The sequence below is a fragment of the Marmota monax genome, unplaced genomic scaffold (genome assembly GCF_021218885.2).
Source record: "Marmota monax isolate L192 unplaced genomic scaffold, Marmota_monax_Labrador192_F-V1.1 WCK01_AAM20220418_F8-fsc00120, whole genome shotgun sequence".
Classification (NCBI taxonomy): Eukaryota; Metazoa; Chordata; class Mammalia; order Rodentia; family Sciuridae; genus Marmota; species Marmota monax.
In genome coordinates, this window is record NW_026694424.1 from 798,941 (window position 1) to 871,029 (window position 72,089).

The following is a 72,089-nucleotide window of genomic DNA, read 5'->3' on the forward strand; positions in this document are numbered from 1 at the left end:
GCCCACTGCCATGTCATGAAGCATCCTTATGGAAAGGTCCATGTTAGTGAGTTTGAAGCAGATCCTTCCTTCAATCTAACTTTAAGATGACTGCAAGCTTGACTAACCACTTGCCTTCAACCTCATTAGGACTTTGGAGGAACCAGCTAAGCCAGGTTTATTCCCTGCCCTGTATAAATTATGAGATAATAAATATTTGCTCTTTCAAGATGCTATATTGTGGGATAATTTTTACATAGTAATTGATAATATATCTTACTAATTATAATATATGTAACAGATATATAACTTAGATCTCAATTCAGTCCTCAAAATCAACCGTTTATGGACTATTCCCAACAGTCTTTGTAATAAAAGAACTCTGGCTATAAAAGACTGAGTAAAAGAAAAAAATAAATGATTATATTTTATTGGTATAAAAAGATAAGACACACATGTGGAATGTGGTAATCTCCATAGTAGAGCAGTATTTGCTTGACCTACTCCTACTTGACATCATTGTTTTTTATTATAAACTCCAGGATCTGTGAGAAGTTTCTTAAAATCTGTCATAAACAAAGATTATTTAGGAAACTTCATATTAGCCTTAACTCTTATCTAAATTAGCTGTGTATCTTTGCCTACATTGTTTAATGCTTCCGCAATCATTAAGTCCAGTTAGTATTAGGCACTGGAAACTGCTGATTTCTTTTGTATGAGGGTGTATCAAAAGATCAGAGACATTAAAAGAGCTAAATATCAAATATTACTCATAGTAATGAGGAATTAAAAAAACAAAGCTATAATGAGAAATCATGATAATGTTTTTACTGCAGTTTCCTTAGAGTTGGAATGGAGCCTAAAAGTAAGTACTTCGAGTCCCATAGAAAAATGGGCTGAAATAATAAACAATTACAGAAATAGAAATTAAATAACATAAGAAATATGAAAATTATACACACTTCATTAATCATTAAAGAATGCAGACTAACCAACAAGATACATTTAAGATATCAATTTGGTAATGATAAAGAATAAAACTAAATACGGATGAACAAGTAATGACATGAGTAGTAGGTTTCTGGTATCGAGGAATTTCTGTAGAGCTGCTTGGTTGTATGTTTAGTTTAAAATTTTGATTCCTAAAGTTCACTTCTAGAAATATTTCCTAATGAAATACTCTGAGATGTGGTCAAATGTTTATGTAAATATATATTATAACAGTAAAATTAATAAAATTATAATTAAAAAAGAAAACATGGATGGTAAAAAGGGAGAAAAAAGCAACCTTAATATTCATCCATGGAATGATTTGATAAATGCATACTATGAAGTATTATTGTTAGGGTTTGGATACAGAATGTCCCCCAAAGGCTCATGTGTCAATGTTCTGAGGTAGGGTTCTTTGGAAATAATAGGATCATGAGAGCTCTTATCTGTATATTAATCCATTGATGGATTCATAATTTGAAAGGGCCATTGAGAAGAGGAGGAAACCACGTGGTAGGACCTCGTTGAAGAGAGTGAGTCCTTGTGGTATGCCATTGGTGACTATATCTTGTCCCTGGATCCATGAGATGAGCAGGTTTCTTCCACCAAACATTCTCCTCCATTATGTTCTGCCTCACTATAGGCCCATAGTAATGGAACCAGTTGATTGTGGATTGAAATTTCTAAAACCATGGATCCAAATAAATCTTTCCTTCTTTTTTTTAATTTTTTTATTGTTGGTTGTTCAAAACATTACATAGTTCTTGATATATCATATTTCACACTTTGATTCAAGTGGGTTATGTATGAACTCCCATTTTTACCCCGTATACAAATTGCAGAATCACATCAGTTACACATCCATTGATTTACATATTGCCATACTAGTGTCTGTTGTATTCTGCTGCCTTTCCTATCCTCTACTATCCCCCCTCCCCTCCCCTCCCCTCCCCTCTTCTCTCTCTACCCCCTCTACTGTCATTCATTTTTCCCCCTTGTATTATTTTCCCCTTTCCCCTCACTTCCTCTTGTATGAAATTTTGTATAACTCTGAGGGTCTCCTTCCATTTCCTTGCAATTTCCCTTCTCTCTCCCTTTCCCTCCCACCTCTCATCCCAGTTTAATGTTAATCTTCTCATGCTCTTCGTCTCTACTCTGTTCTTAGTTACTCTCCTTATATCAAAGAAGACATTTGGCATTTGTTTTTTAGGGCTTGGGTATTACTCTGCATTAAAAAATGACAAAATCATAGAATTTGCAGGGAAATGGATGGCATTAGAGCAGATTATGCTAAGTGAAAATCTTTCCTTCTTTAAATTGTTTCTCTCATGTGCTTCGTTTGAGTGATAAAAAGCTAACTAAAGAAACCTACATTGAGATTTCATCTCACTCCATTCAGAATGGCAATTATCAAGAATACAAATGATAATAAATGTTGGGGAAAAGGTACACTCATACATTGCTGGTGGAACAGCAAATTAGTGCAACCACTCTGGAAATCAATATGGAGATTGTTCTCCATGCTAGGAATGGACCCACCATATCAAAAACTAAGAATGGAACTACCATATCACCCAGCAATCCCGCTTCTTGCTATCTACCAAAACATCTAAAATCAGCGTACTATTGGGATGCAGCCACATTAAAGTTTTTAGTAGCACAATTCACAATAGCCAAAATGGAACCAGCTTAAATGATCATCAACAGACAAATGACCAAAGAAATGTGTTATACATATACAATGGAGTTTGGCTCATCCATAAAGAAGAATGAAATCATGGCATTTACTGGTAAATTGATGGAACTGGAGAACATCATGCTAAGTGAAATAAGACAGACCCAGAAAGTCAAAGGTCTAATGTTTTTTCTGTTATGCAGAAACTAGACCAAAATAAGAAAAAAAAAAGATGAGAAAATGGGTTTAATGAAAATAGACGAGAGATTAGTGGAATAGAGAAGGGAATTGACAGGGAAAGAGGAGGGATGGGAAAAGAGAAGAATGGTGAATGAATCTGACCAAACTTTCCTATGTACCTATATGAATATACCACAGTAAATTTCATCTCTTTGTATATCCATAATTGCCAATTTAAAAAAAATTATAAATAAGTAGAAGAAACAGCAGTAAAGAAAAAGCAAGAGGGGGAGGAAAGAGAAGAGGGAAAGGGAAAGTACTAGGGACTGAATTAGAGCAAATTATGTTCCATGTTTATATAATTATGTCAAAATGAGCCTCAATATTATATATAAGTATAATGAATAAAAATTTTGAAAACATTAAAAGTGATTTATTTAAAGATTATGCAATAAAAATAATATATTTTAAGACTATAATATTTTAATTAAATTTTTAATTGATACCCAAACATTGTATATATTTATGGGGTATCATGTGAGATTTTGGTACATGTATATGTTGTATAATGTTTAAATAAATGTCAATATATTTATTTCCTTGAATACTTATTTATGCTAAAAACATTCAAAATCCTTGCTTTTAGCTTTTTAAAATGTATACAGTATGTTATTTATCAATATTTACTCTACTGTGCAATTGCACATCAGAACTTCTTATGCCAAACTGTAATTTAGTATTCATTGATCAATATTTCCCAGCCCTCCCAATCCTATCCCTAATCCCTAGTAACCACCATTCTACTCTCAATTTCTATGTGAAACTTTTTTAGTTGACACATAAAAGTGAGATCTTGTGGTACTTGTCTAAGCTTGGATTATTTCACTTAACAAAGTTAATTATGTCAAAATTAACCTCAATATTATATATAAGTGAAATGATTAAAACTATTATTGAATCTATAGTTTAATTCAGGTTGTTGAAAAATAATAGGACTTCGTTCATTTTTGCAGATAAATAACATTCTGTTGTGTATATGTACAACATAATTTTTAATCACATGTCACTTGATAGACACTTAGGTTATTTCTATTTCTTGGCCATGGTGAATAGTGCTGCAATAAACAGGGATGTGCCAATGTTTCTTTGATACACTGATTTCATTTGGGGTATATATCCAGTAGTAGAATTGCTACAGTATTGTAGCTCTATTTTCAATTTTTTGAGGAAACACCATACTGTTTTCCATAATGTATACACTAATTTATATTCTTACCCACAGTTTATCTTACTCATGATAAAACCCCCTTTATTGGAGTGAGATGTTATCTCATTGTGGTTTTAATTTGCATTTCTTTGATAGTCATATTGAGCATGTTTTTATATATTTGTTGATCATTTGTATGTCCTTTTTGAGAAATATCTATTAACTCTTTTACCATTTTTTATTCAGGATATTATTTATTTATTTATTTGCAGTTATTATTTGAACTCTTTGTATTTGCTGGATGTTAACCATCTGTCATGCATACAGTTTGCAGATATTGACTCCCATTCAACAGGGTGTCCCTTCACTGGGTTGATTATTTCTTTTTGGTATACAGAAGACGTTTATTTTGTCATAATCCTGTTTGTCTACTTTTGGTTTCATTTTCTAGGCTTTAAGGAGTTTATTTAAAAAAAAAAAAAATCCTTGCCCATTCCAAAGTCCTGGAGCATTTCCACTCTGTTTTCTTCTAGCAGTTTTAATCTTTGGGCTTTGATACATTTGAGTTAATTATTATAACTGGTGAGATATAGAGTATAGTTTTCATTATTCTGTCTATCTATCCAATTTTCCCAGTATTATTTGTCATTTATTTTCAATGAATTTATTTTTCAGGGTCTCTTTTCTTCATTTCATTTTTTTTTGTGTTGCTAAGGATCAAATCAAGGGTCTTTCACCTGCTAAGCAAGAACTCTGCAAATTGCCAATGAAATTCTGAGCAAAAAGAATAAAGCAAGAGGATTTATATTATATTACCTGATTTTGAAACATACTACAAAGCTATAATGACCAAAATAGTATGGTACTGGAATAAAAGCAGACATGTGAACAAGTGAAATAGAATAGAGAGTCGAGAAATAAATCCCTGTATTTTCAATCAACAGATTTACAAAAAGGCAACAAGAACTGGGTGGAGGGAAAAAATTGTCTTCAATAAATGTTTATGGAGAAAATGGGATATCCATAAATAGAAGAATAAAAAGAGACCACAATTCTCACCATATACAAACATCAATTCAAACTAGATCAATGATTTAAATGTAAGATCCAAAATGATGAAATTTTTAGCAGAACACAGAGGGGAATAACTTCAGGACATTGGTCCAGGTAAAGATAGTTTGGGGTATAACCCTAAAAGCACAGGCAATAAATTGACAAATGCAATTACATCAAACTGAAATGCTTCTGTTCACTAATAATCAAGAGATTTAAGAGAAAACTTAAGGTTAGGAAAAATATTTGCAAACTCTTCATTCAATGATATTAATATCCAGAATATATAGTTTAAAAACTCAACAATTATGACAACAACCCCTCAAAAATATACACATCTAATTTAAAAATTGGAAAATAACCTGAAAATATTGTTGGCAACAGGTCCACCTTGGCCCCTGGAGCCCTACCTCCACTAGTTTGTTCTGCATGCCAGTGTGGCCAGCTCACAAGGCCATGGCGAACTTGCGGTTTTTCTGTTTCTGCTTATCCGTCTGAGACATATGTATCCCACGGGAATGCCTTGACCTTTTCTGGTCTGATGGACTTATTGTTAAGGGAGGTTTTGGTACCTGACAATAATAGATGTTGAAACTAAATTTCTCCCCCCTCCCTCTTGCTTTTGGGTAGTTTTCCACTTCTGCTGCTTGGGGTATAAAAAAAGGTGTGTTAGCAATAAAGATTATTATTGACTCCTGGATGAAGAACCTTGGTGTCCTGTGTGTCTTTTAACCTCGCCGTCCCTCGCCGGACTCGGCTCCCTTGGCTGGACGCGGCAATTGGAGGTTCCCACTGAGATCCGGAAAGCAGGGGTAAGCGGACGGGGCTCACCTTCTAAGAAAGAAGGGGGAGGATTGGTTTAAAGATATTTTAAAGAGACAGGGTAGGTACCATGGGTAACTCAACAGCAAAGGTTCGTCTGGCCAACGAACTGAAAGAGCTGTTAAATACACAAGGAACAGGAATAAAAACTAAGACTGCAACCGAATTCGTTGAAATTATTGCCCAGGCTTGTCCTTGGTTTCTGACAGGAGGATTTCTTAATAATAGTGACTGGGACCTGGTGAGGCATGACCTTCAGAAATTATTGAGGGACCGGGGCTCGGACAGTGTCCCAGTTGCCACCTTTTCCTTATGGAGGTTGGTAAAGGATGCTTTATTAACAGATAAAGTAAAAATCAAGGATCAGCTTGCTGAATGTGAACAGGCCCTTAATCAGGTGCAGGAAGAGCAAATGGCAGAATCCTTAAAGGATGAGGGTCCTCTTGAGGACTCGGGCTCGGAGGGTAGGAAACGCCTCCAGATTTCTAAGCCCAAAAATGATCCTGAGGACCTCAGTTCTCTCTCTGAGGAAGAGGAGGGATTAGAAAGGGAGATAGAGGAATTAGAACATCGCCTTAAAAGGGCAAATGTGAGGGTGCCTAGGGCCCCCTCAGTTGCCGCACCTCCTCCCTATAATCCTGATTGGAATGAGGACGCCCCTACTAGACGGGCGGGGGTCCACTGGGGTTCTAGAGTGGCTCAGGTTTTTCCAATGATTGAAAATGCCGATGCTGATGGACAGCCGGCCAGAGCCCATGTCCCCCTAGCCTTCAAGGACATAAAACAGCTTAAGGAGGCGGTCATTAATTATAGACCTCATGCCCCTTTCACATTGACCCTCTTCGAGTCCTTCTCAGCCAGTCAACTAATACCTAATGATTGGCAACAACTTTACAGGGCTGTGTTATCTGGAGGGGATTTCTTATTGTGGAAAAGTGAATATCATGAAAGGTGCCGCGAGCTGGCTCAGATTAACCTGAATGCGGGCCATCAACGGCGAAATGCTGAAATGTTGACAGGAACTGGGCAGTATGCCACCATAGGCCAACAAATTAATTACGACCCAGGTGTTTATGTTCAAATAGCCTCAGCTGCAGTCCATGCCTGGAAAGCCCTGCCCGTTTCTAAGACTGAAGCAAAAATTTCCAAGATCTCTCAAGGACCCTCTGAACCTTATTCGGACTTTATAGCCCGCCTAATGCAGGCTGCTGGAAAAATATTCCCTAATCTGGAACAGGCTATGCCACTTATTGGACAACTGGCATATAAAAACGCTAACACTTACTGCCAAAATGCTATTAAGTCCTCCCGGGCCAAAAGTATAGATGACATGATTCGAGCATGCAAAGATATAGATGGGCCTCATATTACTGGTCAGGTTTTGGCTGCTGCCCTTAAAACTGGAATGCAAAAAGCTGATAACAGGGGAACCCGCTCTAAGGGGTGTTTTAAATGTGGAAAAGAGGGACATATAAGGAAAAACTGCCCGGAAAGGAGCGAGGGTGCTGGCAGAGGGATGCCTGGACTTTGTCCTCGGTGTCATAAAGGAAATCATTGGAGCAGTGAGTGCAGGTCAAAATTTGACATCCAGGGTAACCCAATACCGTCGGGAAACGGGAGCAGGGGCCCGCCCCGGGCCCCTGAAGCCAAAGTGTACGGGGCAATGCAGGGACGAAACAGTGCCCCAGGGAGTGGGCGTCTCCGCCGCCTCCCACTGACCAACCCCTTTCTATCTGGGAACTCCCCAGGGGAACACCAGGAAGCGCAGGACATGCAGATTACGCAGATAGATTATTCTCTGCCCTTGTCATTTATAGTTCTACCTTCTAAAATTACTCCCACAGGAGTGTTCTGGCAAACGGGTCCCATTTATTGGGTCCACTTGCCGGCTTCTAACCCCCGGGTATTGACTCCCTTTTATGAGCTAGTTATTAACTTAATTTGGAAGGCTAAATATTTGGGTGATGCATTGTTTGGAAAAACCTTTGACATACTTATTCAACCTTACACTCAAGATATGATACACAAGTTACAACAAGAACATGACATTTGGTGTCTTTTCCTGTGCAGCTTCAAGGGTCAGATTGATAATCACTTCCCTAAACATAGACTTTTGGAGGGCTTTAAAAGGTGTCCCATTATCTTCCCAAAGATTATGAAAAGGGAACCTATTCCAAAGGCCCAAACTGTATATACAGATGGGGCCAAAAATGGATTTGCCGTCATTTTTGATGGATCTCAAATTCTCCGACAACCTGTGTCAGGTCAGTCGGCCCAAAAGACAAAAGTTGAAGCTTTAATCATAGCTCTCAAAGTCTATAGTTCTATTCCTCTTAATGTGTATACTGACAGCTTATATGTAGCCAATCTGGCTCTAGTCATAGAAAAAACATCATATATTGGAAAGCAATCCACCATCACAGAACAACTACAGGTAGTTCAGCTTCTCATTTGGGCTAGACGAGATCCTTTATACATTGGCCACATCCGAAGCCATTCAGGGCTCCCTGGACCTTTGTCAGAGGGCAACGCAAAAGCAGACGCTGCTACTCATGCTGTTGGCCTTTCCTGTGTGACGACCAAATATGATAAGGCCTTACAATTCCATAACAAATTTCATTTAAATGCACAGTCTTTACGCTTCCACACAGGATGTTCACGAGACCAAACTTTACAGATTGTCTCATTATGTCCAACCTGTGCACCATTTATTCATTCTCCTTCCCTTGGGGTTAATCCAAGAGGACTACAACCTAATGATGTCTGGCAAACTGATGTTACACACTTCCCTAGCTTTGGTAAGCTCTCCTTTATACATGTTTCCACTGACACATATTCTGGCTTCATTTTTGCCACCTTACATACTGGAGAGAAGGCTAAGGACGTAATCAGTCATCTTCTAAAAGCCTTTTCCTCCATGGGCACCCCACGATGCCTCAAAACCGATAATGGTCCCGCATATGTAAGTCAGGCGGTTCAACGGTTTTGCACCCAATGGGAAATTAATCATAAGACTGGAATCCCTTATAATCCACAGGGACAAGCTATCGTGGAACGAGCCCATCAACATTTAAAAACTTATTTACAAAAAACAAAAGAGGGGGAGATATACCGGAATTGTCAGGGATCACAAGCACTTCTAAGCATAACCCTATTTACTTTAAATTTTTTACTCACTGACACTGGAGGGCGCACGGCTGCACAACGCCACTTTTCCCCTCCCACTGTACAAGATGCTCAAATAAGGTGGAAAGATTTATCCACCGGAAAGTGGCAACCCCCAGCTCCACTCTTAGCTAGAGTGAGGGGAGCTGTATGTGTTTTTCCCCCAGGAACTGAGAAGCCCATTTGGATCCCGGAACGCTGCACCAGACCGGTGAATGAAAATTCAAGACAAAATGAAGTTCCCAAGATGCCTGATCCTGCCGCTGTTGTTCTCACCCCTTCAAGTGAGTGCCGAGACACACCTCATGAGCTGGACCCCGCTTGTGGCATTCCTTCTGGACAGGTTTGCTGACGGAGGGCTTGACCCCCCACCTGGGAATATTCATGAATATCTTTTTGGAGCCCCTTGTGAGTGTAAGGGAGGGCCCCGGCACTCGGCCCCCTCTGGTTATATCCAGAGCATTGATTGTGGGACTAAAGTAGCCTATATGGCGGCTGAACTCAATGAAAACATCGGGGGATTTAAGCAACCAAAATGGGTATGTGTTAATAAGCCCGGACTTGTTGTCCCTAATCCTACCGAGACTCTTGGAAGCTGTCCTGCCACTTGTCATTACACCCCGGCAATGCACATCTCCTGTTATACATCAGCCTCAATTTGTGTTAATAATCAAGGAAAACAATATTTTGAGGCCATCCTAACTAACACCCGTGGAGAATGGGGGACCACTTATAATTATATTCCTTTTCTTGGTGACCGGGGAAGGGAAGGCATCACGACTCGGTTAACGGAGGCGGGATGTGAGGGCGTCGTGGGTAAACCTTCCTGCTGGCCCATGCAGGCCCCCAACGGAGTCTCTGATGGAGGGGGACCCACTGATGCTATCAAACACCTTCAGGTGATTAAGCTTTTAAAGCCAGAGATCCCTGAGCCTACATACCACCCCTTGATATTGCCCAAATCCCAGTTTCCTGATTTAGATGCCAATACATTAGATATCCTAGAAACTACCTTTTCTTTACTTAACAGTTCCAATCCTACATCATCCTAGATGATATGCAAACCCTGTCGGGAACCATTAAAGACTTACAAGACCAGATAGACTCCCTAGCAGAAGTAGTTCTTCAGAACAGGCGGGGTTTAGACTTGCTTACTGCCAATCAAGGGGGAATTTGTTTAGCCCTTGGGGAGAGGTGCTGTTTTTATGCTAACAAATCTGACATAGTTCGCACAAAAATTAAACAACTCCAAGAAGACCTAAAAAAAAGGAGGAGGGAATTATTTGAGAACCCTCTCTGGACTGGACTTAATGGATTTTTGCCTTATCTTCTTCCCTTATTGGGACCATTGTTAGGCCTCCTTCTAGTAGTGGCAATAGGACCCTGCATTGTAAATAAGATAGTACAATTCATTAAGGATCAAATTAATATCTTAGCCTCTAAGCCAATACAGGTTCACTATCAACGCTTGAAGATGGATGATCGCCTCTCTGAGATATACTTCAGACCTATCCGAAGATGAGTGTCCTCCTTAAAAGAAGAACTCCTGCCATATCTTTTCTCTATGCATACCTCTCCCTCTTGCTTTCCTGTATTAGGATCTTTACTGTCTAATCTCTCGGTCCAATCACATCTGCCATTCGGCGGTGACGGTCATGGGTCCCGTAGGTGGAGACGATTAAGCGTTTACCGCAATAGTGTCTTGATAGGTCATAACACCTTGAGCTGATCTTGTAGTACCCAGTGACGGGCAACTTTCACGCTTGCTGTGCGACCTAAGCCAGGGAATCGGGGCCTTCCCAGAGACGGGTAAGCATCGCAAGGGCTGTGAACGACCTAAGACAGGGGCTACTTGATTCCCACTGGCATGCAAAAAACAAAAGAGGGGGACTTGTTGGCAACAGGTCCACCTTGGCCCCTGGAGCCCTACCTCCACTAGTTTGTTCTGCATGCCAGTGTGGCCAGCTCACAAGGCCATGGCGAACTTGCGGTTTTTCTGTTCCTGCTTATCCGTCTGAGACATATGTATCCCACGGGAATGCCTTGACCTTTTCTGGTCTGATGGACTTATTGTTAAGGGAGGTTTTGGTACCTGACAATAATAGATGTTGAAACTAAATTTCTCCCCCCTCCCTCCTGCTTTTGGGTAGTTTTCCACTTCTGCTGCTTGGGGTATAAAAAAAGGTGTGTTAGCAATAAAGATTATTGACTCCTGGATGAAGAACCTTGGTGTCCTGTGTGTCTTTTAACCTCGCCGTCCCTCGCCGGACTCGGCTCCCTTGGCTGGACGCGGCAAAATATATTATTCAAAGAAGATATACATATAACCAACAGGTACATAAAAAAAACTCAAGATCACTTATCACCAGAGAAATGCAAATCATAAGGTAGTGTCATACCACCCGTGAGAATAACTACTATCAAAAAATAGGCAACATATACCTTATGTACAAACAGATTTGATAAATTGTGGTATAAAGGTGTATTAAGAATTGCAACGCAAAAAAAAATATGAATGTAATGCACTCCTCTATTGTGATGTATGTAAGAAATAATTTAAAAAATTAAAATATGCAAATTCTGGCAAAGACTAAGAGAAAGGGAAATTCTTATATATTTTTTTATGATATTGCCGTTTGAATTGTTAGTGTCTGCCAAAGGTCATATGCTAAAGTCTTTGTTCCCAGCCCATTGAACTATAATGTGTGGTAGGACCTTTAAGAGTGGGGCTCAAGTAGATATAGGTATCATCAGAGTACCATTGAAGGGGTCTCCTCTCTCTCTCTCTCTCTCTCTCTCTCTCCCTCTCTCTCTCTCTCTCTCTCTCTCTCCCCTTCCCAGCTACCATGAGGTGAGCAGTTCTCTCTGTGGAGTCCTCATGAGCCACCATAATCTCAGTTTTTCTTGGTGATGGAAAGCTGAACAATGCAGGTAGGTACATAAATTTGTAGATTTATGATGGAAAACAGGATATAGGTTCCTCAAAGAACCAGAAATAGAATTACCATATAATCTAGCAGTCCTATGAGTGTATTTACATATATGTCTGAACGATATGAAATCAGTATGTGGAAGAAACTTCGGCATTCACAAGTTTATTGCAACATCATTCATAATAGTCAAGATATATAATTAATAATGGTGTCCATTGGCACAGGAATAGATAAAGAAATTCTTTACACACACACACACAAACACACACACACACACACACACACACACACACACACTGGACTATTATTTGGCCATGAAAAGAATGAAGCTGTGAAGTGAAATAAGCCAGACACAGAAAGACAAATACCATATGTTCTCACTTATACATGGAGGCTAAAGAGTTGATCTCACAGAAGTGGAGGGTACTGCAAAGGTTAGCTGAGTCTGGGAAAGATGTGGAAGAGAAGAAATGGAAAGAGGATGGTCCCTGGGTACAAGGGTGCTGTTGGAGGAAAGAAATACCTTTGATAACTTCTAATGCTCCATACCTAAGGAGAAAAATATGATTGACAACAATTCATTGTATATTTCAAAATATATGTGTATTCAAAATTATTAGAGAGGATTTTCAATGTTCCCAACACAAAGAAATGACAAATGTCTGAGGTGATAGGTATGTTAGTTACTTTAATCTGATTATTACACGTTGGATTGTAGACATGTATTGAAATTTTACTGTACCCCGTACATACAAATAATTACTGTTACATTCTATTTGTGTAAGATGAATTGAAATACATTCTGCTGTCATGTACAACTAAGTACAACAACAACAATTTTTTTTAACGAATCAAAGGGTCACTAAGGTCAGTTTTCATTGTTTCCCATTCTCATCTGTCCTCCCATGAGTGAATGGGTTTGTAACAAAGTCACATTCGAAGACATAAATGGATAAGGCTCAGGATATTATCAACCCTGAGAAAGGACATACCCCATGGGAGTTTCACTTTTCAAAAATGTGATGCGATTGAGATGAAAAAGTGAACATCATTAAGACTGAGGAATGAAAGAATTCAGCATATATTCTGAGATTTATAAATTATATTCTTAGGAAGACACTGTAAGCATAGATATCACCCACACATACACACACAATTTAACTGTTAGTCAGAATCTTACTTAACCTCTTCAATTCACAGAAAATGACTAGGGCACACAGTTTCTCTGCACAATAGATGATGTCAGAATAAGGGCCTGAGAGATCAGGGAGAGGGCGACACGAAGGGGAGAAAAACCAACTCAAGGGTGTTTTGTCAAGACTGCTGCATTGGGCAATGAGAGCCTTTCCTATGTTTATTTTTGTTTGTTTGTTTGTTTTAGAAACCCTTCCAGGACTTTAACCATTTCTCAGAAGTGTCCTTATGAAGAATTGGCTCTGGGGCTTTTGATCACTGGCTTCAATCCCCAATTTTTAAAGGTCATCTCCCAGGTGTAAGAACATGCTTATGCTGAGAATAAACTCCACAGCTTCAGAAAGGCTGAGGCACAAGAACGGAGCTGACATGTGAGGTTGAATTATCACTGACTGAATGTTTGTGTCACCCTAAAATTCATATGTTAAAGCCTTAATCCCCAGTAGGCAGGCATGTGGAAATGGGGATTTTGAAAAGTAATCAGGTTTGAATGAAGTCATGGGGATGCAGGGCTTATGATAGGATTTGTACCCAGACTGATCAAGACAACTGTCACCATGCATGGTCTGCTAACCACAGCCACAAAAGTAAGTAAGGGGACAGGTCACAGGCCACCAAATCATCAGCTATGCTCTGTTCATTCTGTCTCCCACAATCTTATCTCTGTGTTTCTGCTAAACACGTGAACCTGACTGGATAACTCAGAAGATCTAGTGTCAGGTCTACAAGGTAAGTGATAAGCCAAACTGAAGCCAGAAAAGACTTGGAGCTGGGGCAACAGTAAACTGCTCCTTAAAGAGTAGCCTCAAGCACAGTAGACCTGGTTTTATTTGGAGATAAGAACGGAAAGAAACTTTTGTTATCAAGAGAGATATCTATATTTGGAGAACAAATTTGTAAGTAACTGCAGTGTTTAGTGCAGAAATTGGGAGGTGAAAGTATTGCATTTATTTTTGTAACTAATTCCTTGTATTACAATACTACACATACAAAATATTGACAACTATGTGGGCAGTGCTCCACATTATAAAAATCATTGTGCTGCCTCAGCTCCATTTCTATCCAAGCACTTGCCAAAACATACTTTAAATACCTGCTTATTTGTCTCTTTCCTTCCACTAGACTGGGAGTTTAATAAAAGAAGAAAGTATCTTCTCTTCATGTTCATAGTACATTCATCCTGCTGATGACCTCTCAGTATATACTTAATTAAAGAATTAATATTTGAGATGTGCTTGGAGATTACTTGGCAAGGCTTTCATTCTCAATTTTTATTTTCATATCAATACCCAAATTATTTTATACATATTGTCATCTCGCTAATGTTTTTAGCATAAAGCACAATGTTTCTGCCTATATGATATTTAAAAAGTTTGGGTCAGGGTTATATAGATGTCAAGATGTTATAAAAAATATGTACTTTTCAACACGGTTACCTAAATTAGTCAGATATGGCTACTTAAATTTAGAATTAAATGAAAATTGAAATTTAGTTCCTCAGTCACACATTTCAAGTGCTCAGTAGCCACATGTGACTATGGAACAGCACAGATTAGAGAGCATTCCTCACTTCCATTATGGCAGAAGGTCCTAGTGCATGATACTATAATGTGCTAGAACTTGACGGAAATTTCTCTCCTCCCTGCATCTATGTGATAGACCACTGAGTTCTAAAGTTTGTGTAGCAATGGTGCTCCTGGCCTCCAAAAATAAACATTTTTGCCAATCAGGTGGCCAATGAGCTTGAACAGTTCATTCCTCCTCTATCTGCCAACCTCTCTCAGGGATCTGACTGAAGAATAGAATTGGGCAGAGGTGAGGTCTACAGCACAGAGCTCACAGAAAGCCATTCTTCTCTTCCTCCTTGCATGAAGAATGATGATCACTTCTGGTAAATTTCCTTCAGTGCATTCTGAGAGCTAAATCCCTAGGATAATCCTTCCTATTTATATTTAGTGACAGATAAAGGGAGCATGATTAATAGATATTGGCTGTAAAGAACTCACAAGTCACGTTATTAACTCTAAGCAGACTCACTTGATGGAGTTTTTCTGTGTCTCTGAGGTTCTCTGGTGGTCTCCATTCCTGTGGTGAATGCTGTGCTCTTGTCTAAACTCTGTGAATTCTGGGCTTCACTTACTAACCATAGGTCTTAAAGGAAACAATGCTGTACTTTTCCTAGATTTCTTTGGGTATATATTGCCTTTTCGGTTGAGTTTTGTATTAAGATGTTTAAAACTCAAGTGACCTCTAACTTAACCTTAAGCATCCTAAATCAACTGTTTGAAGTCAGGAAATGCCAGGCCAAGTACACCATTTCCCCCCTCAGTGCTTTGAGTCTGCAAAACCACATGGTGCTTATCAACCAGAGGCCAAGATGTTCCCTTCAGTTGGGTAAATTAGCAATTATGACATTTAGTGCTATGTCAAAGTGGTGAGCAGACAATGCCTATCCAAAGCTAAAATAATTTTTTAAAAAATGAGAACAGCCAAAAACTATAAAATATTCAGATTTTTGTTAAATCTCAGGACCCAGCTGTGATAAGTTCAGCCCCAAATGTAAATACCACTGAATCATCCTGTGGTTTGCATTCACGTGTTCCCAAACAACTTTGTGTTTATTTCACTTTAACCAACAATACATTTAAATGATACTATCCAGAGTATCCAGATATTATCTTCATTGGAGAATAGAAACTTTATTATTGATAATCAAATTTTCTTTTAGAAAATTATTATCACTCTAATTCCTTCCTTTTGTTTGTTTTGTGTGTGTATGTGTGTTCATTGTAAATTTCATCCTCATCTTAACTCTTTTCATTTTTATGTAAATTTTTTATTTATATATGACAGCAGAATGCATTACAATTCTTATTACACATATAGAGCACAATTTTTCATATCTCTGGTTGTACACATAGTATATTCACATCAATTTGTGTCTTCATACATGTACTTCGGGTAGTAATGATCATCACTTTCCATTCTTATAAGTTCACACTCTGCATGCTTTCTGGGAAATGGGATAAAATCCCCATCCTTTTGGACACATTCATATTGCCAAGTCAAACTTTCGTCAAAATCCAGCTGGTTCAACTGAACCAGTTCCTGTGACTAAGCAAAGAGACATTTATTGAATTGGATATGTGTGTCTGTTTCCATGTTTCACACAAATTCATCTACCATAATATTTACTGACAAATAATTGGAAAATGATCACATTATATTTAACAGATATATAAAATGTCTAACAATTCCTATAAAAGTCAAGTCCCTAGGACATAACAGAAGCAGAAAAAGCAATACGACACATAAGGAAGACAAATGCTTCTTAAGATAATTTTACTCTAATTCACAGCCTCTTACTGATTTTTTAAGTGACAGTTATTGTTTTGTGCTGATTAAAAAGGAATTGTGTGTTTATATTGGAAAACCTGCAAAATATACCAGTAGTTTTGCTATCCAAAATAACTCCTCTCGATCTTTTCAAAATTTCTTTTAACAGATACATTAAAATTATACACATTAAAGGGGTAGCCATGTAATGTTCTGATGCTTGTATATATTGTATGATGTTTAAATCAGATTAAACATGTCTATCTTATCAATTGTTTATCATTTCTTTATGGTAAAAACTTTCAAATCCTTTCTTCGAGCTTTTTGAAATGCGTAGTACCTTACTGTTACATATAGTCATTCTACTGTGCCACCACACTCAGATGTCCTTGCTTCTAATTTTAACTTAGTACCCATTGACCACACACACACACACACACACACACATTCTTATCTATGCTAGATGATGGAAAGAACTAAATTTTTGAATTACAATTTATAAAGATTAGGAAAAATGCTAAGAAAAAGAAACATGGATTTGCATACATAATCATGAATTTCCACAGTTTTGTTTTTAGAAAAGTGGAGCAGCAAAAATATGACCTAAAGAACCAGTACATTTTTAAAAGCAGATTGGGAATTATCAACTACAAACATGAATCAATTCCTCACTATGATTCATGGCAAATAATATAGCTCTCCCCAAAATATGTAGGTCATATTTATCACTTTTGATTTTTCATTTCATGATGTCAGTGCTTATTTTCTTTGTAAACGACTGATTGGATTGAAGTTGTCCAAAGAAAGTTTACCCCAACTGAACTCCATCTGTCCACTCAGTATTTGTTAGAGTGAAGTTACCTTGGATTACTTTCTGAGTCTCTTCCGATGAGCTCATGGTTTCTGGAAGGAGAAAGGAGAGAAAAATCTACAAGTTAGCAATAGCAGAACAAAAGTAATAGCATCCTATCTAATCCCAACACCCAGAAAAACAAGAATGCCTCATGGCCAGGAGACATAAATGCTTTCTATAGTAACATGCTGCAAATCATAATTTCTCTTTGTCATTGTTAGTTGGAATAAGAGATGATCTCCTCAAGCCATATCCCGTGGACTAGGATTAGCCTTCTTCAAAAGTGTGACTATAGACTAATAATATCCACATTCAGTGCATGGACCTATAAGTTTGTCTAATGAATCTCAACCTCAGACATACTCTTTCCACCTTATATTACCTGAAATATTCTATAGGCATAGAGATCTTTCCTTAGTTGGTGCAAAGTTTATTTCTCTTGAAACAACCAAGGGTCTATAATTCCCTCTCCTTCCAAAAGTTCTGATATCTGTGAGTACTTTTTAATATTAACCATTCTGGTAGGTATGGTATTTCATTGTGATTTTAACAGTTTTTTCCCAAAGTCTAATGATGCTGTGAATTTTTCATTGCTTAATACCCAACCCTATTTTGGTTTACATCTTTTACCTACTTTCATAATGCTTTTCAGGTTTGAATATTGCATATTCTGGATTTAAGAACTTTGTCAGAAATATAATTGACAAAAATTTCCTCCCTGTATGTTTTATTTTTAAAATTCTGCATATTATTGTTTTTGCAAAGAAAAAAAAATTATTTTAGTAAGGCTTTTATTTTAGTAAGGCTCAATTTATTTTTCATTTCATTATGCTTTTGGTATCATATTTTTAAAGTTCTTGTCTAACCAGGCCACTGGGAATTTGCCAGTCCATGTTTTGATTAGGATAATGTTTATAGTGGGTTCATATAGATTTTGGTTAACCCCAGCTATGAAGCCATCATGTGACAGAATTTTTACAGGCAGTGAGAAGCCTGTCTTAAGAGTTCGTGTACCTTCTCTCAAGTTCTTCTCTTTTAATTTGAGATTAAATTTCTTGAAAAGCCTGTCTCTTGCAGAAGATATGAGCTTCTACATGTGACAGGAGAGGAAGGCAAGATTGCCTTTATTCTTTGGATCCTGTGACTTATGCATCCTCTCCTTGCATCCTTGGTAGATCCTGTCCTACCTTGTACCAGGGTCAGTCTATGTCACCAATAGCATTCAGACAATAGCATGTCACCTCCAAGATTATCTTGTAAAAATCTTCAGCTTATTATTTGGATATTACCCTCTTCTTGGATCACTTGTTCTGGGGGAGCTATGTCTGAATAGTCCAATGTAGCAAGGAACAGAAGACCCCTGACAACAAGTACACGAGTCATCTTGGAAGTCATGCCTTCAAATGAGACTACAGTCCTGCAGACCATCTAACTACAACTCCTGGAGAAATCTTGAGCCACTACTAGCGAGTAAAGTTTGATTCACCCAAACTGCAAAAAGATAACTTTTTCTTGGGGTAATTTATTATATGATAATCAATAACTAACTCAATAATGCACCATCACATCTATACCCAAATAAGAGGCTCTAGGCTATCAGCCATGCCTTGTTGTCCTCTGTTAGCTCTGATAAGAACCTTTGTCACTTGGCTACTTGGAGCTATAATTTCATATGCTTGATCAACTTAAGCTTCTTATCATTACCAGCAATGAACCTATTCTATTCTGTTTTTTAAATTACTCATTCTTCTATATTAACAAAATATTTTGATGCAGTTTGCTCATCTTTTTTTAATTTTTTTTCTGCATTCCTATTTCACACATCGATTTTACCATCTGTGGCAAATTATAGATGGTCACAAAGTCTTTGAAACATCTCCCATTTAGATGTGGTGTCTATTTCTCCTCCCTTTGAATCTGGGTCTGATTAGAACTGTTTTGACCAATAGAATGTGGGACTGACACTATGCCAGTTATGAGTCCAGCTTTTAAGAAAAACTTTCAAACTCCCCTACCCGCTTGCTTGTTCTTGTAAGCCATAAACAGACAGGCAAAGTTCCAACTACCCGAGAGACAGTATAGGCAGTTTCTGCAACTATAGGGAAGGAGGCAGAACCCAGTGGAGCAGAGCTCCAGTATTATTGAATCTGCCACTGACCTTCCTAACCAGCCTTACCCCCAATAAATACCAAGTGATTCCTGTTAATGCCACATGGAACATGAAAATCGTTAAGTCAACCCTGTCAAATTTAACCAGAATATCATCCACCAATTTCATAAATTTTAATGTATATTAGCTCTTAAATGGTTTGTTAAATATTTTTGATGAAATTCTAAAGACTAGCAAGTTCTAATATTTTTCATTTCTGTCATTAATTACTCTCTAAATTTTCATCCTTTATTTTCATTTTCTGTATCCTTTTGCACTGATGTCAGCATCACTTCTTTTTATTTTAAATACCTTATTTTCATATTAGAAAATGTTTTTTTTAATTTTAATTTATTATTTTATTTCTAGACTTTAAAAATATTAATCTCAACCAATGGTTAAAATTAGAGAGCTGAGTAATATTTGAGGAAGAAAACAATATGCTACTGCTTTCACTTATATGCTTTATGTAGCTTAAAGCTGTGAAAGCAGCACATTTGTATAGTGTATTACATTTGAAGAAATGGGAACAAAAAGCCAAGAAGCTAATCTAAATTAGTATTATAAATATTATTCTAAATATTTAGCACTTTAATTTACCTTATTGGCTACTTATAGCATTTGCATTCCACATTTTTATTAGAATATATGTTAATATCTTTTGTGTACCACTTTGTAAAAACTCAGTTGTGCAAAATAGCATTCCAGAATTTTCTCTGAAGGACTTATAATTCATCCTTTTCTGTCTTAAGGAATCTAAAATTCATGCATTGCAGCAGCTTACATGAAGTTACTTAAAGCCATCACCTGTTTTTCGGTACTGGGGATTGAACCCAGGGCCTGTGCGTAGTAAGCAAGAGTTTTACCACTGAGCTACATCCCCAGCACAAGCTATTGCTTTTACGAAAGCTTATGATTGGGCACTGTATCATCTTAAGTCCTCTGTAGCTCCTCTTGGACAATTTTTCCATAATTATAAGAGAGTAGTTGAATAAATAGCATTACCATTCTTTGCTTTGACTCAGGTGATAAGCTCACATGGAGTTTACCAGCAGCATCAAATGTTCCATCTTTAAAAAATAAAAGGGTACAAGTTACATATTTAGTTATAAACAAGTTGTGTAATATGTTCATAAAGATGGTTGTGGTTGCCACAAAGTACATTGTTCACCTTGAAATTCTGCTAATGAGTCATGCATGCAGATGGAAGGGGTAGAAGTTTGCACTGAATTAGAGGCTTTAACTGTAGTTTTGCAGAGTTGCCCTCTACCTACCAGTTAAAAAGATTGATCTGTTTTCATATAGAATATATATACTAAAAATTTCAGTCTGTTAAATGGCCTTACTCTGAACCAGCCTCTTCAAATACTCTTGTGCTCTGCAGTAGTGGCTGTATGTGCACTGAGAATATACATACACTAAGTGTGTCTAAGACAATGCCACGTGCCAATCAGATGTTCATTTGTTGCTGTTTTTGTTAACAGCCCTTTGCCACGTAGTGTTATAAACCCTATGAAAGTTTCATTCTCATCAAAATTCAATAAATCAAAAATTAAATTTATTCTTAAATAAATCCTAATTATTAAGACCACATGTACAGGGATAATGCTAGAATGGTCTCTGGTTTTATGTTTTGTTAACAATATTTGTAATATGAAAACACTGTATTAGTTATCTATTGCTGAGCAACCAATTTACAGGAAACAACTGCTTAAAATGACATACACATGAACATAGGTTAAAACTGCTTCAGAGTCTTCACAAGAATGGAATCAAAGTGTCATGAGGGCTGAGATCTCAGTGAGAAGCCTTTTGTGGGGAAGATTCTGCTTCAGGCTTCTGTGGTTGGCAGAATTTAGCGTCTGTTTGCTATTGGCCAGTGGTCATCCCTAATTCCTTTCCATGTTGATCCCTCCACAGAGCAGTTAATAGTGGGACAGCTTGTTTCATCAGATCCTCAAAGGAGAATCTTCAAGAAAGAGGGAGGAAGTCAGAATCTAAAGTAATCTATTCATGGAAGAGCATCCCATTACCATTTCTATGGTCTATGTGTTAGTAGCTTGTCATAGATCCTGACCACACTCAAGAAGAGGAGATTATGTAAGGATTTGTAATCAGGGGCTGGCCTGTAATCCTGGGGACTCAAGAGACTGAGGCAACAAGATCACAGCTTGAAAGACAGCTTTAGCAATTTAGCAAGACTCTCAGCAAATTATCAAAAACCCGTCTCTAGGGGCTGGGGTTGTGGCTCAGTGGTAGAGTGCTTGCCTAGCATGTGTGAGGCACTGGGTTCAATTCTCAGCACCACATACAAATAAATAAAATAAAGTTCCATCAACAACTGAAAAAAAAACTATCTCTAAATAAAAAGCACTGGGAATGTACCTCAGCAGGATAGTGCCCATGAGTTCAATCAATCAGTACAAAAGGAAGGAAAGAAGAAATATAGGAAGAAATGCAGAAACGAAACTTAATCAAAAAATATGGATCACTGAGAGCCATTCTATATTGTGTTCCATCTAGTCACATGAACACACACAATCCCTTTTACAGTGATTATATGCATGTGATTGCTGATCATTTGCTGCAAGACCCCAGGACCTCTTCTTGATTACACGTAGGGAAAGGTTCTGTCTCAATCCTTAGTATATTTCTGAGCCACTGATAAATTTTATTGTGAATTTTGTGACTCTATTTTCTTTGGCAGTTTGAAAATTTACTCCCAAATTTTCTGCCCATTTCTATGACACAGAGACATACTGGTAACCAACGTTCTAAGCCCTGTTTCAGTGACACAAAGACTCAGTTTTCTATCTCACACTTTTCCTTCCTTTACTCTGATTTTTACCTTGGTTATCCTTTGTTAGAATATATTTCTTTAAGCCATCTCAATTCTTTGTAGAAACTTTAGGAAAATATATATAAACAAACAAATTAACTCCAAATATCTTAATATTGGCCCCTTAAAGAACAAATATTCTCTACATCAACTTCCTTCCATTTTGCCAAGTTTAAAGTTTATTAGTCGATATAGGCTTCCCTTGATAATAATAAGCATAGAGATATATGCCTCAAAGGCTTTCTGAAATTCCAGTACCTCTAACCAATTATAGAAAATCTGCCTAATCTGAGCAAGACATCAGTTAGTAAAAACATAAATATATACATAAATTTGTCAATACTTTTATTAGAATATATACTGTTAAAACCAAGATATAAGTTGTTACAAAACCACCCTGTTTTTATCAAATCTGAGTTTGGTAATGTTTTGGAAGACTGTTTGAAGTACATAGGGAAAAAAAAAACGTTTTCTGAGTCTTCAGGTCAAAGGCAGGAAAGGGATACAAGTACAATTTTGTCTCTGTTTTGCACTGGCGATGGCTGGAATCAGGGGCCATCTGATATGTCATCTTAAGGAAGAAGGGTGAATTCAATCTTGCCACTGGCTGAAAAACAGCAGAGTACAGCGTGGCCTTCTCTAACCTTTGAGACAGGAGAAGGAGCATTTATCTTTAAGTGGATCTATGAGGCTTGTTCACCTGAAAGACTCAGTGCATCTTGAAATGTGATTGCTTCTAGAGAACTGACCTTTATCACATTTATATGGAGAAACTAGGCATTCAGAGTTCCACAGTCACCTCCAAAGTAAGTGAACATAAGTTAGTACCTAAGACATAAAAGCATACAAGTTTCTCCACTCTACAACTCTGAGATTAATGACTGCCTCACACCTTCTACAGGATAAAAATCCAGCTAGGCCGGTGTTTGATCTTCAAAGTCTTCTGAAGAAAATAAAGGTTCTCTGGGGTCATTATCCTCTTGATTTCCAAAAACTTTGACTGAAATAGAGATGCAGAAATAATGAAAGTTTTGGGGTTATAATCAATTTCCTACTTCTCTGTTCACTGTTTTCTGTTGTAAAGCAGAGTGGTACTTAGCCCTGTCAACACCAGCAACACTCCCAAGTGTACTGGTCATTGGCTGGAGTGAATGACGTTTCCTTGTTTGTCTCCCCATTTGTAGATACCAGGAGTGCATGCTTATGATCATGATTAAATCATCCACATAGAAAAACCTCTGGCCTGGATATTGCATCAGTCCTACCTTTTACATTAGCTTGGGATGAGGTGTTTGCCCTCTGTGGGCTTCAGCTTTGCCATGTTATTCTGAGTCTGCAGTAAATCAGAAGTTGTTAACAAAGGCTTCGTGGCTTGAGAAGTGGTGGAGATGAGGAGGGAGAGGAGAGCTTCCAGTGTCTGGGAAATGTGGAACAACTGGGTTGGTTTTTAAATAGGGGCTCTGAACTAAAATTGTTAAGAACCATTCAACTAAATATTTCTATCATAAACATATATTCAGTATGTTCAAGACATTGGATTAGGCAAGCCAGGGAATACAAAGTGAGGGAGGGAAGTATCCAAATCAAAAAAATCAAAGGTACAATATTGTGGACTATGTATTTGGTTTCATCTAGCATGCTAATACAACTCCATGGAATCTTCAAAGTATTAAGATTCTTGTTTGTTTGTTTGTTTGTTTGTTTTGTATACTAGTGAGCTGACTGATGGTTGGCAATCTATGGATAGCTTCAGATTGAAGACTGGTCCCCAGAAAAAAAACAAGGCCTGATTAGAGAGTAGAAACTTTCTGTTCCACACCCCTTGCACCTCTGGGGAAGGGAGAGAGGCTCAAGATTAAATTGAACACTTAAGGTCCATGATTTCATCAGTCATGTGTATGTAATTAAGGCTCCACAAAAGTCAAATAAGACAGTTCTAGATAGCTTAGCCTATGGTGATTCCTAGAGGGTAGTAAGCTAAGAGAGGGCATGGAAGCTCCATGCCCCTTTCTACATGCTTTGCCCTATGCACATCTTCCTCTACATCCTTTGTAATATATATCTTTATATATATAAAGATATATATATATATATATATGAAATATATAATAACTAGAAAACATAGGCATGTCCCTGAGTCCTGTGGTCACTACGACAAATTAATGGAACCCAAGGAGTTGTGGAAAGTTATGGGAAGCCTGATTTGTAGACAGCCAGTCAGAAGCCCAGGAAAATCTAGGGCTTGCTTTTGGCTTGGAATTGACCCTCCCCTATGGAATCTGTCACCTCCAGGTAAAGAGTGTCAGAATTGAATTGGAAGACGCCCAGCTGGTACCCACTGCTACAGCATTTCTTTCTTTAGTGGATGAGTAAACTAACTCACATACCTGATATCAGAAGCACATTTTGAGAGTATAATAGAAGAAACTGAGTTTGACTTTATTACTTCTGATCAAATACATTACTGCCACAAGAGAAGAATAGACTGTATTAAGTATTTTAAAAAGTAAGAGGTTACAGTTGTCTAGAGGTGGATAAATGGGAATTGAGAATGCTTCAGGGGAGATAGTCTCAACTTGTGTATGCAAAAGGAGTAAAATATTTCAAGCAGAGAGAATAACATGAGTCAAACATAGAGTCCAGACTACGTGTTATGTGAGGCACCAGTATGAAGTCAGACACATTTGGCTAGACTAGTAAATGTGGGAAGAAAAGAGTAATGGCAATAAACCAATAAATCAGAAACCAAGCAATGTAACTATCTAAAAGAACAAAAATAGCACACACACATGGAATAAGAATCCTGGATGAGACTTAAGCCAAATCTTCTCCAGTGTTTGAGTGTTCCCTCAGTGACTTTTGATTTTGTGGGAGTACAGGCTTAGTTTCCAACATTGGGAAATAGAGCATACCTGATGTTCTGTGCATACACTTCCCTTTCAACTTATAATATTACATATACTTATAAAGGTAATCTATACTGCTAATTATTAGTATCCATGGTAATTAAATTTACAAAAGTGTTGTGAGCACTCAATTAGCTAATACTGAAACATTATATATATATATATATATATATATATATATATATATATATATATATATATATATATATATATAATTTTTATTTTGCAATACTGGGGATTGAACACAGGGCCACTCCATCCAGCCCTTTTTAAACGTTTTTTATTTTTAGTCAGGGTCTCACTAAGATGCTGAAACTGGCCTCTAACTTGTGATCCCCCTGCCTCATCCGCCCAAGCAGCTAGGAATACAGGCATGTAGCTCTGTCCCTGGCTATACCTTATAAAACCTCTGCTACTGAGACATTGTCCTTGAACTCAAGGCCAGAAGTACTCTAACTCATACCTGAATGAAGCTTATCTAACAAACACATTTTACCTATAAAGTACATCACAGTCTTCTGCTGAGCAGCATCAGACACCACTTCAGCACTGCATCTGGGGGCCACATTAAACCACGAAATAAGCAAAAAAGCAGCACAAAATGCAAAGAACACAGTATGAGATATATGAGAACACCTGTTTACAGAATGAGAGGTGAAGCAAGATGGTGAACATAACTTTGTTTAACCGTAGCTGAGAATATGTGCTTAGGAAATTCAATTTTTGTCATTCTGCACATCTGTGAATAATTGGGAAATTACCACCAGTATTTATTTTGTGTAAATACATGAATATGGAAACTGTGAATCATAAAGATCAAATACATGCATAGATCTTTATACATGTGTATGTATATGTTAGAACTCATGTCTGTGTCCCCTCAAAATCCCTACATTGAAATCCTGATTTCCAGTCTAATGGTATTTGGAGTTGGAGCCTTTGAAAGGTAATTAGGTGATAAGGGAAGAATGCTCATGTATGAGATTAGTGTCCTTATCAGAAGAGATCTAAGAGCTAACTGTCTCTCTTTCTGCCTATGAGGATACCACGAGAAAAGTCTGCAATCTGCAACCCAGTAGAGGACCCTCATGGGAACGTCATCTTGCTGGCACCCCGATCTCAAACTTCAAGCCTCCAAAAATGTCAAAAATCAATTTCTGCTCCTTATAAGCCACTCACACCATGGTACTTTGTTGTAGCAGCCAGACCTAAATGAAATCTTTATGTATACTTATATAAGTTCCTTAACAGGTTACACAATTACTCAATAGGATAATTCACACACAGTAAATGAGAATGCCCAGGATTGTTATTTGATTGTCTTCTAAATATCTAGTAGCTAATCTAAATGAGCGACCAGATAATAACCTGAAGATGACTTGGTTAAGATGGAAATGGAGAATACTAGTTATATGACTTGACTGTTTAACAGTATCACAACAAGGTAGCCAAGCCCTTTGTGCAAAGGACCATTAGGTAAAGGGTAAGTTAACACAAAGAGGTGTGCTTTGGATGAAGGAACCCAAGTACCTCTTTGGCTATGACAGCCTGCATTTTGACTGATATAAGGGTGCACAGGTATTTTTGTGGTGCTGTTTCAGAGAAAGCAGGCTAATTTTCAGGTGATACCCACATATCCAGCTTTATAAACTGTTGTTGCCTAGAGATAGTCCATAAAAGAATAAAATAACATCATTCTTTTCTACTCTAATCCAAGTGAGAAAGTATTGCAGTTAACCTGGAGAAAGTGAGGGTGAGTCTGATCAGAGATGAGTAGAGAGAGACTCCGGCGGGAATGTGTTGGATTCAGATAATGATGGTTGTTTATTCCTTTCAGTTCTACTTGGTGACAGGCATGTTCCACGGTGAGTAAGTCCTAATTACTCCCTCATTACTCTCATCTAGCCCTATCAATCTTATCTTTAAAATATATGTCAATATACACACATCACTCTCTACTCCATTCTCTTGATACTTCAGCCAGGTTGAATTCCTTTATGCTCTGAATGATCCAAGCTCTCTTCTTTCCATTGTTCTCTCTACTTGAAAAGCTTTTCCTGTCTCTTTGATGTATGACTTGTTCCCTTGCTTCATTGTCTAGCTTAAAGGTCTACTTGACAAGGCCTCTCTCATTCTGTCCATCTGATCTGAGTAACCTTTGCAAGCACCTCAGTTGTTCTTGTCTGTCCCATCCATATGCAAGCTACAGTCAAGCTACAGTGGTCTTTCTTGAGTAAGGCTTTTCAAACTGATGCCAGAAGTATTTAACATATCATCTTAACCATGCCAGAAATTTGGGAAGAAGGATAAATGCCAGCTCTGAAGATATTTCTAACAACACTTGTTAGAAAGACAAAGCTTGGTGTTTTGCTGACTGCTGTAATGGAGAGCATCACCTCAGTAATGTTTTGATGGTGTCCTGCAAGAACAAAATGTATTAATAATCAGAAATTTTACATTATAAGGTAGGTCTTTCACTGGGGAATGGTGAAAGGAAGGGTTTGTTTAGAACTAGGTTAAGAACTGAATGATTTTTCTGGACTGCTGGAAATAGCAAGGTAGATTTTGATATAAGGATTCAAAGAATTCTCCGGTAACACAAATAGTTTTTTGTTTTGTTTTATTTTGTTTTGTTTTGGGGTTGAGAGGAGTTAGGCAGTTTCAGTCTTCATTGCTCAAGCAGAATGGGCATAGATTACCTTGATTTTCAGGCTAAGTTTGGTTCAAAGTAACACCCTAACCACCCACCTTCTTTCACAACTAAAATAAAGCAAGAATTTAGGAACTAAATGAATTCCCTTTATTTAGCCTTCAGGAACATATATTTCAAAAGCAAATTTCCAGGAGAAAACTGACATTCTTAATCTGATGAAAAAGTGTAGTTTTAAGTGGGTAGGAGCCATAGATTCATTCAAATCACTTTATCCACTCTGATGCACTCCTAAGTAAATAGCTATAGGTTGACAGAATTCCATTAATACATATTCATCTTTCAATCCACTCAGGAGAAATTCTATATTTACTTAAAAAATATTTCTTTGCATTTTTAAATATAACAGTAAAACAAAATTTCTAAAGTAAGTAATAAGTGGAAAAAAAACATCTATTTAATATGAGACCTAGCCTATGTGTATATCTGAGTGCCTCACATGTGCCAAGGGCTGTAATACATAATTTGTGTGGTATGTGTGATTTTTGATGAAGACAGCTAAACAACATGTTTATTTACTGCTTTTTCTCCCCTTAACCATATTGGACTGAACATACCAAATTCTCCATCACATATTTTAAAATTATTTGTAGTCATAAATCAACATATTCATATCAAAAAGTCTTACAAGAGAATTCTCGAGAACCCATAAATCTTCTCAATTTTAGATTATTTAGTTTAAACCACATGTCATAGCTGTTACTGGTAAACATTGCAATTTCATATGCCATACCTCAATAGAATTTGAGAGATGGATGGATCTTTAAAATCATACAGTACAACAAAACTCCTATTAGAAGCTAAAGCTTATCAGGGATAAACAGCTTTCCAGAGTCACGGTCTGTCTGTGGCCAGATGTCAACTTGAGAATCAGACATCCTGATGTGTCTCCCACTGCATTCTTCACATAGATCGTGCCTTGACTTCCTGACAGCTTTTTAAAAGGAACATCTTTTAAAAACAAGTGTTGCATTTTGGATAAGCTAGGCTACTGATTCATTCAATATGTTTTGCTTGGAAATGGTTGGGTACACTGATTTTTGCTTCAGTTCTTAATTATGGGATATTATTTCACAATAAAATGAGATTGCCATGTCGCTCCCGCTGGGGCTCACAGGCCCCTCAGGAAATTTGTTTTGGAACGGTTAATCATTGCAGTAGACTCATGGTCCTTTAACTAAGATTCACTGTGCCCAAGCACATAAGAAGTAGTTTCTTATAATTGGCCAATGATAGACACATATGAGTCACTTAAAACTTATTCATGACAATACTTTCAGCCCTGGTGTCTGTAGAACGTTAGGTTCCTTAGGGCATTTAAACAATGGCAGATCAAACTGAAACAACCAACTTATCTAACAATTTATTTTATAAAGCTTTTTCGACAGGTTGAGAATCACTGGATAATTCACAGGACAGATCCATTTGCAAGAGTTAGTGCCCATTACCAAATACATATTAAGTTCTGAGACTGAGTCACAGGACAAAGCTCGGACAGAGCATCGTATGCCCATGGCAGCATTCTGTGCATAAGCCTTGAGTCGCTGTGGCCTTATATGATAGTTTCAAAAGGAAATAAGTAGACTCAGTAGCCTCACAAGCTATTTGACTGCATGTTTGTAACAGCACATTACGGGAAAGCCTCCTTTTTTACGTCACTATGTGGTTCTTATCTGGCTATTAATGGCTCTCTAATGCACAATATTTTAAATACCTATTGTAATATTTTTATGATATCTGATTTTATGTAAATAAAACCAAGTTAGGAATTTCAGAGATGGCAGAAAATAAGTCTGGGTAGCAGTAAACATTTACCCTCAATTGCAGTTCTCAGGCTTCTGAGTATATCTATTCAATATCGTAGAAAGCTCCAACTTCCAACATTCACAGCAAACATTTTATAATAGTAATAAGGTAAAATCCAGAGATGAAGATTTCAATTGATTGAGGCCTGACAGTGATCTCACTCCTAGTAGTTGCCAGGTATATTTGTAGTTAATCATTAAAAAGTGAATTTAAGGAAGGGGATTAAACATCATCTTTCAGGGCTTTTATTATGACCCATCAACCATGGTATTTTCACCCACTACCACTGATTTGCTTTATTATTTTCCTTTTTCTTTTCTTCCTGTTGAAAATTTCTCTGATCTGTTTTATGTTGGCTTACATTATGTAGAAATGAATTGGTAGAATTCTAAAATATGCAAGTTGCCCATTCTGCCAATCCCACTCAGTCTTATTACTTTGTAAGCTGTACGGACTCAAATGAAAGACTGGTAATAGCGAAGAGTAAAACAGTAATAACCTGCTCATCAATGCACTCTGAATTGTCTTTCTTTTCTTCTCAAGTTCACTTCCTCCTAACCTTATTGGTGCATCCTAGGATTACCTGAACCAAATACTATTTGCATTCAATTCTTTACTCAGGGTCCACTTCAAGGGTACTGAATGTGATGTTGTGTGTGATATCTGCGTTGCAAGGATCTTCTCCAACTCTACAGCCTGAGTTTTTACTTACAACTCTTGATTGACAGATTTTCATTTTAATATAGCCAAATTTATCTTGTTCATTAATAATTGTTCTTGTATGTTTTAAGAAAAGTGTTGTGTTTTTATTTTGCTAGGTGTTTATGAAAATAATATTTCACACTATTTTTCAGGATTTTAATGGATTCACCTTTAGTGTTTAGATTTACAATCCTCTGGAACTTATTTTTGTGTATGACATGATGTAGGGAATTAAATTTGATTTGTTTTTTCCACATGAATATCCAATGTCCCTGGTACCATTTGTTAAGAAAACTAATCTTTTGTAGTTCCTTTTCCACAAATCAAATATCCTTATAGCACTTGATCTGTTTCTGAGCTCTCTATTCCACTGGATTATTAGATTGTTTTTGCAAGATTCTCTTTTTTTTTTCCTTTTATCCCTTTGATATAACAATGTTTGTGATTTCAATAAAATATCAGTGAACTCATCAGGGATGGCTTCCACTTGGAAAACTTGGACTTCAATATGTACATTTTTTAAAACACCACTATCCAAAGTGCTGCTGAGACTCACATTTGCCCACCACAAAGTCAGCAAACACGGAAAACATCTCCAAATAGATACATCTATCTTCTCCCAAATACTGATCTGATAATTATTCTACCTTGGCAGCATTTTAGTTTCTTCAAGTGGACTTTTAAATGTACAGCTCCTTGACTTGATAATGGGGTTATGATCCAACAAATTCATCATAAGTTGGAAATATTGGCAGTAAAAAAAAGTGCATTTAATACACTTAACCAACCAAATATCTTAAATGTTCCTAGCTTTGCCTATCTTAAATGTGCTGAGAACACTAATAGTCCTACAGTGTTTAATAGTGCATGTATAAATTACATGCATTGGTACCAATTATGATACTGAAAGTTAGAAACTGGTTATATGGATTTTTCACACCACTTTAGACTCCAAAAACTATACGTTGAACCATCCTAATTCGAGACCATCTGTATTTTAGCTCATATTTTTCCCATTGTCCTCAATGTCCTAGATAATAGTTCCAAATACCTACTCTGCCGTTACCAGAGTCAGAAATATTGTCATAAATTGGCTTGCATAATACACTGAGTTTTTATATCTAATTCAGTCACCTTTATGCAGTATTTATTTCCAAAATTTTTACATAGTTTTTTAATGTCTCAAATTATATGAGACTTAGTGCTGCTGCCTTTTCTCTACATCTATTTCTCTCCTCTCATTCAAAATCAGCTTTACCAATGTGAATTATTTTCTGTCCTTTGATGACTGCTATTGCACAAAACTATCATTTTAAAATGAGTGACATTTGATTTATCAAACATATTAATTAGAACACCAGCTCTTACTGGATGTTTAACCCAATTCATTAATTGCATTACTCTACTTATAAATTTACTAATTTAAAAAATATTTAAAGAAGATTATTACCATTTGGTTAATTAAATGCCCCTAGATTTCAATTAATTTAATATCTAACATATTCAATTTTAAGAACTAAAATGAAGAATCATTTAAAAATGTGGTATCAACAAGAAACATCTCCTACAGTTTTTATTCTCATATATATAAATATAATGTGAAATAATCAACAACATACTTCTATCCAAATTTGCACAAAATATTAATGCAATGGTTTGATTTATTTTATCAGCTCCATTCCAGTGTTACATTTTCCCAGTACTAATTGACTAGTCATTAAAAAAATTATCATCTTGAGTAATGTGGCTTTTCCTTTCCACAAAAATATAGAGAAATTTTTTCAGTTGGCTATAATTTGTTCATCAAAAATATTTTAGATATAGAGTTTCAGGCATGGAGGTGACTTTTCTCATGATAATAAAGAGTACCCAAGACTTACTGTATAGTCACTATGCCAGTAAGGATTCTCAGACCATGAGCTCTGGTTAGGGTAGTCTTAGAGCCCATATACCATGGATTTAATTTACATGTTAACTAGTCCAGGTCTTATTTCAGTTATACAAAGAGCAAGTTATATCTCTCCCCTGATATTGCTAAGGTTAATAATATTTACATTCTCTGTTGTCACCATTTTTTATATTTGTTTCATATTTGTTTGACTTATATAAAGTTGAAAGCCAATAGATGGCATTTTCCTTACCATGATTATGTAAATATTTACTACAGACCAAGTAACATGGTAGAATAAACTTTTCTTTGTGTAAAATGTTTTAAACTCTGTTCTGTGTAAAAGATAGACCTAACACACTGGTAAAACCAATGCTTTTTCTTACACTACATTGTCAAACTTTAAAATCCTATCACGGTTTGTTTTAAATCTGAACCATGTAGTTCTGGTATAGGTAGGTCTTTGTTTGTTTGTTTGTTTTGTTTTGTTTTGTTCTGCTTTGTTTCTGGGATCTAGTTGGTTTTTCTCTCTATTTGGAGATGAGGAAATACTATGTTGTCATGTCATGACTACCTTTCAGCCCTTTACTTTTCTGTTGCTAGGATTGAATCCCATTCCATTTCTTTGGCTAAAGTTTCCCTTTAAAGCTGATGGATTTCCTGTTATATTTGGAAGAATATCTTTTTTTTTACTAGATTTTATTTTGATGTAAACATTTAAATGCATTAATAACAGTATAAAAATTCTGTGTCCTCTGCCACCCACCATTAACAATTGCTCATTACATGTGCTTTTTCTTTCCTTCAACAAATAGATTAAAATACACTAGCTAAACATAAAACCTTATTAATTCCAAACCCCTAATCACATTCTTATACCCATGCATCACATACATATCACTACAACCATGAATTTATTTTGTATTTTTCCAATCAATTTCATAATTCTCATGCATGTATGTAAGCATTAAAAATACAGATTCATGCACTGGGACTGTGGCTCAGTGGTAGAGCGCTTGCCTAGCATGTGTGGGGCCCTGGGTTCGATCCTCAGCACCACTTAAAAATAAATAAAATAAAGGTATTGTGTCCAACTGCAAATAAAAAAATAAATATTTTTAAAAATACAGATTTATGTTTGAAGCTATGTTTCTCAATCTATATGTTGTGGAGAGAGCCAGGTATTTTAGCTTTTGGTTTTTGTGTTTTCCACAATATGTTTTAGTCCTTTTTTGCTACTAACACTTATGGCTGATAATTAGCATGACCCACATGAAATTCACTAGTGAGTTCAGTCACATATAGACTAGTCTATACTCTCATAAGAGTGTGAGAGTATATTTTTTTATATGTGACTTCTCATAAGAGAAGTCCTGTGGATTGGGGTTATACCTCAGTGGTAGAGCACTTGCCTCGCACATGTGAGGATTCAGTTCAATCTTCAGCACCATGTATAAATAAATAAAGATATTTTTTAAAAAAAGAGAAGTCCTGTTTGCATACTGGGATAACATGGCAATATTAAGTTCCTATAAAATATCTCAACACTTTCCCAGTTTCTCTTCATGGATCATAGTAAGCAGTTCACAAATTCACATTAATCCTCAGAATGCACTCTGAGTAACAGTGACTAGGAGATGCTATCTTTTATTTTACTTATTAGTTCAAGACCACACATACAATTTGGAAAATTGATATTTTTCAGTTAGTAGCATGGTTTTGACCTAATGCATTCACTTTAATTATCATTATGTCTAATATAATAATATTCAATATTGTTGTACGTTTTGGGTTGTTTCTAGCATTTTGCTTTAACAAGCGCATGATAACTTGTTAAATATCTGAGTGTCTAACACACCAGGCTCTGTGAGAGGTCCTATTTATACAACATCATTTATCTTCTGCTGTTTAAATTCTATTTAAGAGAGAGAAAAAATATACATTTATCTACAAATAAATGAACAATAAAATCTAAGATAGTCATATAGCTATAAATTGTTTTGTGAGTGATGGAGGGTCATAAAGTTTTCTCTTCTGTAATCACCTTAATATTTTCTTTGCACATTTTAGTTGGATTGTTTGTCTTTACCATATTATTCAATAGGATTTGTTTTTTAAATCTATTTAATTAAGGTATATTTACATATAATAAAATTCACCTGTTTTAAATATAAATTTAAGTGAATTTTTATGAATATGCAATTAAAAACACTATAATCAAGGTATAAAATATTTGCCTTATGCAAAAAAAAAAAAGAAAGAAAGAAACTTCTGTATTCGTTGATAGCCAATCACCCCTCAAACTTCTGCCTTCAGTCTCTTGAAACTATTGATCATTTTGTTTGGGTTAATTTCTCTGGTCCCTGATTTTCCAGGGACCTCTTGATTGACAAATGCCCTTAAGACAAGAACTAGATCTATTTCTATGGATTTTCTAAAATTTCTAAACCTAAAATTAGGTTTTGGACCAATACCTAGATTCTTTTACTAACTTTCTACTGTTTGGCTAGTAGGAAGTTAATAATCCTCTTGGATGTCCCCTGTTTTGTGATTCTAGTTCTCACTGTGTTCCAGTAACACTTTTCAATGCTAAGATGGTTGGTAACTCTTCCTTAGCCTTCATCTCCTGCTTGCACAGACCCTCAAAATCAAAGAGAGGTAAGAGGCTAGGAAGTTCTCAATTCTTTTCTGAGCAAACTCACTTTCACATGGATACCTGTATCCTTTTGGAGTTCCAAGAGTATCACAGAACATTTCAAATCCACTATGGAATCTCACTAGCCACTATGGAAATCTCATTCTCTCTTTTTTAACAGTTAAGTAGTTGGTCTATTTCCCCCCCAAAATTATCCAGTGCCTCAGACATGAAGTTACGCAGTTTCTGGTTTTTTTTTTTTTTTTTTACAAACAGCCTCAGAGAGGAGGCTCTTTGCTCTGGTGTGTTTGAATTGAAGTCCAATAAAGACAGCCTTGCAAATGGAGTCTCCCAACTGAACCATCAAACTGGAAAAATAACAACAATGCTCTAACAAAGGGTCATTATTAAAGGTCCAGCCTCCTTCTACCCCTTGCCGTTCGGGTCAGACTGCTAGTTTTCTTTATGATTGCTGACAAGGGGTTTTTAAGACTACAAGATGAGATGATGACAAATGAAAACATCACAGAGCACTCTTCATGTTGATATCCAGACACTTTTCTTGAAAAAGAATTTAATCTAGATTGCTGTATTTTGTTAATTTTCAGAGTTGTGAAAAAAAATTGACTCTAACAGGTTTTTCTGTTTTCTCATCATGTTTATGAAAAAATTTCCCAAGTGCTTCATATTCTGTATTCACAAAACTCCTGCAGGTCAATCAATTTTAAAGTTTCTAACTACCCAGATTTTTCAGGGTAAGAAAATTGACTCATCCTATATATCTTCAGTAATTTATTTGGTAATTGATAAAAGAGGGATTTTTCTCTCTTTTAAATATAAATTATTTTGATGATTAATCGCATTGCTTAAAATCTCTAGTTAATATTTAGCTGTACACCTGGCATGAGCTGAAGAGTTCATAAATATTATGTTTGGAGTTTGACTCCTTTAGAATTAAAAAGTAAGAATTTAAATCTTATTTTAAAATATTAATAGAAATCACATACATAGCGCTTTTTTTAAAAATAAAATCTAATTGATGGAATCCCATGTTCTGATTTCAAGAGGCATTGTTTCAACTAATGAGAGGCATTTAAAGAAAGCCATTTATTGAAACTGTGAATATGGTAAATTCTATACTAACTTACCTCGAAACTACTTTAAGTTAAATAAGTTGTGATTCAGGCAACATTTTTGTTGCAGTAAAAGTTCAAGTGCCTTATTTTCTTTTACCTCCTTGTCCTGTTCTGGCATTTAAAACTATCACATGATGACTTTTCTGGAAAACAAAAATAATTGTTTCAAAGTTTTAAATGTTGTATGCTTCCAGTAAAACCTTTAGGTAATCACAGTGACACTTACAATGCAAACTCCCTTTTCTCTTTTAATGTACTCAGTGTGGTCCAATTCATCAAACAGATTTTCATCAATGTGATGTATTTCAAAAATATATTTTCCATGATATATTTGAATTCAATTTGTGTACCATTCCATGATTGGAAAAAAAGTTACATGTATAGTCATTTTACAGCCTTTTATGTTGCAGATGTCTGGGATACTAAAAATTCTGACATGAAATGTTATTTTTTGCTTTGTTAAAAAGATAGAAAGTTCAGGTTACCTGAAAGAATAAGCATTCTATATTCTTTTTTTTAGTTGTAGATGAACATAATATATTTATTTATATTTGGTGCTGAGGATTGAACACAGTGCCCACATGTGTGAGGAAAGCTCTCTACCACTGAACTACAACCCCAGCCCCTCCATATTCTTATTCTTAAAGTACTTAATTTTTCCAATGAACTTCTCTCGCTACACAGAAGTAACAAATATGGTAGTCAGTTTTGTATTTAGAAATGTATTGGTAGCAGGGATGTTTTCATAATTTTCAGAGATTATGCATTCTTCATGAACACTTTTGTATTGCTGCTTGCAAATATGCATTTCCAAACTTGAAATATAGGTGTGAACAGTGTGTACCAGTTTAAAGCTTTCACTTCATTTGTGTTTTTTAATTAAGGATTTAGATGTTCCCCCAATTACAAACTGGTTTTAAATATCCGACATAAAATCAGTTTTAATACCTGCTTTGCATTTTCACACATGGTCAGCTGGGACATGTAAACTTTGATTTGTAGAATTTTATGCTGTGTGGAATACTAACTACTTTATGTATTTTAACATAGTTTTCATATTTTCATTTTTGGGGAAAAATCTTTTTTCACTTCTCATAATAGCTGTTATATATGCTAAATCTTTATATACAGAAATATCAGTACTTGAACAAATTCAAAGCACATTGGTTTATTAACCCTTGCTTCCTGCATGGTTCATTAGGTTCAAATTATACCCGATTCACAATTTCAACTATATTTACTTTCCAAATACGTGACTTTCCCATTTTAAAAGCCAAGCTAGACACTTTATTTGTGGAAGTTGTTTGAGCTACTTAGTGTTGATAAACACATCCTGTCAAGTGTTATGGATATAGGATTTCTACCCCCTCCAACAGGGTGAGTGGAATAAGTTGATTTGCTCTAATGGGTAATGTTTAGACTTCTGTAAAATAAGTGTCTGGCACTTGCTATGATTTTTGTTTGATAGGTCCCCAAATCAGAATGTTACATCTGTAATCAACAACCCTTTTAACCTTTCTTGTTCTGAAGAAACCAAAGGGCACTGGTTAGTATGGTGAGATGGGGAGAGTCTTCAATTTTTGAAATTTGGAAAGCAGACAGCTTTACTTTATAAGGTTGGAACAGCAACACCATCCATAAAACATAAGCCAAAAATCTTTAACTGTTAATGATTTCCTATATTATTACTATTTGGTTTTAAAATGATAGATGAATATTTGTTCCAGAGAAGGTGATAAATATCTTTTCCCTCTTCCTTTATTAGAAAATTAGGTAATTAATGGATTCCTTGAACAGGAGCATCACCACTTACTAAACACATGGATAGAATGATCAATAAACAGGTTTTGTAGGATATTTTTTTTTATTCTGCCACATTTATTGATTAAACAGGGAAGGAATTTTATTTAAAGTTTTAACTTCTGTCACTTGTCAGTTATTTTCTACCTCTGGTAAGATCCAGTTTTTAAAATATTGGAGATTTTAAATTTAACATGTCTGCTTTGTAGTTGATTGGTTTTCACTTATACTTCTGAAAAAAACATTGTACAGTACAAAAGTTATTCGTTTGGATTGGATGTATCAATCTACCTACTAGTCTTGACATCTTAGTAAGAGGTAATTGTTTTTTAGTGATGGATAAACTTGTACTGGTGTTTTGGATCTTATGATGCTGAGCATGTTCTGCACTGGTGCTAATGTCTAATATAATTTTATATTTACAAAAAGGCCTGCTACCCAGAGGCAAGTGTTAATTTAGTCCATATGGATTATTGACTCCTTTTGAAATTGCAACATACACACTCTTAAATCAGTGTGTTTAGACTTTAAGGATTCAACTCTTTTCTGAACATGTAAATCTCTTGATTTCCAGCAACATATTATAGAAAACATCTGTTATTCAAAAACACTTCAAGTTCCATTTGCTGTCAGCCATTGTCACTAGAGAACACACAGCAATACCTGGTATGTTGCAAGCTTTCAAGATAGCCTAAACTTGAAAAAGTTGATCCATTAGTTGTGTCTGATGGATGTGAATTTGCCTCCTAGTTCACTTTGTGTCAATAGCTAAAACTGTGAACCTAACTTTCTCTTATTCGTGGGTAATAACTGAAAATAAAGATTTATTTTCATGCTCACTTCTTAAAAAAAAAAGTATTTAATTTTTCCCTTTACCTAGGTGAGTGAGTTTTGCAGAATTGGGAACCTCGATTTTCTATGGCATCCATGCTAGGAATATGGAGGATAGAAAAATATGCTAATGTTATCAAACAATCAAAAACCACAAGAATGCAATTAAGCATGGAGGAGATGCATTTTCATCTGACTTTTAAAACCATATTATTGTGGGATAATTCTGGGAAATTATAGTTTGCTTGCAAACAAGCTGATTTGGCTGTTTCTATAGTTAAAATTCTAAAGATAGATCATGTATAGAGGAACTAAAATGTCAGGAATTGTTCCCCACTGGTTACTTTATCACCACATACCTGTTATGGTTAGAAGGCTAAGACTTGAAATCATTTTTGGAAGGGGTAGGAGCTGAAGGGTGAAAAGCAGTTACAGAATTTAGCCTGAAAAAGCATGTTAATTCCTGCACAGAAATACCTAACAATTCAGAAGCTTGAAGAGCAGCAAAACCTTCACTCTAAGTGGTAGATAAAGCATAGAGACAAAGGGAAAGGCAAGAATCAGGGGAGACATATAAGCAAATAAATTAGTTTAAAATAATCATGATGTTGTTTAATCTATAATATTATTGCTAGGTTGAATGTACTGACAGTTTTTTAATGCTGAAAATTAAAAGAAATGTCCTTATACTGAAGGTGCCTGGGTACTAGAAACACTCATCTTCTCTTAATTTTCTTAATAAACTACAGAATTCTCTTTGGAGGCTATATGGGGTCATGGAGCTGTTTGTCTAATAAATTATAGAGATAACTGATAGCATATTAGAATTAAGGAGTACCTTTCACCTACTGTTCTCATCTTTGGGGCTTTGGCAGAAATTCTAAAACAATTAGAAAAGTTCATTGCTCATCCTGTCAAACATATTTTTTATGCTAACAGTGAACCAACAATTACAATTGTCCAGAAAAAAGAAATATGGCAACTTGAATTAAGTTTCTGATAACATAAGCAGAGAAACTTGAACATAAAGATGTTTACACTCAATTAAATAGGTAATACATTCATGCTGAGGCTAGGGAGAAGTTTAAGTTGAACCCTACATTATGGACATGCCTATGTGCATGGATGTTGATCCTATTTACCTTACAAGAAATGATAGAAAAGGATCAGATTTGATATAATGGGATCGTGATACTACTGATGTCAGACTTCTGGAGTTGGAGACTATTTTAAGACAACTGAGATAAGATATTGAATGTATCAAGAGGTTTAGGAAAGAAAAATAAATCAAAGAACTATCAGTAAATAGGTGCAGTAAATAGTCATAGCAGATGATGGTATTTCCTAAAATGAGAGTGTAAAATAAGACAATTCTGTCTAACTTCATCAATGAGTAAGAAACACTATGTTTTATTTCTTGACATGCATGATGGCTATGTATATGTTCACTTGTTATAATTAGTTAAACTTACAATTTGAAATCTTTCTGTAAGTATAATGTGTGGCAATAAAAGAAGTAAAAAGAAAGCATAAAGAAAAGAATATCTGCAAATGAGACTCAAAGAATTCTAATAATTAATATAATAACAATGTGACCATGTGACCCCAATGAAGATGGGAGATGAACTATCAAAGAGACATAAGGGAAACTAGAATCATGCATTACTCAACAATCCCCCCCAAAAAAGATAATTTCAATAAATATGTAATTATTTCAGGTTGTGCTGAGACACTGAAAATGTTCATTGCATTTACATGGAAGGGGTGGGATCTTCCATGTAACTGGTGACCTTAGTAAGAGTCATGTTGGGATAAGGAATAAAAGAATGAGTTGAGATTTGAGCAAATAAAAATTGGAAATAGCTATAAGGTTTTTTTTTTTCAAGAAAGGCAAGGAAATGAAGAAGTACTGAGGTGATAATTAGGAGAAGATATGGGAGGAAAAACTTTTAAGAGGTAAACTTAAAAGAGGTAAACTTAGAGCTGAGAATATTTAATTGCTGCCAGTAAAACTGATAAATTGTTTTACTCAAGAAAAAGGCATATTACCAACAGGGTACATTTATTTGGAAGACAGAGGAGAACGAAATAACAATTAAAGGAGAAACATTATATAGGAGATGGGAGAAGGGAAAGCTCTCAGTATAAGTAAAGGAAAGAAAAAGAGAATGGTTATATGCTACTGTTAATTTTATGTGTCAACATGACTGAGTTAAAAGGTACCCAGGTATTAAGCTGAAGATTATTTCTGGGTCTATGAGGATATTAACAGAAAAAAATTAACATTTGAATCAATAGGTTGAGTAAAGCAGATTCCACCTCGGCAGTGTGAGTGTGCATTATCCAATCTGTTGAGGGCCTGGGTAAAACAGAAAAGCAAGAGAAATCTTCCTCTTTGCATGGCTTCATGATCAAGGCCCTCAGCCTTCTCTGTCCTCAGACTGGAGCATACATGGTCTGCATTCTCAGGCTTTCAGACTGGCACCAGAGCTACATCATCAACCTTCCGGGAACTCCAGCTTTCAGATGGAAATTGTGGGACATCTCAGCTCCCATAAACACGTGAGCTATCATATATATTAAACAAATGTATCATATATATGATTAAATATATATGTAAATATATACATTCATATATGCACACACGTATGTAGGGTATATAGGTATAGATACAAATATATGTACAAATATATAGCACACACATAGACTCACATATATATAGGGTATACATATATATACATATACATACATACATATGCATATATATATATGTATATATAAACAGATATATATGGATATATAAACAAAAAGAAAACGTATAAATTAAATTTAGGGGAAAAAATAGTATAAGTTCCAAACAGCCAAATTTCTAAAGCTTTTTAGAATATACAGGAGAATATTTTTCATAAATTGAAATAGAAACATATTTCTTTTTTTTTATTTGTTTTAGTAGAAACATATTTCTTAAATGAGACAAAAAAAGAACAAAAGAAAAAGGGGAGTTATTTATCAATTCAAGTCTACTGAATTAAAAAATAAAGTTTGGATAGGGCACCATAAATAAAAATGAAAAATTAAGTTATAAACTGGGAAAAAGCATTTGTCCACAAATTGAAGAATCAGTATTTAGAATACATAAAAATGATATCAAGGCAATAAAATACTAAAGAAATCAGTTTTATTCATTAAGAGAAACTAAATTTATCAATTAATTTTAAGTTAAAAACCAAATTAAAATTTACTTAATAAACTAAAATCATCAATAAATATGTTAAACATAAATCAAACTTAGAAGAAGAAAACAACTATAGAATAATAGTTAGTGTCCACTCATATGACAAAACAATTAAAAATCAGACAAGAAGAGGCTGTTTTACTTCTCTTGTGTTTTACTTCTCTTGTGTAAATTTTATTCTCTTTGGAAAACAATTTGGCATTAGCTTTTTAAAACTGAAAATTCACTTTTCCCATGAACAATCAATTTTCATTCTAGAAATTTTTACATACCTAAGTGCAAGGAACAGGCACAGAGATATTTATACAACAAAACCTGGAGCAGCCTGAATTCTGCCCAAATGGGAAAGAAAAAAATAAATTTTATATACTTACATAAGAGAATATTTTACAATAATCAAACAATAAATAAAAATTGACAATAAGTACAAAAATGAAGTTGCAAAAAGATAAATATAAAATACCATTTATATAAGTTTTTAACAGCAAAATTTTGTGTATGAATACATACCTATGCATGTTTACAGTCTCATATGAGGTGGGTAAATGTTCATATCGATAAATAATTTATGATCCACGGGTTGTACTACTTTCAGAGACAGAGCTAATCTGATCCATCCTTGTTGGCATGATGTAGAACATGTAGTAGGAGTACAATGAATATTTAACTAGTTAACTCATTCATAAAATCCAGGTTCATGACTTTCAACTCCAATTCCCATAGTATTTTCATGATACTAGTTAAGGCTTTTATAAACATGCATTATCCATTGAAAGATGAAAATTAATTCTTCATCAGAGTGGCTGAAAACAAGCACAACTACCAAAACTTTTGCTAGTTTTATCTTCTAAAAAATCTTGGATGACACAGCAGAGCTCCTCTCAAAAGGCCATATATTTTGAGATACTGATCTTCAAAAAAATTGTTTCCATTTACTAAAAGCAAAAAGAATGTTGAAATCCCAGACTGGTTCTATGTGTAATTTCAATATCCCTTCTTTTCTTCATAAAAGTCCTGAAATTGTGTTGTTCTCCAGATGCTAGGCCGAGAAACCTAGTATGACCCACTAATAGTTTACCAAAAATAGCCCAGATTGTCACAAATCCAGAGAAATAGGGTTTACTCTAATATATCACTTCATTCTTAACTGAGATCATGATCATTTTTCAAAGTCTCAATTAGTAGCAATTTTCCAGCTTTTTTTTTAATTCTGCTACATCTTGTGTGACTATATATACAAAATACTTCCATGGGTACACCTAGCAAGAGGCAAACCACAATATACCCTCCGACTCACATTTTAGTTGCTTAAAATCTTTTCTCTCCAGCAGAAAACACACTGACTGATGTGTCCTCCCACACACTCCCCACTCCATCTCCGCCACTTACATCATTCCACATCTGTCCTGGATCTTTGAATTTGCTTGCGTTAATCTAGGCCAGAGACACTGTGGGAACAAGGAACAAGACCTTTACTGCTTTGCATTCAGCTCTCAACTGGAAGAAACTAGAGTATGTTATTGGTGCATTATCCAAAATATCTTTTATCCAAGCAGTAATTCACACATCTGAATCTACACTCACCCATGATAGTGTTTTATATGTGAGCATATCTATTATAGTAGAAAAGAGGTAAAGAACCACCACTGTTAGATAAATTTTATTTGCTTCAGGATCCATTAGTATAGCCCCACCAAGAAGAGTCATCTCAAAAAGAAAAATGTTCCTTTCTCCATCTTAGATAATGCCAAATTATAAGTTTACTCCATAAGTTACCAACAACTCTGTTATCCTCCTAAATTATCTAATTCCCTAATTTTTACAAAAATGAAGTTCATAGCTAATGATATAACAGTGGACACCCTTTCAAGTCATGGTTCAAAATTTATTGTGCCCCGCCAATCTGGAAGGTTATTGTAATACATGCCCACAAGATCACCCTGGCCAGTGGTGATGACATAGAGGCATATAGACATCATCAGGGGTTGATGGGAATCAAGCAAATGTGGCAATCTGGTGCCCACCCTCTACTTTCTTGCTCTGATCCCAGAAGACCAACTGAAGTTAAAAGAGTGGATTACAGAGCTTGTCAAAAATTGAGTGTACCTAGGCAGGTGGCCTGATTTGGGAAAAGTGACTTAAGGAATGTTCAGAAAATTGTTATCAGTGTATTTAATATCATTTCATTTGCATATGCTTATTTCACATGCCAGTCCTCCAGAATTTCCTTTTGATCCCCAAATCTTATTTTCCTGAAATCATTCCTTGGTTAAAGTTGTTGCATCCTGGCACAAAAAAAAAACTTGAGATGTCTGTAGAATGACGGTGGCTGAGGTCTGAGCCAAGGCCTAAATTGCCCACCATATATTAAGTGGTAGTAGATGGGGAAAGTGAATAAAATATCCTTCTGGTGAAGGCCTGGCTCTCCTGACGTAGCTCCCGAAGCCTCCACACCCACAGCATGTTGCACCTCCTTTGTGATCCTTCCTTTCACAGCACGAGGTAGGAGACTCAGTCACCCTCCACTAGGGACTCACCAAATCCCCATCCATCTTTCCATCATCGAATTTGCTGTGATATACTTGTGTGATTGTCTGTTTACCAATGTGTTTGAACAGAGACTGGGTTTGTAAACTTGTGAAAGATTTTGTAGAGAATGCGTGGTCAGTGAGGAGCTTATCAGTTTTTTGTTGCCGTTGCTGTTGTTGTTGTTGTTTGTTTGTTAGGTATACTAGTCACAATCTTTACTTTGTTTACTTAATTTTTTATTGGTGCTGAGGATCAAACACAGCTCCTCACATGCTCCAGGCAAGCACTCTGCCACTGAGCCACAAGCCCAGCCCAGCAGCTTATCAGTTTTAAAGGCAAACCATGGACCTCCATTCCCACAGCAGAAGGAGAGACCTTAGATTAAAGCGGTATCCTAAAGTAACACACACACACAAAATGGTGCTTCTCTTTGATTTTTGGCCTACTTTTTTCAGGTGGTAGCTATTTTCCCATTAGACAGCTGGGATTAACTGCCACCTTGTAAAAAAAAAAAAAAAAAAAAAAAAAAATATATATATATATATATATATATATATATATATATATATATATATATATATATATAAGCTTAGTTTTGAGCCAATTTCAGAGCATATAAAGGACCTCATCTGTTCAGAAAATCTTCTCAAGCCAGAGTCAGTTCTTGAACTGGTCACTTTCAAGAAATAATTTGCCAAATAATGGGCTTGTTAAACAGCAAATGTCAAAAACAGATTTCCAATGTGACTAAGAAGCATTCACGAAGCTAAAGCAAATATTTGAACCCATTGGAATGTTAATCTAATACAAGTACATTTATGCTAGCAAACTAAATCTGGATGCAAAGCATGACATATTTTTAAAATCAGTAATTTCATATAAGTATATTTATACTGGAAAATGCTAAAACTTAGATGGACTGCACTTTTTTAAATGATAAACTATGCATATATTGCCTATATCTACAAAATCTCATCTAATGTAAGTGTATTTTAATTCTTAATGTGATTTCAGGATTAAAGTGTTTTGATCAATAGCTATCAAACAGGGCCCAAATAAATTTGAAAGAATCGGTTTAATTTCCCACTCACGGAGATTTCTAACAGGTATTTGGACCAAACATTCTTAATACTTAAAGGAGACAATTGATTTTTTTTAAAGTAATCCAATTATTAAGTAAAATATATGGATTTAGACTGATATGGGCTAGAATTCTAACTCGTACATTCATACATAGAGTAACTTTAACTTTTCAAAGATGCCATTTTCTTTTCTGTAAAATAGAAGCAAAAACACCTGATTCCCTGTATTGTTTAAGGATCAACTGAGATTCAATTTATAAAACCTTTAATGAAGAGTCTAACCCATCACCTGCACCTGGAGTGCCTCTGGTGCCTTTCTCATTGCTGTGCTTTCCATGAACTCTTCCTGGGAAATGTTCTCAGATGCTTGTACATTCTATGCACTCTAATCCTATAAAAATGTTGTATTTTTTCTCTTTTATTGCACATTTTTCCATTTCACATATTAATAAGTTTCATTCATCTTTTGTCATTATAACTAAAATATCCCACCCCTCTGAAGGTTGCTTCCCCATGATTCTTACTGCCATTCAATAGTAGAACCAGTTTTATTAATCTCCCAAATTTCCTTTTTTAAGAAGCTTCTTGGGGGAAAGGAAGGACAGCAGAATAAAATAGACACTAGTATTGCTGTGTGTATATACGTGACTGTATGACCAATGTGATTCTGCAACCTGTACACTTAGAAAAATAAGAAATTACACCCCATCTGATTCAAATGTATGATATGTCAAGATCATTGTACTGTCATGTGTATCTAATTAAAACAAATTAAAAAAAAAAAAAAACAATACTACTAACTCTTCAAAAAAAAAAGCTTCATGTCCCCAAAATCTTTTAGGATTCCTAAAATAGCTACTTACTAATTATATGCTATTATTTATTAATTTATTCAAAGCCTCTCAGACAAAGAGTGATTGAAGAAGTAAGCAAACTTATTCCAGGATAATTCTGGGTTGTCTTGAACTTAACAGCAACTTCAGTTAGATTTTTTTTTTTTTAGCCAAAAAGAAGACATTATTATTGACTCCATAGTGTCAAATATCACTGGGGAACCTTACCATCAATGCAGTGCCCCATTAAGATCCACTTTGATCTCCATTGATCCTGTCAAATATAATGTTTTGGAAAAGATATTTTGCTCTCTGTTTGGGAAGACTATTGTTATTTTTATTTCATTTGCTAAGAAAAAAAACATTGTTGAAAGCCTGAAAGATTGTGAAAAATGCTTCATGAAGTCTTGGGTCCAGATTGCTATTCTAATAGTCTTTGGTTATACTTTTAGGCATGTACTGGGTTTGGGAGACTGTTCCTTGCATTTCACTCTTTGTCCTTTGTCTTTGGAAAAGCAGTCAGAATCCCTTCTGTATCTTGAGAAAAATTTACCTTTTTTGCATTTTGACCTATACAGAAGAATTTTTGTTATCTATCCTTGAACATGGTGTTAACAACTTTAAAAAATCATCTTCAGTGGGAGTAGATATCTCTGGCTCTTGGGAGGAAAAAATACTTGAGACCTCTTGGCAAATGGAAACAAGTATGAGCACGAGATAAAAGAGAAGTGCTTCCTTGGACACAGAGCAGGCTATTTCTGAGAACAGACATTTCAAAGCAGTAGCCCTAGCTGAGCAGGGCCAGGCAGGGTGGAAGACAACCATGATACCACTAACATGGGTTCTTCCTGATAAATGAAGCTTTTTCTGCAACATCTAATTCTTTTTGATTTGTATTCTTGAGCTTGACTCACGGCCTTTTCTCTCCCTCGTTTTTACAAAGTGTTGGCAGTGGTGCAGCAGTAAGTGAAAGTCACTGAAATCCCTTTGGGGGTCTAGGCTGGAAGTGGCAGGAAACTGGAGTCTTGAGCAAAACATTTCCCTTTTTTTGGCATCAGTTTATTTTTTTAAAATCTATAATGACTGACTTAGAAAAACATAATAAATACATGCCCCTTCCAGCTCTAGCATTCTGTTTTATTTTAGTTTTCAATTCTTCAGGTATCTCCTTCTAAACATCTCAAGCACAATGTGTTTGTAATGTTATTTAAAATCATACACACAGACCCATCTATGTACACAAAGTTTAAATCTCTCTATTAGGGAACTGTTCAACCATTTCCAATGGGAAGACAGCCTTCATGTTTGATGGAATGAGTTCAGAAATTGGTGCCCAGTTGTCAAAACAGGGTCATGCATATTGCAACTGCAGTCCAAGAGCATAAAGACCACCTTCCAATAATCTAAAATGGTAGACTGCTGGGCATTTGGCATTGTCTGCTTTATGAATTACTGAGTTCATATAATGTTCTCAAAAGAGCTACCCTTTTTATTTACTCTCCAGTATTGGATGCTAAACATCAAAAGAACCAAAGCACCAAAATATCAAGTCCAAATAGAAAATACTTCAAGAGAATTTCTTATACCAATTTAATTATTCTCCGAATTTAGAGAACAAGGGTGTGGGCTTGACATCAAACCAGTATGTTAAATGGGATTCATCTAGTTCTAATTACTACTCACTAATAGGATGCCCAAGGATGCCATGACACTTTGGACACATGTAAGTTACTGGATGAACAGACTGTACTATACAGAGAAATCTCCTTAATTACAAATTATTAAAAGAAAAAAAAACAGAACAATCTTCACCACAACTTTGTAATTTTTTATTACCATGTCCTGGGGCGTACAAGAATTGAGAGGCTGGCCAGAAGCTAAAATTCTATTTGTTCATAATATATCTGTGATCTATATCTTCTACAGAACCTAAAATGTAAGAAGCTTTGTCCCATAGTAGGTACTTGGCACAGTTTTGTTGTTGTTGTTTGTTTGTTGGAGTCTCTTTCTTAAATCTTTTTAATAGAAAACAGCTGAGAATAGCTTTACTAGTTCTAGGCATATGAGTGATAGTTTCTTATGAGGTACAACCTGTTCTAAATAAATTTTCTTTTGTAAAATGTCTTGCTTCTTTTCTGCCTGCTAATTGTAATATTAATCTTTCTCTTTGCCATTGCTCAGCCTGTTTTCTTTGATTTGTTTTGGTCTTATGATTTGATTGTTTAAATCACAAGCTAAGGGATAAAAAGCAACTAAAAATTTGTAAATTTAAATTTGTGAAGGATACTCTGCGCAAAGGGCTAGGCCAGTAAGCCTCCAACATGCAAATACACAAGAGCCAGACATGGTACAATAAATGACAAGGGTGGTAGCTTAATAGAAGTAGAAGGAAAAGAAGAAACTTCACAATGTCTGACCTGTCGTGCAGATATGTTACAGTGAGGCGACAAGCTCACCCGGGGATCAGGCTTGCCCTATGAAGCCTTCTAAGGAACAGAAACTGAAAAATAGCAGTGCTGAAGCTCTGAGGTTGTGCTAAACTCCCACATTGGTAAATATTAACCAAAATGTCTAAGCCAACCAACTGTGTTCCACTCATCAAAAAGGAAGTGCATTTTCTCATCTTAGGATACCTTTTCTCTTCCAAGGCCCTCTGAAGATCAAATGTTCTGCAATCTATCTGACTAACATTTATGAAGGTAGGAATAAGAAGTAGCTTTAATCTGAAGAATCTCAAAGGATATGGAATTAAAATAACAGTGCACAATGCCTATGAAGATAATTGTTATGCCAATGTGCTTTGAAGGCACTGGAAGGAAGGGAGGCTTTTCAAAAATTTTGCCAAACCATAATATTTCCTGGGCATGGCATGCTGAGGATGATTCCTAAGGAAGAGTGTATGTGAATCAAGGAGACATGTGGTCAGGACCTGTAACATAGGACCAAAAGGCTGCCTGTAGGAAAATGGTTGTAGGTCAAAAAGCATTCTACCAACTTTCAAATGAACCTTGTTTTGATACTAAGCACTCCATCATGATTGTCTAAAAGAGCATTACACCTGTAGAAGTGCTAATCACATTTTCTTGGCTTGGTAACCAATTTTAAAATCTAACACTTGGGTTGCAAACAAAGACATCTTTTATCTCTCAAAAATGCAAAGTATAAGCTTTTGTATCAAATCACATACACACACACACACACACACACACAATACCAGATTCCCTAGGGCAGTGATTCTACAAATGTGGTTTCTGAGTTAGGTGCAAAAACCAGAAACATGTTAAAAATGCAAATTCTAATAGAGTCTGGATCAGAAACCAGGGAATGGGATCCAGTAATACTATTATAAAATACCTTTCAGGAGAAGTTTGAGAACCACTGTTTAACAAATAGTTAGAAATCACCATATTTAAAAGTTTAATTTTTTTTTTGTACTAGGGATTGTACTTTATCCCTGAGCTACATCCCACTATCACCACCTACTTTTTCTTCTTCTTTTCTTTCTTTCTTTCTTTCTTTTTTTTTAAGACATGGTCTTGCTAAATTGCTGACACTATCCTTGAACATACAATCTTCCTGCTTCAGTCTCCCAAGTGGCTGGAATTATAGGCATGCACCACTATGCCCAGCTTTAAAGTTCAACTTTTAAGAGGCCAAAATGCTAAATCATTTGTAGAGAAAGTGCTGTTTTTACTCTATTGACGGGAAAAGCATAAGCCTGGGCCTGAAGGAGCAGACTCAGCACCGCACAGGAAACACTCAAAGAACAGGTAAAGACAGGATATCACTTAGAAACCAAACCAAATGTCTGAGAAAAGACAGGAGGCAGCATCTGCTAGGGCTGTCCAGAGAGAGTACAGAGGGGATGCAGTGGGGTCCTTATAAGAAACAACCTCCCAAATCCAGAATTTCTAATTCATGAGAGAATTCTTATTTCATTTATCCAAGAAAAAGAAAGAAAAAAAAAACCTCTCTGCTTCCCATCATAGCCATAAGGGATAGACATTGACCTCCTCTAGGCGATTTGATGACCCTCTTCAGTCTCTGCTTTCCATCCTGAGTGTAGTAGAGTTTATGGCCAAACAAGGAGTGAGAGCTAGACACCCTCCTGCCTGGGTGGCCTCAGGCTACAGTCAGCAAAACCTGAAAAAAACTTCCTTCTGAAAAAGACTGGGAGTAGACCAAAAGATGTGTGCAGGGGCTGCTTCCAGAGAGCTCCAATGCAGAGTTCAACAGCAAGCTTCCTTTGGGCTGTGTTTAGAGTTCCTAAACAAAATAGTTGGAGAGAAGTAGGACAGCTGGAAATGACAGAGCCATTCTCCCTGTAAGTGGACATAGCCCTGAGACCAGATTAGGCCCACTGTGTGAGAGCAGGACCCAGCCAGCCCTGTCTATTGTGTTCTACTGGCAGAGGTTATAAAAAGCTGTGCTGGGAAAGGGCATGCTGGCTCCCCTGGGCTTTCATACAAGGGTTAACGAACCACCTTGGTTTCTTTAAATTGCACACCATGAATTGTTAGTTAAGAACCTAATCGGGTACATTTAATATTATTATATTTTCATAAATAGAAGCCTGAGGTTCAGCATTCTGTAGACATGATTTACCGGTTGTAAAGAGCTTTGCATTAACAAGCCCACACCAGTAATTTACACTGATATTTGATAGTAGACAAAATGAATCATGCTTCTCTTTAATGTTTTCTGAAGTATAAATCAATAGCCATCAACATAAGACTCTATTTCTTGCTAAAAATTCAGGTTCCCAGGTAACATCCCAGACCGATACAATCAGAAAAGCATTAACATAGAATTTAGAAATCTGTATTTTTAGCAAAATTCCCAGGTGGTTTATATGTCCATTAAAATCTAAGCATGGATAGTTAGCTTAATCAACTTTGTAGAAGAACAGGCATGCCATATACATTGATTATTGTATGTGCTTTGTGCAATGACACAGCAATGAGAAAGAAAAATGGAAATTATTTAGATGGAGGTCATAAAGGGACAAGTGTACAAATGGATAAAAGAATTGAGATCAGTGGAAGAGAGGAAGGGAATTGAGGGGAAGAGTGAGGGGAAGGAAAAGGGAGGAATGTGAAATGAAACTGACCAAGCAATTTTGTGTACATATATGAATACACTACAATTAATTTCACTTTTATGTACATATATATTGCTCTAATTTAAAATAAAAAAAAACTATGAATGAGTGCAAGAAAGATGGTAGAATAAATGAAAGAGAACAGGGAAGAGAGGAAGGGAAAGAAAGTATTGGAGATTGAATTGGAGCAAATTATATTCTATGCTTGTATAATTATATTCTATTTATATTCTAATTATATTCTTGTTAAAATGGACCCCGATATTAGATATAACTATAATGTACTAATAAAAAAAATGAGAACAAGTGAACAAGTTTAACAAAAAAATTAATAAAAGAATTGAAATTAAATAAAAGGGAAAGTGAAAAAGCTATTCTACTTTCCTGTATAACAAATTACCACAAAATGAGAGGCTTAAAACAACAGAAATCTATTCTCTCACAATTCTGGAGGCAGAAGTTCAAGATCGAGATGTCAACAGAGCTGTCTTCCTGTAAAAGCTCTAGGAGAGCATCGTTCTCTTGCTTTTTCATGCTTCTCGTAGCTCTTGACATCCCATGGTGTGTGGCCTCGTGGCTCCAGTCTGTCTCTGGTCCTGTAGCCTCCTCCTCTTCCCTATGGGTCTTCTCCTCAGCGCTTCTCTCTTACAAGAACACATGTGATTGCATTTGGGCTCCACCAGAATAATCCAGGATCAGTTCTTCCTCTCAAGATCTCTAATTTAATTGCACCTGCAATACTCATTTCCCAAGAAAAATTAACATTCACAGATTCCAGGAATTAAGACACAAACATACCTTCTAGGGAACATCAGCCCACTGTTGAAACAACGGGTGGGGTGGGGGGCATGAGAACTACATAAGGTGAGAAAACAGCAACTTTTCTGCTTTCAACATGTTTAGTCAGAAATGCTAGGGTTTCCTGCAGTACAGATGAGATCATGTGTCAAAAGAGATTGAAGTTTAAATTAGCAGAAATGATGCCTCTATGTCTTGTCTTCCTCCTTGGCTTGCTTCTCTATTCTACAAGAATCTGGGGCAGATCCAGTCCTCAGAAGGTCAGTGATGATTTAGCCAAAGGAAATTACAAGCTGAAAAGTACAACTAACCAGAAACAATGTTATTACCATAAATATGAAGAGTTCCAGAAATGTGATGTGCACATAGTAACAAAACATGTCAGCATACCAATGGTTTCCCGCATCCTAGGGAAAGACTTTGCAAAGTGATCATCTCAAATGCACACTTCAACCTCTTGTACTTTTCCAAATCCCCCAGTCTTGGAAAACTTACTTCACTCTAAAGCACCTACTATTATATGATCCAAGCAATAAATTCTCATTATTCAAATCATATGTCCTCTTTACACTAATTAAGTAATTTTTAATAAGGTGAATTGCTTCAGAAGTGTAGGAAACTGTGACCTAATTTGTGTCTAAGATGTGAAAAATTTTAGAAGTTGCCTCTTATATATTATGATTCCAAAAACTTTGCGTAAGAATGCACTGTAGGGACTAGGGTTGCAGCTCAGTGGAGGAGCACTTGCCTAGTACTTGTGAGGCCCTGGGTTTGATCCTCAACACACACAAAAATAAACAAATAAAATAAAGGTGATGTGTCCATCTACAACTAAAAATTTTAAAAAAAGAAAAAGAATACACTATAGGATGCAAACGAAAAGTCATATCCTGTCAGCACGATGTCACATGTGACTCAATCATACTGAAGCATGCATAGGTTAATATATAGGTTTTCAGAATTCTGAAGCTTCAAATTAAGAAATCATATGACTTAATTTCATATGTATTAGATATTAGATCACATTAGACTTCATCCTGTGCCCAAGAGATCCTGGTGAAAGTGTGAAACATTTTCCATAACTTTTTGGAAAGGGTTTTTGGTTTTTTGTTTGTTTGTTTGTTTGTTTGTTTTGTACCAGAGTTGACTCCAGGGGCAGTAAACCACTGAGCCACATCCCCAGAACTTCTTTATATTTTATTTAGAGTTAGGTCTCTCTGAATTGCTTAGGACCTCACTAAGTTGCTGAAGCTAGCTTTGAACCTGTGATCCTCCTGCCTCAGCCTCCCCAGCTGCTGGGATTACAGGCATGCACCACTGCACCCAGACTTTCTGGAAATTTTGAGGTTCTTGGCCTTTAGTGGGAACTTTACCTGAACTCTGCACACTGGCGAATCCTGCTTATGCTTACTACCTCCAGTGCCAAACTATAGTTGGGGAGTTAGAATTATATTAACCTAATATTATTGGAAGAAATTTTCTTATCATTTATGAAAATTCAGTGTCCACCTAAGATGGGAGCCTTGGTGCTAATGGTACTAATTATAACTCTTTACTAATAACAAGTATTATCTCATTCTTTTTTGAGTTATTTATTTTATTCTCCAACCCCAAGGATTAGATGGTGATCCAAATTTTACAGAGAAAAAAATTGAGACTTGCAGAGATGAAGCAATTGCTGAAATGTACACAGGAGGATGAAAGCAAGGTATCACTTCCTGTCAATCTAACACCAAGCCTAGCCTGTTCACCACGGCCTCTTCCCTTTGACTCCCCACTGGAGTGGTTTCTTATTCTACCAATGTATCACTTTGAATTGTTTCTCATTTTCTGCATAATCTGCTTATCTGTCTTAATATTTTCTTCTCACTTCCTTTGACGTGGATTCAAATTTCAAATCTGTAGAACCTATAGATTGTCTTACAGAAACTTAAGCATCTCTGCTTCTCTACTTCCTTCCTCTCTTGGGTTTATAGCAGCACACATCTCTAAATCTTTGTGTACTTTCTTCTTAAAAAAAAAAAAAGATTTTTGCCCTTCCAAGAAGCCAGATAAATCCTGTGAAAACTGATCACTATAGCTTTAAAGTGAGTCATCATTTGGGATCCTTCAGAAAAAGCTCCATTTTCTTCCAGTATCACTAAGCTTTCTGGAAAACCATACAGTATGTTTGGCCTTGGTCCTATGTCACCTCTCTCTTTCATACCTTCCTTAGCACCTAGAAACATGAGGCACAAGTTATTTTGGATTAATTATTCCTGCTAGCATCATTTATCTGTTCAAATTCTTTCCAAGACTTATTTACACACTGCTGAATTCCTTGGCTCTTGTCTGATAAATTACTCATCTGCTAAGGGTTAATAGTCATAATTAATTATTTCTTCCCAGAGAAACAATGCCTTCAATATAAGTTTTACAAAACAGTCTCCAAATGTGTAATTTCAGTGAGTAAGGTAGGATAACAAAAGTAACAAATTTGACAAAAATGTTCTAGAACCATGTGTTTTTAGAGTCCAGGACCTTAGAAACCAGTGCTTTTACCTCTCCTTGAAGTCCATATTTTATGGTTAGAAAATTAATGTGTAAGCCAAGCATGGTGGTGCACACCTGTAATCCCAGCAACTCAGGAGGCTAAGGCAGGAGGATCGTGAGTTCAAAGCTGGCCTCAGCAGATCAGTGAGGCACTTAGTAACTCAGTGAGACACTGTCTCTAAATAAAATATTTTTTAAACGGGGTGGGGACCTGGCTCAGTGGTTAAGCACCCCTGCGTTCAATTCCTGGTACCAACAAAAACAAAAAACAGGAAAGAAAAGAAAATTAATGTGCAGAGTCGGAAATTTATCCCAAAGCAGCCGGAATGCAAGCTGGTTGGTCTTCTATGCAGTGACCTGCAGTGAACACATACATATGCCTTGCTAATTCCGTCTATATCACATCAAGTCAACTTAGGTCCCCTTACTTCAGTGAGTATTCCAATGATTTATCTAAAATTGATGCTTTCTCACTTTTTTTCATAGCATTAAATACCAGACAGGCCAATCAAACAGTATAACCTTGAGTCCCTGGGAACTTTCCAAGAGTCCATGTCAACATGAAAAACAAAACAAAATGAAACAAAAAACCTACATAAACATACATTGAAAATTTGTAATCTCTCCCTTCCTCTTTTCTTTTAAGATAGAAGGCTTTGTGAACATAGAAGGAAGTCAGTTTAAAAGCCATTTAAATTGTTCTAGCTTAGGCTCTGCTCATGAGGCCAGCTCAGCCTACAGATCCATGTTGTATTGATCTGCATTACTGTGACCAGGCAGCAAGGGGCATCCAGAACTTTTCAGATGATTTCTAGAACTTGGGGTAGCTTTCATCAAAAACGATTTTTCAAACATTTTGGGAATAGCTTCAAAAGAAACACTAGATTAGCCAATTTTTGGATTAAAACTATTGATTTATGGGTCCATAGTGTATCTATGGTATTTTATTTTAAAAAATTTTTATTTATTTATTTATTTTTGGTACCAGAGATAGAACTCAGGGGCACTAGACCACTGAGCCACTTCCCCAACCCTATTTGGTATTTTATTTAGAGACAGGGTCAAACTGAGTTGTTTAGTGCCTCACCTTTGGTGAGACTGGCTTTGAACCCATGAACCTCCTGCCACAGCCTCCTGAGCTGCCAGGATTATAGGCATGCACCACTGTGCCCAGCTTTATGGTATCTTATATAGATTTGTAACTTTTTTGTTTGACCCAAGAGAATATAATTACATTAATATCATTATAATAAATTATGTGAGAAATGTAGTTTCAATCTCGGTTAGCCCTCAGTCTTTTTCAAGAAATATGAATTTTGGTCTCCTTTACTTAAAGGAAGAGAAAATGAAAGACAAGAATATGAAAGACAAGTACAATGGGAAATATAGTATAGTTGAGTGTTTAGTGGGTTTATTAGAGAACTTTTTATTCTTTCTCAGTTTCTAAGAGCCCATTAGTTCAGTAACCGAGCAATTTCTTAGGGGGAGGAATTATAAGAAAGATGACCCCTTTCCTTCCCTCAATCCACACTAATCTGCTTTTCAGAGAGTGCATTAAGATGACAGATCTGGGCTGGGTTTGTGGCTCAGCAGTAGGCACTGGGTTTGATCCTCAGCACCACATAAATTAAATAAATAAACCAATTAAAGGCATTGTGTCCATTTACAACTAAAAATATATTAAAAAATAACAACGAAAAAGACTAACTTTAGAGAGTATGCGTAAAGAGCCACTGCTTTCAGTGGTGTTTTGTAAGAAATGAGAAAGGGTTGTCTGAATGACAGCTCTTCATCTAACTGTTGAAAAATTGATCTGCAAGGTTGTTCTAGCCTGACACAAATCAGCAGAACTTCAGGTCCCCAGCATGATTCCTTCAACTTGGCCAAACTCAGTGGTCTCTTTGGGAGGGCCGTTAGGTCTCTCCATTGCTCACTCAAATCACAGGTCTAGATATGTTCACACCATCTATTCAGTTTTCTCTCCTAGTTGCTTACTTCTATCATTATTTCTAGAGTTCTTTTTCCCAGCCCTTAATTCTGGCTGCAAATTCTTACCAGTTTTTTTCTCCTTACCTGGTTTTAGGTTTGGGACTGGATTAATCACATGCTGGTAGTCTTATAAAGACTTTGTGGTGATGTTTGGTGTTTGGGTATTAAAGAACACCACAGGAGTTGTGTATGTCTCTCAGCATTCTCCCAGCTAGGAGATGATGACGAAAACCACCTGCTGCCTGGTCACAGTAATGCAGATCAATACAACATGGATCTGTAGGCTGAGCTGGCCTCATGAGCAGAGCCTAAGCTAGAACAATTTAAATGGCTTTTAAACTGACTTCCTTCTATGTTCACAAAGCCTTCTATCTTAAAAGAAAAGAGGAAGGGAGAGATTACAAATTTTCAATGTATGTTTATGTAGGTTTTTTGTTTCATTTTGTTTTGTTTTTCATGTTGACATGGACTCTTGGAAAGTTCCCAGGGACTCAAGGTTATACTGTTTGATTGGCCTGTCTGGTATTTAATGCTATGAAAAAAAGTGAGAAAGGGAAATTCTTTGATATTGGAGTCTTCATTCTAACTATTCCTTGTGACTCTTAGGATGAATTCTGCCCTCTGTAATAGATGAGAATAAGTGACAGAGCCAACCTTACCCTCCATCAATGGAGAGGCAGAGGTAAGACCAGAGTTTCACATGAAGAAGAAGAGAGAGTCATCAATACTTCTTCCCATGGTGGGTCCACCCATAGTATCTAGCGGGACATGATGTCAGTGTAGTATCTAGTAGTACAAGAGGCATCAGGAGGAAATAGTGCTTCTCTAGTCCTAGTACCTGGGATAGGATATGCATAGAGTAGGTGCTTTCTATCATCTCTGGAAGGAAGTAATGGGGAGAGCAAAGAGAAGGTGGAAATGGAGTAAAATACACCAGGACTGTGACCAAAGGATATATTAATTTTGGATATATTGACCAAACTGTCATAACAAAATATAAACCGGGTGAGTTAGACAACGGAGATTTATTTTTTTCAATTCTGGACTCTAGACGCTTAAGTGCAGAGTATTAGCAGGTTTTGTTTCTTCTGAGGCCTGTGTCCATAATGACCACCCTCTTGTTCTTTTTTCTGTGTACACGCACCCTTTGTTTCTCTCTGTATATCTAAATTTTCTCCTATAAAGACACTAGTAAGATTAGATTATGGTCCATCTTACTGATCTCATTTTAACTTATTTCTTTAATGGCTCCACCTCCAAGTAAAGTCACATTCTACAGTCTGAGTGGTGAGGGCTTCAACAATGAATTTGGGGGGAATATCCTTTTCCCATAACAAAGAGAAAATACAAGTTTAGGTGCATATTTGTCTTGTGTTTTCTCCCTTCTCATCCTAAAATTTTGGCTGGGAGATTAGACTTCGAGATGAGACACAGCAAAGGGCCCCAGAGCTTCAGGTGACATGAACAAAGATACCAAAAAGTCCCTCTCCAGATCTCCCTCTAGGACACCCTACTGACTCTGTAGAAAGAGTTTCAAATACCAGGGGTGACCACGGCCAACCATCCAGACAAATGTCCAGACACCAATCTCAGAAGTTACCCAAGATTGGACTTTTCCAAGATATGAGGCCCTCTGTGAAAGGGCCTAATGATTTACTGGTGTGGAATATCTGTACTTTTGGGAATGTCTTCATTCCCTAGTCAGGAAGACACAGCCTTGACATAATTCTGCCCTTCTGCCAGCATTCTTATAGAATAATTTTTTCTGTTGTGCTTCTTTAAATGACTTGCACTGGAAATCCCCTATTTTGTTATCTATTTCAAGGCTTCCTATTTGTAGCTTCGTGCTAGCACAGTGTGCAGTGGGTCAGTCATAAGGCTCAATGATGACCTAAAGCACTGATGACACCTGTGTCTGCCACCAATTACTTAGCCCTTCTGAGTTTCCACTTTCACATCTGTTATCATGGAAGTAATGTACTCTAGGTGATAAAGCCTCCAGCAATATGACACAAAGACACACTCTGGCAACCACCAACCAGTCCTGGGGATGACATGCTCTCAATGCAAACAGTGAAAACCTCCCTGTATGAAATCATATAGTACAGAATTCAGTAGTTTTCCTCCCCACCCACCCTACCATGATGTATTTAATTTCTCAGAACTTTTCAACCCTTAGTATTTTAAAACTTATCCACTTTATTTCCTAAGACATTAATAGAGGTTACCAAAGAATTAATTATACCTTAAAAGTTTCAGACTAAGTGCCTGCTGTTCTTGTACAGTCAACCAGACTCTGTTGATGGTGGAGACAGAATCAGAAGAGAAGGCTCTATTCTGCTACTTCTCCTTCTACCCCAGCTTCCCTCTAAAATTTATAAAATCTGTTTGACTAAGATAGTTGTAGTGGTAGTAATAATAACACACTTATGAAACCTTAATGGTCTACTTTTTGTCATTGTATACTACAGTGTACAAAGTTACATTGCCACTAAAAGGTTTAAAAGTAATCAATTTAATTACCATATAGATTTCATATGTCAACAATGAAATAAAGAAGAAAAATCACCTTACTAGTTATAGAAAGCACATTTGATAAAATTTCATATTCATTCATGATTAAATAAACACTATTAGCAAGCTAAAAACTGAGAAGAAACTTATGAGTCTGACACAGGGCATTGCAAAAGAACTCACAGGTAGCAACATACTTACTGCTGAAATGAGAAAGTTTTTTTCTAAATATGGAGGTTTGATAATAATGTACTAGAGTTCATAATTAGTGAAATAAATAAAAAGATAAACTAATGAAAGGCATAAATTGTGAAAAACAAAAATTATCAAGATCTATAGATCATATGGCCATGTATATGGAAAATTTAAAATATATATATATATATATACAGTATTAAGTAACTAGAATTAATAATCACAAAATGCTGATAGATGCAAATTGAATAGACTATATATCTATACACCAGCAACAGTTAGAAATTAAGAATTTTAAAGCTATTTAGAATATCCCCCCAAATATCATGCACCAAGAAGGTAATTTAACAAAATATGTATAAGACATTACCCTAATTCAAATATCGGACTTTCAAATAAAACTCATACAAATCAAAACTCTTGCCATGTTTTAAGCTTTCTTAAGAACTTTAAGGTCATGAAGCAACAGGGCAGGGCCAGGAACATCCCCTGTGGTGGCTATCTGCCTCCTGCCTCCTGCCGAGAAGAGGTCCCTGTTGCTGAATACTAAAGGAGGTCTCTAATGACGTCTGTGGGCAAGTTCACATAGCAGGGAAATGTTAAGCTATAAACATCTGACTTCATAACCCAGCGAGTTTTACAGCTTATGTGACGTTCTTCAAGGAGCCATAAATCAATAAATTGTAGGTTTGTGTACAGTAAGCAATTCTAAACCAGAGACACCCTGCTCAAACCACTCCATAGATAAAGATTCTTCTCCTAGCAGCTACCATTAGTCTGTTTGTTTGGGGATCCAGTTACTACTTTTATAAAGAGAATAGGCCAGGTTAGTAATCAGTTGGGAATAAATAGATCACAGGTCAGCTGCTTTAAATTCTACCTGCTCAGACCTCTAAGCATACCATTGTAAAATAACAAGAAATATTAGCATCAACTAAGCCAAAAGATGCATTATTTTCATGGATAAAATTACTCAGTATTCAAAGATTCTAATTTCTTTAAAAGGATTTATAGACCCTTGGCTCAAATTCCTAAGTTGTCTTTTCACAAATAATAAGCTGACTCTGAAATTTACATTAAAATGCAATAACCCAAAATAATCAAGTCTTCCATGAAGAAGAAAAAGGTACCTGGTTCTGTGGCATAGGCATATAATCCCAGCAACCTTGGAGGTGGGAGTCAGGAGGATCCCAGGTTTGAGACAAGACTGGGCAATTTAATGAGACTGTCTCAAAATAAAAATTAAAAAGGGCTGGGGATGTAGCTCTGTGCAAAGCACCACTGGGTTTAATCCTAAGTACTGAAAAAGAAGAGGAAGAAGAAGGAGGAGGAAAAGGAGGTGGCAGAAGAAGAGGAAGAAAGAGGAAGAGGAGGAGGAGGAGAAAATGGTAAGAGGGCTTGTTCTACCAGATGCCAATCTGATTGTAAAGCTACAGTAGAGTATTAAGACTGTGTGCTGTTGGTCAAAGATAGATGATGGTCTTAAGGCATAGAAAAGAGAACATATTGTGCAAAAATAGCAGTCATGTGTATGTATGGACACTTGATTTAGTGATAAATTACAAAGTAAGGGAGAAAATTCTGTCTTCACCGTTTTTCCCTTCCCCTGACAGTGCTGGGGATTGAACACAGGGCCTCACACATGCTAAGCAAGTCCTCTATTACTGAACAAAATCCCCAGCCCAGTGCTATCTTTTCAACAAATGCTGGGTGAGAAAAATATTAAGGAGACAGAAACAATATACCAGAGAGAGTATTTGATTGTCTAAGAAGGAGGAAAACTAAAATATGATGTTCAATTCTTAGCCTCCCTGACTAGAAAACAGTGCTATAATCATCCATTTTATGAGGTCAGGTTTGGCTGGGAATCTTCTGCAGACTTTGATTAATTAGTTGTCAAGTGCCAGTGTACAAACACTTGAAGACATTTATCTAATAAATCTGAAAAACTACAAAAATATCTCAAACACAGTATTAGAAACTCAGACGATCTATATGAATTTATCTTGCCGAACTTTAATATTAATCAGAATGCAATGCTTACCAGAGTACCCCCAGCAGTTGACACAATGGTTAGAGATGCAGTGATCCATGATGTGTTGAGGCAGGAGAGTGACAGCAAAGATACTGCTAAAGAACTCACAGGAAAGGCATGAGCTGGAAAAATATTTGCATGGTATATTCTGTTTTTTTAATATTTATTTTTTAGGTGTAAATGAACACAACACAATGCCTTTATTTTTATGTGGTGCTGATGATCGAACCCAGGTACCACCCGTGCTAGGGGAGCACTCTACCACTGAGCCACAATCCCAGCCCCTGCATGATATATTCTTTTCTTAGACACCGTAACTGAGAACTGAGCTTTTTGTGCACTGGCACATAAGATTCTAATCTGTTGTACCATCTCCTTGAGTTTCTGCTATTTAAGAACTTAATTGGTGTTACCATGCTAAAATGAACTCAAGAAAGGAAAGGAAATGTTTGGGGATGAAATTACAGAGCATGAAAGAAATTCTCAGAAAGAATTAACATTTGGTAGTTGCTGATCTACTTTGCACCTGGGAGAAGTAGAGTGGTTTACCTCTCTCTGGCATTCCCCGTCAGATCAGACTCTGAATATGCAATAAATCTATTCCCCTTTGGAAAAAAAAAAAAGTAAAAAGGCAAGGACAGTTTGTTCCAATACTGGTTGTTTTGCTGATTTGCTCTGTGAGCTAAAGCAATTTCAGGAATTTGTCTTCCTCAACCCTACATCTACAGAGGGGAAAGAACAACAGTAGCAATGTACCTCAGCCATCTACTCGGCAGATTTGCTAAAATCACCAGAACAATTTATACCTGTAAGCACGGTAGCCAGAAAGGTTTGGAGGACAGAAGGAGAAGGATTAAGTCTCACTACTGCTTTAACAATTAAAAACAAAAATAATGTTGGAAAAGTTTTAGCTTTGTGGCTCTGTAATTATTTCATCCATAAAATGAAAATAATAATTCCTTAATTATGAAAAGCTGTAGAATTAAATAAATAATGTTTATATATTTTATAAATCATCATTTAACATAGGCATGTAATAAATTATTCTAGCTATAGGATCTACCCTATATGAGCAAACATAATGAAACATAATTTTCTGTTATACAGATTATGTATACATGCAATATAATTCTCAGCACCAAATGGTAGACCACTTAATTCCAAAGTTAAATGCTTTTCCTCACAGTCAAGTCAATGATTTTTTTTTTTTAAAAATTCACTTCATAAATAAAATCCTTGTCTTTTACATTCACCTTCTTTCTCTGTCCTTGACATTTGGCCATTTTTATTTCCAACTTAGTTTATTCATTCCAAGTAGGAAGATTAATGAAACCCTTGGATTAATGAAACTTTAAGAGCCCTCAAGGTAGAGGCTTTTCTTGTTAATTGAATTTTCTAGTTAATAAGAGAATAAATCAGAAACTCTTTGGTTTCATCCTTTTGTGTTCATAATAAGTTGAGTTCTCTCATAATTAAATCTGTGTTCACGGTTTGAAGCTCTTACCTGACTCAGGGCTATCACATCTCCAGGTCTTATCTCCCAGGAGTCAGATAACTGTAAAATTCAGTACATTTTTCAGCCTTACTATGTAGATCCAAATATTTCAAAGATATTATACTCAATATAAACTGATTCCAAGTTCAAGTGAAAAATAACTGGTTTTTTTTAAGTAAGTTTCTTAATGGCATATTTTGCTACTATTTCCCTCTTCTTTCAAAAGTGACATACCTGAAAAACTATCATGATTAACGGAAACTTTGGCTTAGATTCTAATACCTTCTAAGTATAAAGAGACACTCATTTAGCAAACTTTTATTTCCTACCTAGATCAAGCAGGGTGCTTGATGCAGGAGAGGGGCCTAATTCCAAATTAAATGACTTCTCAAATTGTCCTTATCTTTGGGGGACTTCTATCTCCTCCTCAACTTTAGGCTTTCCTGAAAATCTAACACTTTGCCAGCAAAAGCAACCTGGATAAACATGCCCATTTACTAAGAACAATGAACAGGCAAAAGAATTAGAAACTTAGGAAGTTTTATTTATTTATGTTGGGGATTGTACTCAGGGCCTCATGCATACTAGGCAAGCACTTTATCTCTGAGCTACATCCCCCTGACCAGAAAACACAAATTTTATTTATGAAATGAACCGGGAATCAAAGCATTCAAGTTTCAATGCCAGGTAGAGTCTCACCAGCATATCTCTTTCTTACTTACACCTGCTGCAATCATCCAACTCCCCCAGTAAAAAAAAACTAGAACAAAATTGCAGAAATTACTTCCATTTAAAGCTTTTTAGAATCCCTTGACCCTCAAGGGTGGCTGTCCAAAACACCCACCATCCCCTGCATCCTGGCCAACATGCCCCCTTGGCCCTTGTCTAGTGCAAAGGGGATCCCTGTCTTTAATAGGCAGAGTGCCTATTTTCTTTGTCCTTTCATCTTCTAGTCCCTCCCTTTCCGTTGCTCATAGTCCATCCTTCCCCTAAACCCTGCCTGTGTTTAGTGGTAGTCTCTTTGTAGTGAACTTCTCTCTCTTGTTTTTTGTTTTGTTTTGTTTTGTTTTTTGTATGTCATCATAAATATGGAGTTTATCCAGAAGTCTCATCTCCCAGGAGACAGAAAATTGAGTCTGCAATAATTGGTTGTCAGTTATTTTGGTTAGCAGTCACTTGAACAAGGGCCTGATGGAACTTTCTGAATATGTTTACACAATTAATTTCATATTTTGAAGACAGACGTTCCTTTTCAGCTGTTGATTGAGTTTCAAGAATATTTCTTTAGCCACCATAGCAGATGCTATCATTGAGTTCCTGGGGCCTTATCCCCATCAGTGTGTGTTGGCTCTACTGCCACCTGCAAATGCCTGCCTCTCTTTATCTGAGGACTTTCTTGTAAACCCAGAAATGGTTTTTTTCCTAGCAGAGCAGGTGTGAATTCTGGGGCTTATCATTTCTAAGAAGCAACCTTCACCAATCTCAAAAGCTGGAACATAAATATTTCATTTCCCTTGGACCGCAGATAGGACAGCTCTGAGGTTCCTGTGATTATGAGTTTTCGTGTAGGATTAATCTCTGACAACCCAGCCCACACATGGCCAAATTTTCCTGATAATATACCCTTCTTTTGTGCTGCTTCCCTGCTCTTTTCACTTTTCCACTTTTGTACCCATGTTTCCTGTTCCTTCAAACCTATTTTCTCAAGTCTTTGTCTCAAAGCTTCTATCTGAAAGATCTTACATTAAGACAACTGTCTACTATTTTCCAGATACAGATAAGCACTAAAACTACAAAGATGAATAAGAAATTGTTCCTACTTCAAGGCATTTGCAATTTGCTGGAGAAACAGAAGACAAAGAGATGAGTCAGATAACCTACCACCCTCCTTCCCTTCCAGCCTCACCCAGTACTTCAGCAAGCACCTCTTTACCAGAGTTCTGACTCCTCTGCAAGACCCAGAGTCATGTGGCTCTGTCTGGCCATGATATCTCAGCAGGATTGCCTAGAGGAGACACAGTGCAAACTGTCCCAGTTTCTACAGATGAGGTCTGAGGTGGCACGTGGCTGATGAGGAAACTCTGATCAATATTGGAGTAGGAATTTGTTGTCACGTTGAAAGTGTACACTACTTTCCATTCTCCTGAAAAACAGGTTGGGATTTTTAAATGCATTTTTCTGTGTACTGCCTTGCCCAACATGCAGTTATTTCATTTATTAGACAATATTTCAACTAATAATAATAAAAAGATAAATATTTATGCTCCACATAAAAAAATCAGACTCAGTTCCAGATATTGGACTCTGATATAAAGTTTTAGGTGAAAGATGTTTATTAAAGAGTGTCCTGTGGGCTGGGGATGTCGCTCAGTGGTAGAGTGCTCTTCAAGCATGTGCAAGGCACTGGGTTTGATCCTCAGCAACACGTACACGTGAGCGTGCACGCGTGCGTGGACACACACACACACACACACAAAATATCTTTCCCAAGGAGTGTTCTTAGAATCAATATTCAGGGAATTAAATGACAGGAAGCAGAAATGGGGGAAAAGAAAAGTCAAACTTCAGGGTCAGTCCCAAAACAGACTTGGCCTAAACCACGTGGAACTCTGGATTTAAAAGTGACCAATATCAGATTTTTCCTAGTATGCAGCAAGAGGGCCTTCTGAGAAAGGGTATTGGGAAAGATGGCTATCTACAGTGGAGGCAAACCTTGAGGGGCTGACAACTATGGCTGTATGCCAACAGCACTCCCAACAAGTCCTTCATTAAAGAGGCAATCTAGCCTACGCATCATGGTATCCACCACAATTTAAGAGCCCTAAAATGTGGAACATAAAAGTCTTTGCATGTTCATCAGGTCATGTTATTGTGGGTTCACTGACTGAACTGCATGTGCTCTGTATTACCTATCTTGTGGACTTTTTAATGAAATACATTGAGCTAGAAACAACTTCCAGATATCTGAAAACACATTTTAATGTATTTTCCAGTGTTCCTAGTGCATCCTTGAGGAAAATTGTGAGAGTACATGGAATTAAGCAAGACCTATCAGACGTTTCTCCAGAGTCCCATTATTAATGGACTATAGATAGGACAGGGCACTACAACTCATAACAGTGGTCATAAAAATAGCAGACAGCTCAGAAAATTAAACTTTGAAATATCATTAATTCTGGTCAAAATATTCAGTTGGTCAAAAATAATTCTCATAATCCAAATAAAGTTAATATTATTTCACTAGTTTAGTTTACTTGATAGGCTTTCAAGAGCCAGGGTGATACTGTTCAGCTGTTGCATAGTAGCTATAAAGAATAAGGTCTCCTTAGCTACTGTGAACTGGGTTCACAGCCCAGTTATGAAGTGGCAAAGTTTGGGGTCACAAAAATATAATAAAGCTATTATTTATATGAGTGCCTACTTAACCTTATATCTTCAAACACTTAATAAAGCCATTTAGTCATTTTGAGTCAGAAGCTGGTTGTGCTCCTATGGATATTTGAGAAAAAAGAATCCCAACACACAGTGGCAAGGCAGTGACACTACTGGGCTGAGAATTGATACAAGTTAGTGACATTCCTTCAACTGAATGGCCTTGGGAAATCAGCCTGAGTTTCTTCATCTATAAAAGGATGATATTAGAATACCTGATAGTTTTTTAACTGGGAAAATGAGGTTAATTTTTAAATAGTAAATCCACATCCTCCAATCCACTTCCATATCTACAGCTGGTGTAATAGGATTCTCTAGAGAAACAAAGATAATAGGACATGGAAAGATATATATTCTATATAATAAGAGATGTAGTGTACGAGTATGGCTTACGTGGTTACAGATCATAGAGATCAAGGAATTTCATATTCTGTCATCTGCAAGCTGGAAAACCAAGAGTACCAATGGTTTCAGTCCTATCTCAGTCCCTGCCTCAGCCCGGGTACCAAGAGTGCTAGAGTCTGAGAGCTTGAGAAGATGAGTGTCCCAGCTGAAGCAGAGGACAAATTCACCCTCCCTCGGCTTCAGACTCATGATGGGTAGATGATGCCCATCACAATTGGTGAAGGAAGATCTCTTTTACTCAGTTTATTACTCAGCCTTACCTGGTGGTCCAGAAACATCCTCACAGACACCCCTAGAAATCATGTTTAACAACTATCTGGGTTTCCCATAGTCCAGTTAAATTGGCACATAAAATTAGCCATCATTACTAGCTTATGTACTCGTAGTGCTATTTGTGGCTTTTTATAGAAACAGAATCAGCACAATTTGGGAAGCTGCTCTCAACATGGAAGAACTCATGCTCTGCTTCCATCATATTCTTACTCACTTGGATCTCTCTGAGAGAGAGAGAGAGATCCCATTCTATTATTTGTAAGAATCTGAGTTACCTATCTACCCTTGTGACAGGATGCAGGCATAATTCTGGGAATGGCAGTACCATTAGAATGACATGGGGTGGTGGAGGGGCGGTTCCTAACTAGAAAAAAAAAAATTGCTGACTAGGCCCTACAAACAATGTTACCCATGTAGTGACCAATCTATCATTTTTGGCTTCTGCACAATTACTTTTGCCTGGGTTCCCTTAGCTATCTGGAAACTTTTCCTCAGTATCTTTCCAAGACTCTCTTCTTTCACTCCCCATTTAAAAGTTGGAGTTTCGTCCTAAGCCTTCTTCTCAATTTTTACACTTCTCTTGAGTGAACTCATAAAAACTCAGGATTTCAACAACCACTTCTGGCTAGCCTGAATTTTCTTGCAAGTTCCAAAGTCATATTTTCAATTGTCTGCCAGGTACACTGGGTAATCACTTCTGATACAACATATTTGAAAACTGAATTTTGGAAGTTTCTTAAAAATCAGATCATTCCTCTCTTAGTCTGTGTCATTGTCATTTCCATCACAAGCCAACCATGAAGAAGTAATGCTATAACCCTCTCTCCCCTCTCTCTCTGTGGTTTATATTTGAGTACTGTACGCTGAAAGTAATTGACCAAAGTAAGGCAAGTCCTCAAAAGACTGCAGACATGAAGGTAATGTCATAGCAAGCCCGGTGGTCATGTGGATATCTGCTTGGATCAGTCTGGACAGAGTCTGAAGCTGTGAAGTGGCTCTAATAGCATCAAGAAGGGAAATGCAGGGAGAAAGACAGAAAAGCCTTGAGGACAAATGTCACTGCTTCCCTACTTTGGCAGAGGCTTGCCTTAACTGACCCCAGAGCAAGAAAAGTATGTAATAAATCAAAGTGGAAATTTGTACTTGGAATGTATGTCCCTGGAGCCTGAAAGTAGACAGACTTATAGACATTTGGAGGTCAAAGAAGGCACTTAAGGTCATGTTACACAGGAAATTTTTGCTAACATTGGCAATGTGATGATAATTTTAGCCAAAACCCACACAAAAGCTATGCCAAAACCATCAAGTATTTATTGACTATTCACTGGGAGCCCAGCTTTATATCTGTAAAAAAAAAATAAAATAAAAATTGCAAGTCTTGGCATTTCTACAGGCAATGTAAAACTGCACAGGAGGTGAAATAAGCAGCAAACACCTTGTGGTCCATACTTTATGTCTCCTCCTCACATTCCTTGGTTCAGTCTTCTTAATTTACTGCTGAGTTCTTTGCACACTCTTCTTGTTTGTGATCTCCAAGTCTTTTCAACAACTATTCCTTCTCTCATTTCCCTTCCTGAAGTTCATCTTCCCCATTCCCATGTCGTCTGGCTAATTTCTAAACCACACTTCAATTAGAAAGCCTTCCCTAGGAGGCCGGGGTTGTGGCTCAGCGGTGGAGTACTTGCCTAGCATGTGTGAGGCCCTGGGCTCAGCACCACATAAAAATAAATTGATAAAATAATATAGTTATTGTGTCCAACTACAACAACAAAAATATTTTTTAAAAAAGAAAGCCTTCCCTAAACTCAAGTTATGTGTGGATGCATGTAAATACACCATTAATAAGATTAATGAAATTAGCCCACTACATTTTGGCTGCTGATTTGTGCTTCCCATGATGCCATAAATTCTGTTACAATATTTTATCCATTATTTTATTTATACATACACTTAATAACTATTTGTTGAAAAGGAATAATTCTTCTTGAGGCAATATATGAATTTAATTTTTAAAAAGTGATATCTGAATATAGGCTTATAGGAAATCTAGGAAATTGAGCAGTGGACAAATAATCATGGTTTTATATATGAGATTAAAGAGTGGTTTGTCACATGTTAAGGCAATAGGTATCAGACTGGGAACTACAGATACCAAGGTAAGAATAAAGAGAATATTACCTACCTTCAATATTTTTCAAAAGTCCTGAGGAATTCATATACAATGTAATGTATACCACATAGTTTCGTCTCCATTTGGAGTATTATTAATGTCCTAAAACAATGATCATTCAAGAAATACATGGAGGAGAAGAAGGTGGAAGTAGGAGTTGAAAGGACACTTTACTGAATACTTTCTGTATTTAATGGTTTAAATCTTTAATGCAAATTTACCTTCCTCGTTTTATTATGTGAGGAAACAAAGTCATTAACAAGTTACTAATTAGAATGTCTTCTAGGTGAGTTAGTAGATTTTGTTATAAATTACTTGATGTAATTCTAGTATTTAAAAAGTATGCTGAGGAAAAAAGATGATAAAATCATTTTGATTGTAAAGGTTCAGGAAATGATTTGTGGATAAAGTTAAATCTTTAATTATCAGGTTTTGAAGTTTAGTTGCTCTGTTCATAAGACAGCAATTTGATTAATATTTTTTGAAAAAGCAATTGGTTTCTCCCTACAAGAGAACATGTTTGGCTTTAAAGCCAATAAACAGGTTATTTAAAAAAAAAAACTGTAGTTGTAGATGAATAGCATGTCTTTATTTTATTTATTTATTTTAAAATTTACTTATTTATTTATTTTACATCCATGCTAAAGATCAAAACCTGGTGTCTCACACATGCCAGGCAAGCACTCTGTCACTGAGCAACAGTTCCAGCCCAAATTGGTTATTTTTTTATTGAACTTTCTAAATAACTGAGAGATTTCCCGGCTATCAAGACACAATCCGAGATTTGGCAAGAAAACTTTGAAAAATTAAAAGAGGATAATTTGTAAAAAAATATCTTTTATGGGAATTATTAAAGAGATTGGAACTTCTTTTTGAAGTTCTTGGTTATTTCCCAAATGAACACAACTTTCTTGATAAGTGTCAAGAGAAGGAGGTGATTGCCAAACTGCCCTTCAAACATGTTGAAGTGTGACAGAATGAAAATTATATTTTGATCTATAAAACCAACATATAACTTATAGATTCTTTTGTTTTTCTTAAATGAAATTATTTACACATTCATGTAGATACAGACTGACCATTCCTAAATCAAAAATCTGAAATTTAAATATTTTAAGCACTGATATGACATCATAAGCAGAAAATTCCACACCTGGCCTCATGTGATAGATTACAGCAAAACACACATGCACCAAAAATATTTCACAAAATTGCCTTCATGGCATGAGGTGTGCATGCAACATAAAAGCATTTTGTGTTTGGATTTGGATCCCATCTCCAGGATTGCCTATTATATATGTGGAGATATTCATTTTCTGAAAAAAAAAAATTCAAAATTCAAAACACTCTTGGTCCTAATCATTTCAGATCATAGACATTCAACCTGTGTGTAATTTTTAATCAATCAATAAATGTGATTTTTGAATGTCATCTTTTTTTTCCTTTATATTAGTTCCCTTTTCTCTCCTAACTTTATCTCCTCACACTCATCATTCTCCGTGCATCCCACTGAATAGTCTTCTGATTAGCCAAATTACCATCCTAGTATTTTCCTTTAATACTTTTCAAAACCAATCTTGTATAATATAAAGCAAATATGATTTCATATATATATGTATATATATATATATATATATATACATATATATATACATATATATATATATGTGTGTGTATATATATATGTAGGATGTTTACATATCATTTTTATATATAAATGGGATCCAATAAGCACATGAATGATCTTCTTGTCTTTCTTTTCTCCTTTGACAATGAAATATAGAAATCTCTCCAAGTCAGCCAAGTCAGTCATAAAAATAATTTATTTTTTGAAATAAGTTCCTAGCATTCCATGTTTTGAATATTCCCCATTTTCCTACTGTATATCCTACTCATGGGAAGTCTCTTTAGTTGTAAAATTGTATTTTTAATTTTTTAATCATTAAGAACAATGCCATTGTACTTCTATTTCTTTCTTTTTAAAATTTTTTTAGCTGTTGGTGGACCTTTATTTTATTTATTTTTATGTGATGCTGAGAATTGAACCTAATGCCTCACACATGCTAGGCAAGTGCTCTACCACTGAGCCACAACCCCAGCCCCTGTACTTCTATCTCTGAGAATACATTCTGAGAACTGTGGCTGCTGGAAGGAATGGAATATGCAATGTTATTGTGGTAGAAGTTACCAAATTGCTCCACAAAAATCACTGCAATGATTCACAATGCCACCACAAATACAGGAAAATATTCTTTTAATATTTTCAGAATATTAAATTTACTTCCTTTAAAAGTTTTGTATTCTCTTAATAATCTCCAGTTATATAAAGTTATGTCTACTTACTTGTGTTCTCCTGACCATAGAGGAATTTAATGATTTCATTTTATTTTTTGGACCTTTGAAATTTGTTTTTCTGCTATTTGTCCAGTCAACATTCTTTGCTTATTTGTATATTATATTGCTTATTCAATTTAAAAAAGCTCTCTTTTATAATATAAATACTAACACTTTGTCATCTGTGGTGTTAATTTTTAACCCAGTTTGTTTTCTGATAACTGACTTATGGTTGCTTTTGAATAAACTTTTTATTAAACCCAGTATGTTATTTTGTCTTCTGTGAAGTAGGCTTCTAGTTCTTCTTATTAGAAGGCTATCATTACTTTAAAATGTAACTTCCAAGAT

General features: G+C 36.2%; 1 long non-coding RNA gene across 1 annotated transcript; it reads right to left on the reverse strand.

The window, feature by feature from the left end:
- Positions 1-37,991: 37,991 nt before the first annotated feature.
- On the reverse strand, positions 37,992-45,039 carry LOC124109627 (uncharacterized). The gene is made up of 2 exons (XR_009224255.1): positions 42,297-45,039; positions 37,992-41,356 (listed from the first exon to the last, which is right to left on the reverse strand). It is a non-coding gene; the product is annotated as an uncharacterized LOC124109627 (long non-coding RNA).
- Between the last annotated feature and the right edge of the window lie 27,050 nt (positions 45,040-72,089).